Source organism: Suncus etruscus, chromosome X, assembly GCF_024139225.1.
Source record: "Suncus etruscus isolate mSunEtr1 chromosome X, mSunEtr1.pri.cur, whole genome shotgun sequence".
In the NCBI taxonomy this organism is placed as follows: domain Eukaryota; kingdom Metazoa; phylum Chordata; class Mammalia; order Eulipotyphla; family Soricidae; genus Suncus; species Suncus etruscus.
Window position 1 is genome coordinate 15,292,530 of NC_064868.1, and position 72,089 is coordinate 15,364,618.

The 72,089-nt window shown below is 42.7% G+C and overlaps 1 protein-coding gene across 2 annotated transcripts; it reads right to left on the reverse strand.

Moving 5' to 3' along the window:
* Positions 1 to 32,057: 32,057 nt before the first annotated feature.
* Positions 32,058 to 48,230, reverse strand: MSL3 (MSL complex subunit 3). 2 transcript variants are annotated; one of them, XM_049767092.1, is made up of 14 exons: positions 48,089 to 48,230; positions 46,836 to 46,918; positions 46,342 to 46,437; positions 45,916 to 46,016; positions 43,970 to 44,055; positions 42,807 to 42,929; positions 42,116 to 42,276; positions 41,627 to 41,689; positions 41,107 to 41,265; positions 38,573 to 38,835; positions 37,154 to 37,263; positions 34,651 to 34,750; positions 34,127 to 34,211; positions 32,058 to 32,911 (listed from the first exon to the last, which is right to left on the reverse strand). In XM_049767092.1, the coding sequence occupies exons 1-14, from the start codon at positions 48,188 to 48,190 to the stop codon at positions 32,812 to 32,814; spliced, it is 1,632 nt and encodes a 543-aa protein (XP_049623049.1). In that variant the 5' UTR covers positions 48,191 to 48,230; the 3' UTR covers positions 32,058 to 32,811. The 2 variants fall into 2 exon arrangements, with proteins under 2 accessions (XP_049623049.1, XP_049623050.1); XM_049767093.1 differs by lacking the exon at positions 41,627 to 41,689.
* Between the last annotated feature and the right edge of the window lie 23,859 nt (positions 48,231 to 72,089).

Here is a 72,089-nt window from a genome sequence, read left to right on the forward strand (position 1 = left end):
AAATTACTCCTGGCAAGGTGGGGGACCTATGGGATACCAGGTATTGAACCTGGGTTGGCCACATGCAAGGGTGCTATTGCTCTGGCCCCCATTAATGAAACTTTTATGTATACATTATCCCAGAACTACCTGCCACCTTCCTTCCACCAATATCCCAATAACCTGTAACTCCCTCCTCACCCCAGGTGAGTCCAACTCTATGAACTGACTCGTCATTTCTATTGCCCTTTGTCCATTTATTGCCCACTTACTCTGTTTCTCTTTTTATGGATATACCATAATAGACTTTTTAATGATATCTTTATTTAAACACTATGATTACAACCATGTTTGTAGTTGGGTTTCAGTCATAAAAAAGAATACTCCCCTTCACCAGTGCAACATTTCCACCACTAATGCCCTCCATCTCATCTCCCTCCTCTTCCACCTTCTGCCTGTATTTTAGACAGGCATTCTATTTCTCTCACTTATTAATATTGTCATGATAGCTGTTAGCATAGCTATTTCTCTAATGGCACTCACCACTTTTTGTGATGAGTTTCATAACATGAGCTGGTTCTTCCAGCCCTCATCAATCCCATGTTTCTGGGCATTATTACAATAATGTCTTTTATTTTTCTTAAAATCCATTGATGAGTGAAACTATTCTGTGTCTAGCTCTCTCCTTCTGACTTATTTCACTTGGCATAATAGTTTCCATGTCCAACCAAATATAGGAAAATTTCATGACGTCATCCCTGGCAGCTGCATAATATTCCATTTTGTATATGTACCACAGTTTCTTTAGACACTCATCTGTTTTGGGTACCTGGGTTATTTCCAGATTCTGGCTATTGTAAATAGTGCTGCAAAGAATATAAGTGTACAGAAGTTATTTTTATAATAGACTTTTTTTTTTTGGTTTTTGGGCCACACCCGTTTGACACTCAGGGGTTACTCCTGGCTATGCGCTCAGAAATCGCCCCTGGCTTGGGGAGATCATATGGGACGCCGGGGGATAGAACCGCGGTCCGTCCTACCTCTAGCGCCACCTTCCCAGCCCCTATAATAGACCTTTTAACTCACAAAATGATTCATGTTTGTTTAATTTCCTAGTGCCGGAGTTAGGCCCTATTTCTGTTTGTAATTAATTTTCATTTTTAAAGCCTCATAGCCTGAGAGGATAGTTGACATCACTTCTATCTTTTCCATTTTGTGGAGATACATTTTGTGACACACACACTCCATGTGGTCTGTCTTGGAGAATGTTCCAGGTGCGTGCACTGGAGAAGAATATGTACTCAACTTCTGGGGTATGGAGGCCTTATTGATGTCTGTTAGGAGCACCTATTCCACGGCTTCTTCCAAGGCCATTATTACCTTGTTGAGATTGTTGAGTGGTGAGTTGATGGTTCATTGGTGAATTATCCGGCAGTGACAGAGTGTCTGACTACTATTGTCTTGCTGTCAAAATCTTTCTTCCAATGTCTCATCAGTTTAAGCATGTTTGTGGTCCATCATTAGGTATGTATTTGATTACGAGTCTTAACTTTTTTATGTATTGATCCCTTAATTATTAAGAAATGCTCATCCCTGTCCCTCATAAACAGTTAAAATGTCTGATACAAGTAAAAACACATGGGCCTTTTAAAGGGAGGTTTTGCCTATAAGATTTGTTTTGCAGTCTTTGACTTTGAGACTTTGACTTTGAACCTTGACAGTTCAGATGTTCTCTTGTAAGCTATGGGGCCACCAGGATTGAAAGTCAGACAGGGTGGCAGCCTAGACCCTAGCAGAAGGGGAAAAATTCTTCTCTGTCTCCAAAAATGTCCTGGGGGTTCAGACAGTAGTTCAGCAGTAGATCAGTAGGTCAGCCAGGAGAAGAGACTCATGGAGGCTGCTAGACCCCAGGCATGTAAATGATTTTTGGATCCCTGTAAATTACCAGCATCTCATATTGCATCCTTGTTACATAAGTGCTTTCTGAGGTCAGAGTAGCTTCACACACTCACACAAACACACACACACACACACACACACACACTGCATCTGCACATGGCAATATGTGGATGAAAACTGTGGCAAGCTTTTTAAAATATCTTTTAAAAATAAAAATAGGGGCTGGAATGATAGCACAGTGACAGGTTGTTTGCCTCGAAAGTGGTTGCCTAGGGAGGGATCCGGATTCAGTCCCTGTGTTCAGTTTCTGGCATCCCATATGGCATCCCCCAAGCATGCCAGGAGCAATTTCTGTGTGCAGAGCCAGGAGTAACTCCTGAGTGTCATTGGATATGACCCAATAAAAAATAAATTAATAAATAATAAATAAAATGTAAAAAATAAAAACAATCAAGAGATGAGCCAGGAGCAATAGTACAATGGTTAGGAAGGCACTTGCCTTGCACTCAGCTGACCCCCGTTAGATCCCTGACAAACTATATCTCTTTCCTTACACCATCAGGAGTAATTCCCGAGTGTAGAGCTTGGAGTAAACACTGAGAACCACCCAAAGAAAATAAATAAAAAACAATTCCAGGGAAAATAGTTTCCATCCTCAGCATCAAACATACTTCTTGTCATTTATGGTTATCTGTGTAATTTAAATATTGCATTCTTTTTACTACTTCCATATGGCTTACTACATTAATTCAAAAAAAGAAGTCTTTGTGAAATTAAAATAAGGAAGTTAAAAATATGCACTTTATTAAAAAGAAAAGATTGCCCATGATTTTTGGAATGATGGTCATTATTGTCCCTTACAAATAGCAGATATTCCCCTGAAATTTGGTGCTTAGTTAAACGGTGTTTCTTTTCCACCTGCAAGTGAGACTGCCAGAATCCTAAACTCTTGCTGTTTACTGAGTTGTGTTTTCTTAAGTATTAACTGACAGGCATGAAGAACTAATGTGAGGGGCCGGTGAGGTGGCGCTAGAGGTAAGGTGTCTGCCTTGCAAGCGCTAGCCAAGGAAGGACTGCGGTTCGATCCCCCGGCATCCCATATGGTCCCTCCAAGCCAGGGGCAATTTCTGAGCGCTTAGCCATGAGTAACCCCTGAGCATCTAACGGGTGTGGCCCGAAAAACAAAACAAAACAAAAAAAAGAACTAATGTGAAAATGCCGCTTTTGTCAATGTGTTTATTTTCTAGCTCATCCTCTAGAGTCTAGTCTATACCATGCTATCACCACACCCTGATCCTCGCCACCCCAGGCAGAGCTATGGGGCCTCTCTAATTCCTGAGAAGTGTGTAGCCCAAAGTATTGCAAAAGGGATCATTTTGCTAATTGCCTGTTTTGTACATGTAAAGGGATTCGTGTAGCTTCTCTTGTTTCTTGTTTCATTTTCTTGATGAAAATGGCATTGGTTCTTCTGGAGTCTCAGGCAGTGGAAGAGCTTTAGATGGCACATTTTAGCTCCTGAATTCTAGTGCTTGTCCAATCTCCTCCTGCCACAGAAAGTTCTTCCTCACAACAATTTTGCCTGCTATGAGTCTCCAAGAACTGTCACAAAGTGAAATAGAAAAAATGAAAACTGGGGGCCCAAGTGAGAGTATAGTAGTTTAGGGTGTTTTCCTGGCATGCACCTAACCTAGATTTGATTCCCAGCATCATATAGGGTCCCCCCAAGAACAAATAGGAGTTAACTTCTGAGCATTTCTGGGTGTATCCCCCCAAAAAAAAAGGAAAAGAAGAAATAGACTCTATTCCTAACACCTTTGTTTGCAAATAGATATCCATTGCCTCTGGACCATTTCAATCCATGCTCCTCTTGGCTTTTTTCATTTCATGTTTTGTTTTGTTTTGTTTTGTTTTGCCTTTAAACCCTGAGCACTGCATGTGTGGGATAGTTCCTCCACTCCAATATGGCAGGACCAGGCTTTTAGAAACCAGAACAGAGCTTGGGTTGGAGAAGTCATTTCACTTGTTATGCTTCTCTGAGAAAAATCAACACACAGAAATGCACAGACATTATTCTACTTCATCTACCAGCGAGATGAATGTCACCTTTTTTATATACAGATAAAATTCCCAAGCATTGGTTTTGTTTCTTTAAGCTTTCTCAAGGAAACTTCTCCTTTAATTCTTGTCCTAATTTCTTTCCACCATCTGTTGAAATTACTTCAGATACATCAAAATTGAGACATTAAATATGCTTGTGAGGTTGCTGGTGAATGTTGGTGATTCAAAGCTCGGGAGGACAGCCAGAGACCAGCTATGAAATAGGATATTCCCTCCCCTAATTCTCGACAAGAGGAAATTGTTGGAAAGTGTCAGTAAGACACTTTTTTCAAAACTTAGAAATGACAGTTATTTCATTTCAATTTCCTAGATTACTGTGTAAATTGTCATCTCCTAAGGATCCTGGTCTTAGCAGGTGGAAAATGAGTGCTTTGCTATATGATGTTCACGTTTCAACCTTAATTGCCTTCATAGAAACATTGACATGCTTGCCATGGACAACTTTACTGGATATATTTTTTGAAAATGATTCTCCCAGTGGACTGTTCAATGCTTCTAAATTGATTATTTTATCTTAGCATATCTCATTGCAAGCAACCACCTTAGAAGGAGTAATTCTCTCAAAGAGAATTTTTTATGATTCTCCAATTTTCTATATCCAAATGAACCAAATCTAAATTTTTTTTTCCTGTGATAAACTGCAAAATTAGCTTTCTAACAGGATGTGCAAAGGAAGGGAGAGGATGCAAAAACTATGCTTCCAGTGTTAGTGAATGAATTTGATATTTCCATAAAATTAACCAAAGAGCATAGACTGTATTTTAGTCACCTTAAAATATGAAAGTATGGGGCCGGCAAGGTGGTGCTAGAGGTAAGGTGTCTGCCTTGCAAGCGCTAGCCAAGGAAGGACCATGGTTCGATCCTCCAGCGTCCCATATGGTCCCCCCAAGCCAAGGGCAATTTCTGAGTGCTTAGCCAGGAGTAACCCCTGAGCAACAAATGGGTGTGGCCCGAAAAATCTAAAAAAATGAAATTATTCCCAAGAAATATACTGTGTCCCTAATGAATCCCAGAACTGCTGGTTCCAAGCAAAACCCCATCCTGACCAAAATTGAAAGCATCTGGCTTGCATAACCAAACAAGGCATCTCCATAAGTGACCTTTGACCTCCTATGCTTATGAGCCCTTAAAATATGAACTGTGTTAAATGACATTACAGAAATGATACCATACCTAGTAATTAGTAATCTTTCTGGGGAACTTGCTGTGGAACTGGCATGATGTTGACCAGGCTGACAGATGATCCATGCTTAGCACTTCTGCCTGCAGCACTGTCCCTCAGAGATACTTGTCACCTGTCATATGGAGTCTGCTTGAAAATGTATGATATTAAGTCGTGTTTATAACTTGGGTATTTCTCTTTCTGTAATGATCTTTTTGCTTGGGTATAATAAGGATAGCCTTCCACCTGGGCTTTTGAAATAAAATGTGAAAAAAAACAGTATACACAGATATATGTACTGTTATATATTCATGCTTTTCATGGTAACTGTTTTGTTTTCAAAACACTGTATCTTAAAATTGCATATGTTATTCTCATTTAGGTAACATGGATCCAATAGTTCTATCACTGATGGTAATGACAAAGTTGGTGTACATATACCAATGTCCTCATGCTACTTTTATTCTATTTTAAGTTAGTCTTATAATTTATATACAATAAATACATACAGTGCCCATTACGTGGCCAATTCTTTTTTTTCAAAGACATTTTTAAATTACTTTAAACACTGTGGTTACAAAATTGTTCATAATACAATAAATCTCCTCAAATAGCTAAAGCAATCCTTGGGAAAAGGAATATGGGAAGCATTACTTTCCCCAACTTTAAACTGTATTGCAAAGCAATAGTTATCAAAACAGCATGGTATTGGAATAAAGACAGAACCTCAGATCAGTGGAATAGGCTTGTGTACTCAGAGAATGTTCCCTGGACATAGAATCACCTAATTTTTGATAAAGGAACAAGAAATCCTAAATGGAGCAGGGAAAGCCTCTTCAACGAGTGGTGTTGGCACAACTGGCTAGCCACTTGCAAAAAAGCGAACTCATACTGCCAGCTAACATCATGTACAAAGGTAGAATCCAAATGGATTAAAGCTCTTGATATCAGACCTGAAACCATAAGGTATATAGAACAACATGTAGGTAAAACACTCCACAACATTGAAGCTAAAGGCATCTTCAAGGAAGAAACTGCACTCTCCAAACAAGTGGAAGCAGAAATAAACAGATGGGACTATGTTAAGCTGAGAAGCTTCTGCAACTCAAAGGAAATAGTGCCTAGGATAAAATAGCCACCCACTGAGTGGGAGAAACTATTCACCTAATACCCATTAGATAAGGGGTTAATATTCAAAATATACAAGGCACTGGCTGAACTTTACAAGAAAAAACATCTAATCCCCTCAAAAATGGGGAGAAGAACTGGACAGACACTTTGACAAAAAAGAAATACAAATGGCCAAAAGGTACATGAAAAAATACTCCACATCACTGATCATCAGGGAGACGAAAATCAAAACAACTATGTGGTACCATCTCACACCACAGACAAAGAATGAGAATAAGCAGTGCTGGAGGGGATATGGAGAGAAAGTAACTATTATTGTGCTGGTGGGAATGCCATTTAGTCAAACCTTTATGGAAAGCGATATGTAGATTCCTCCAAAAACTGGAAATTGAGCTCCCATACGATCCAGCTGTACCACTCCTAGGAATATACCCAGGAACACAAAAATACAATACAAAAATCCCTTCCTCACACCTTTATTCATTGCAGGACTACTCACAATAGCCAGACTCTGGAAACAACCAAGATGTCCTTGAACAGATGAATGGCTAAAGAAACTGTGGTACATATACACAATGGAATATTATGCAGCAGTCAGGAGAGATGAAATCATAAAATTTTCCTATACATGGATGTACATGGTATCTATTATGCTGAATGAAATCTGTCAGATGATGAGAGATAGACACAGAATAGTCTCACTCATCCATGGGTTTTAAGAAAAATAAAAGATATTCTTGCAATAATTCTCAAAGACAAAAAAGAGGAGGGCTGGAAGTTCCAACTCACTACATGAAGCTCACCACAAAGAGTGATGTTAGAGAAATAACTACATTGAGAACTATCATAACAATGTGAATGAATGAGGGAAGTAGAAAGCTTGTCTAGAGTACAGGTGAGGGTGGGGTAGGGAGAAGGGAGATTTGGGACATTGGTGATGGGAATGTAACACTGGTAAAGGGGGGTATTCATTACATAACTGAACTCCAACTACAATCATGTTTTAATCAATTTAATTTTTAATTTTAATTTAATTTTAATCAATTTAATGTTTTAATAAAGATATTAAATAAACAAAATTGTTCATAATACACTTGGTTTTTTTCACAGTTCCAAAGTTATTCATGATTGAGTTTTATGTTACTTTTTATTTCAGCTCTTCCTCTCCCCTTTTTTTTCTTCTCCACCTGCTTGATAATCTCAGTTTCAAGGCCAAAGGTTTATAATTGTTTATGGAGCATGGCAGGTAGGGAGTTTGACTTACATGCAGCCAACCCAGACCAACCTAGGTAGGATCAATCTCCAGCATCCCGTATGGTCCCACAAGCCTGCAAGGAGTGATTCCTGAGTGCAGAGCCAGGAGTAACCCTGAGTGCCCCCAGGTGGGGCCCAACCCCCCCTAAAAAGGGGTTGTGATTGTTTGATATTATTTCATGGTTATATTTGAACTAAGAATTGTGTAGTTCATTTTTTAGTAAAAATGAATTTTTATTAAATTTTTATTTAAATTTTTTTTTTTTTTGGTATTTGGGCCACACCCTGTGAGGCTCAGGGGTTACTCCTGGCTATGCACTCAGAAGTCGCTCCTGGCTTGGGGGACCATATGGGACGCCGGGGGATCGAACCGCGGTCCGTCCTAGGCTAGCGCAGGCAAGGCAGGCACCTTACCTCTAGCGCCACCGCCCGGCCCTTAAATTTTTATTAAATATGAGGGAGGGACTTCAGAGCATAAAAACCGGCTAACCTTTGCAAAAGCTGGCTCCCTGTGTGTGACACCAGGCGGGGAAAATCCGCGAAAGTACACCGGCCCAGTGGGGCTCAGCTGTGAAAGACTGTGAGTGTGACCTGTCTATGTCTGTCTACTGTCCTCTTGCGTGAAACTCTTGCGAGTGGGGCAAAAAGAGGCTCAGAGGAGCACGGCCACTCCGCTTCGCTACGCGGCCGTGCACTCTTTCTAAGGAAAGAACTCCATTGCAACAAGAAGGAAAAATCACACTAAGAACGGCGCTATATCACAGAAGCAAACATTTCTCTCTGGACTGTCTTCTCTGTTGCATGCTCGGGCCTAAGATTTGACCCAGTGTGAGGCTTCATCCACGGAGGACTCCCCTCCCTTAGAGGCAAGTCAGCCCATCCAGAAAGGGAGGAGCCAGAGGAGTGTGCTGCCTACATCATATAGACAATGAATACCACTACAACACGTAGAAAAACCCACAATACAAGTGTGACAATGGGGAAACAACGCAGGCCAGCATCAGACATAGAGAATGAAGATGACAATTCTGAGGACCAGATAATGACTGAACAACTAATCAATCTCTCAGATAAGGACTTTAGACTAGCAATATGGAAGGTGCTCAAGAGACTCCAAGAAACCATGGATCGAGTTGAACAGAACACTAATAAGAACCAAGAAAATATGAAGGCAGAAATGACAAAACTCCAAACTGAAATAACATGTCAACTAACAGGACTGAAAAAGTCAGTAAACGAAGTGAATGACAAAATGGATAAGCTCTGGGACAGGGTATCAGAAGCTGAGAATAGACTTGGTGCTGTGGAAGATGAGATACATAACAATTCCATACAGCAGGAGAGATTGGACAAAAAACTTAAAGCAAATGAGCAGACAATGGAAAAATTAGTCAAAGAATGGGAACAGACGAAAATAGAAGTCTATGATAAGATCAACAGAAACAACTTAAGAATCATTGGAGTCCCAGAGACCCAGGAAGAAAATTTCCAGGAAGAATCAATGGTCAAGAACATCATTAAAGAGAAACTTCCAGAGCTAAAGAATATATGTGATCAAATCCTGCATGCCCGAAGAGTACCAACCAAAAGAGACCCCAGAAAAACCACCCCAAGACACATCCTAGTCACAATGACAAATCCCACAGATAGAGACAGAATTCTGAAAACAGCAAGATCAAAAGGGGAAATCATGTTCAAGCAAGCTTCCCTGAGATTTACAGCAGACCTGTCACCAGAAACGCTCAATGCCAGAAAGCAGTGGTGGGATATTGTGAAAAGACTGAATGAAATGAATGCTTCACCCAGAATACTATACCCAGCAAAACTCACTTTCCGGTTTGATGGAAGAATACATGGTTTCACAGACAAAAAACAGCTCAGAAACTTCACAGACACAAAACCAGTCTTAAGAGAAAAACTGAAAGACCTAATCTAAGACAAGACTACCCAAAAGACACACCAAATTTTGAAATAAAGATGGCGTTAAATCCCAGGACAATTCTTTCTCTCAACGTCAATGGACTAAATGCACCAGTTAAGAGACACAGAGTGGCTAAATGGATCAAAAAACTCAATCCAACCTTCTGCTGCCTACAAGAAACGCACCTGAATAGTCAGAACAAACATAGACTCAAAATAAAAGGCTGGAGAAAAGTCATCCAAGCAAACAACACCCATAAAAAAGCTGGAGTGGCCATACTAATATCAGATAATGCAAACTTTATACTCAGGAAGGTTGTAAGGGACAAAGACGGACATTTTATATTAATCAAGGGGTACGTAGAGCAGGAAGAATTCACTCTCCTAAACATATATGCACCGAATGAGGGGCCAGCAAAATATTTAATACAACTGTTGACAAATCTGAAAAATAATATCAACAACAACACAATAATTGTGGGGGACCTAAACACGGCTTTGTCAACACTGGACAGGTCAACCAGACTGAAACCCAACAAGAATATACTAGACCTGAGGAGAGAAATGGAAGAAAGAGGCCTAGTGGATATATATAGGACACTCCATCCCCAGAAACCTGGATACACATTCTTCTCCAATGTACATGGGACATTCTCCAGGATAGACTACATGCTGGCACATAAAACATACCTCCATAAGATCAAGAGGATAGAAATTTTGCAGACTACCTTCGCTGACCACAAGGCTCTGAAATTATTTGTGAACTCCAAAGGGACTCAGAAGAAACACTTTAACACCTGGAAGTTAAACAGCCTCATGCTCAATAACCAGTGGGTCCGAGATGAAATCAAGGAGGAAATAAAAAGGTTCCTGGAAACAAATGACAATAAAGACACAAACTCTCAGAACTTATGGGACACAGCAAAAGCAGTACTGAGAGGAAAATTTATAGCTTTGCAAGCACACATCAGGAAGGAAGAAGGAGCTTACCTGAGTAGCTTAATGACACAGCTAATAGAACTAGAAAATGCGGGGCCGGGTAGGTGGCGCTGGAGGTAAGGTGTCTGCCTTGCAAGCGCTAGCCAAGGAAGGACCTCGGTTCGATCCCCCGGCGTCCCATATGGTCCACCCAAGCCAGGGGCGATTTCTGAGCACATAGCCAGGAGTAACCCCTGAGCGTCAAACAGGTGTGGCCCAAAAACCAAAAAAAAAAAAAAAAAAAAAAAAGAAGAACTAGAAAATGCTCAACAAAAGGACCCAAGAATAGGAAGACAGAAGGAAATAACAAAGCTGAGAGCAGAAATCAACGAAGTGGAAACTCAAAAAACAATCCGAAAGATCAACGAAAACAGAAGTTGGTTCTTTGAAAAAATAAACAAGATTGATAGACCACTGGCAAACCTAACAAAGAAAGAGAGAGAGAGAAACTTGATAACTCGTATCAGGAATGAAAAAGGAGAGATCACTACTGATATGACAGAGATTCAAAGGGTAATCAGAAACTACTTTGAAAAACTCTACGCCACTAAAAATGAGAACCTGGAAGAAATGGATAAATTCTTGGACTCTTATAATCTTCCACGGTTGAAGGAAGAGGATGTAGCATATCTAAACACCCCCATCACCATTGATGAAATTAAAACAGTAATCAAATGTCTGCCGAAAAACAAAAGCCCAGGTCCAGATGGATTCACTAATGAATTCTATCAAACTTTCCAAGAGGAACTACTGCCAATCTTGGCAAGACTCTTTCATGAAATTGAACAAACAGAAACACTTCCAAATAGCTTTTATGAAGCCAACATCACCTTGATACCTAAACCAGACAGAGACGCTACCAAAAAAGAAAATTACAGACCAATATCACTGATGAATGCAGATGCAAAGATCCTCAACAAAATCCTGGCAAATAGGATTCAATGCCTCGTTAAGAAGATCATCCACTACGATCAAGTAGGTTTCATCCCAGGAATGCAAGGCTGGTTTAACATCCGTAAATCTATCAACATAATACACAACATCAATAACAAGAAAAATAAAAACCACATGATCATATCAATAGATGCAGAGAAAGCATTTGATAAGGTCCAACACCCATTCTTGATCAAAACTCTCAGCAAGATGGGAATGGAGGGAACCTTTCTCAATATAGTGAAGGCCATCTACCACAAGCCAGTGGCAAATATTATCCTCAATGGAGAAAAACTGAAAGCCTTCCCTCTAAATTCTGGCACAAGACAAGGCTGTCCTCTCTCACCACTCCTATTCAACATAGCACTGGAAGTACTTGCTATAGCGATTAGGCAAGAAAAGGATATCAAGGGAATCCAGATAGGAAAGGAAGAAGTCAAGCTCTCACTGTTTGCAGATGACATGATACTCTACTTAGAAAACCCTAAAGACTCTATCAAAAAGCTTCTAGAAACAATAGACTCATATAGGCAAGGTGGCAGGCTACAAAATTAACACACAAAAATCAATGGCCTTTCTATACACCAATAGTAATAAGGATGAAATGGACATTAAGAAAACAACCCCATTCACAATAGTACCACACAAACTCAAATATCTTGGAATCAACTTGACTAAATATGTGAAGGACCTATACAAAGAAAACTATAAAACTCTGCTCCAAGAAATAAGAGAGGACACACGGAAATGGAAACACATACCCTGCTCATGGATTGGCAGGATTAACATCATCAAAATGTCAATACTCCCCAAGGCATTATACAGATTTAATGCCATCCCTCTAAAGATACCCATGACATTCTTCAAAGAAGTGGATCAGACACTTTTGAAATTCATTTGGAACAATAAACACCCTCGAATAGCTAAAGCAATCATTGGGAAAAAGAATATGGGAGGAATTACTTTTCCCAACTTTAAACTGTACTACAAAGCAACAGTTATCAAAACAGCATGGTATTGGAATAAGGATAGGTCCTCAGATCAGTGGAATAGGCTTGAATACTCAGAAAATGTTCCCCAGAGATACAACCATCTAATTTTTGATAAAGGAGCAGGAAATCCTAAATGGAGCAGGGAAAGCCTCTTCAACAAGTGGTGTTGGCACAATTGGATAGCCACTTGCAAAAAATTAAACTTAGACCCCCAGCTAACATCATGTACAAAGGTAAAATCCAAATGGATTAAAGACCTCGATATCAGCCCCAAAACCATAAGATATATAGAACAGCACATAGGCAAAACACTCCAGGACATTACAGGCATCTTCAAGGAGGAAACTGCACTCTCCAAGCAAGTGAAAGCAGAGATTAACAGATGGGAATATATTAAGCTGAGACGCTTCTGCACCTCAAAGAAAATAGTGCCCAGGATACAAGAGCCACCCACTGAGTGGGAGAAACTATTCACCCAATACCCATCAGATAAGGGGCTAATCTCCAAAATATACAAGGCACTGACAGAACTTTACAAGAAAAAAACATCTAACCCCATCAAAAAATGGGGAGAAGAAATGAACAGACACTTTGACAAAGAAGAAATACAAATGGCCAAAAGACACATGAAAAAATGTTCCACATCACTAATCATCAGGGAGATGCAAATCAAAACAACGATGAGATACCACCTCACACCCCAGAGAATGGCACACATCACAAAGAATGAGAATAAACAGTGTTGGCGGGGATGTGGAGAGAAAGGAACTCTTATCCACTGCTGGTGGGAATGCTGTCTAGTTCAACCTTTATGGAAAGCGATATGGAGATTCCTCCAAAAACTGGAAATCGAGCTCCCATACGATCCAGCTATACCACTCCTAGGAATATACCCTAGGAACACAAAAATACAATACAAAAACCCCTTCCTTACACCTATATTCATTGCAGCTCTATTTACCATAGCAAGACTCTGGAAACAACCAAGATGCCCTTCAACAGACGAATGGCTAAAGAAACTGTGGTACATATACACAATGGAATATTATGCAGCTGTCAGGAGAGATGAAGTCATGAAATTTTCCTATACATGGATGTACATGGAATCTATTATGCTGAGTGAAATAAGTCAGAGAGAGAGAGAAAAACGCAGAATGGTCTCACTCATCTATGGGTTTTAAGAAAAATGAAAGACACCCTTGTAATAATAATTTTCAGACACAAAAGAGAAAAGAGCTGGAAGTTCCAGCTCACCTCAGGAAGCTCACCACAAAGAGTGATGAGTTTAGTTAGAGAAATAACTACATTTTGAACTGTCCTAATATTGAGAATGTATGAGGGAAATGTAGAGCCTGTTTAGGGTACAGGCGGGGGTTGGGTGGGGAGGAGGGAGATTTGGGACTTGGGTGATGGGAATGTTGCACTGGTGATGGGTGGTGTTCCTTTTATGACTGAAACCCAAACACAATCATGTATGTAATCAAGGTGTTTAAATAAAAAAAAATTTAAAAAAAAATAAATTAAAAAAAATTTTTATTAAATATATAAAATACTTAAATTTTTTATTATGGGGAATGTTTAATTTGCACAAAAGTTGACTCAGTATAATACTGAATCTTAGGTATGATATCAACTTCAACAACTGTTGATTCACAGCACATTTTGTAACCCAGAAATTGACCCCTTTTTGTTGTTGTTGTTTTTCAGGCACACCCAGCATCACTCAGATATTACTCCTGGTTTTGTACTCAGAAATTACTCCTGGCAGGCTAGGGAGACCATATGGGATGCTGGGGATCAAACCCAGGCCATCAGCATGCAAGCAAAAACCTTACCCACTGTACTATTGCTCCAGCCCTTGACCCAGTTTTTATACTGCTGTCATCATATTTTGAAGTAAATGGCAGATATCATGACGAAGTACTTTTACAAATAAAATCATTTAATTTTTTTCAACACAATCAAGTGTGCACAGGTAATAAATAGGAGGAAGCTGCCATTTCACAAATATAACTCATGAAATGGAGTGAAATCTGATATATGTTCATTTTTTCATTTCTGGGAGCTATCCAGAGAGGCTCCAGGGCTAGTCCCAGCATGATACGCATTGTTCAAGGGTTGCTACCAAAAGTGCTGTGTAGGGATGAGAAACCAAGTGGTGACAGGGACAAACCTGGAGCTTCTCAACACATGCATGTGCACTAGTCCTTATTTGCCAATAAATAAAATAAAATAAAACTAGACTTTTATGAAATACCGAGTAGCTTCTGAATAATCATTTGAGAACCAGGGAAAAATCATTGAAATTTAAATCATGAGGGCTGTACATAGTTAGACTTTTGATTCTTTGCCATTTCTGTTTTACAAATGTCCTGCAATAAGATATATTGCTCTGAAATCATTTTCAAAGTATTAAAAATGATTTGACCACATGCATGCTGTAGTCCAAAATGGCAGATGGAGCTAGAAAGATATCTGAGTATTGTTTGTTCTCAGGGCAAAGCCTGTGTGGTGGGCATTTTTGCTCTTTCTCTCTTCCTCTTATTTCCTGTGACTCTTCTGTGAGTTGGGCAACTTCCTCTCCAGCTCTCAAGGTCTTAAGGATTTCAAGGTTCCTAAGAATGTTCAGCCATGGACTTTGCCATAAAGAACAGAGAGTGCAGTTAGAACAGAGAAGGGTCTACGATGAAAGTGATAGTTGGAAATGATCATTCTGGATAAGAATGAAGTGCTGAAAGCAGTTCAAGTCACATGCATGGCACCCCTTCATTAACAGAAGTTCAAATCACAGTAGAAGAGAGTAAAAAGAGCGAATTAAAATGCCTTCCCCAGAAGCAGGTGGGGAAGTTGGGGAGAAGAGGGCATTAGGAAGGGTGAGAGGGAAACTGGGGACATTGGTGGCAGGAACTGCGCACTGGCTAAGGTTGTTGTACATTGTATGACTGCAACTCCATCATGAACAACTTTATCTGTGGAAAAAGGCATATTATGAACTAACTTGTAACTACGGTGTTTAAATAAACTATGGTGTTTAAATAAAAACTATGCACACTGTGTGGTAGTAGACAGTATGAGGGTAGTCTACTGAGTGATACATAGCTCTGGAATCTTATAATAAAGTGGTCAGTTCCAAGGCAAAATCCTGTGACAGGAATTTAAAACCAAGAGACTCTCTTGGTTTTAAGAAGGATGAACTTAAATTTGAAAAATAGTAAAATCTTCATTTATTGCATATTTGTATCAAATAAAATAAGGAAAAATTAAATCCTCACACACTCTGGTGATTGATTCAGCAAGGATGCATCATCAAGGCAAGCCAGTTCAATAGGAGCTTGAGGGCATTGGACACCAGGAAGATAGCAGGGGTCCTCAAACTTTTTAAACAGGGGGCCAGTTCACTGTCCCTCAGACCATTGGAGGGTCTGACTATAGTAAAAACAAAACTTATGAATGAATTCTTATGCACACTGCATATATTTTATTTTGCAATGAAGAAACAAAACAGATACAAATACAATATGTGGCCCGCGGGCCATAGTTTGAAGACCACTGAAGATTCTAGAATGTCCAAATGAGCCAACATTTCCATTCTAGGCATATACCTAAAAAACTGCAAACAGAAATGTTCTCAGAAAAATTTGCAAATAGATATTCTGACCAACCAAAAAAAAAAAAAAAACCCAACAACAACACAAATGTTCACTAGCCAAAAAATGAATGAACCAATGAAATTCATATATATATATATATATATATATAAAATGGAATATTATTTGGCACAAGTAGTGAGGAACTGATGGAGAATACAATATAGAGTGCCTTGAAAGGATTATACTATGGGAGAGAAGTTAGACACAAAATATAGATTCTATATCATCTGGATATCATATAGATCCTATGATGCCTTTATATGAATTTTCCAGAAAAGGTCAATGCATAGAGGCAGAAAATTGATTATTGGTTACTTACAGTGAAGAGGAGCCACAGAATTGGGAGAGCAGTAAGTACTTTGCAGGTGATTTTCTGAGGTGTAATTAAATTGTTCTAGAATTGGATAGGGTGATAGTTACACATTTTTGTTACTATATTGAAAGCTGCTGATAAGTACTTTAAAGGGGGAAATTTTATGTATATGATTAACATTAATGTAAAATAAAGTATGATAATACACTGGGAATTGGCTCAGCAGCAAAGCATAATTTTGCATGCATGTGCCCTGAATTAAATTCCTGGTTCTGCAAAGATCATAAAAATATGCCATCATACCAAAAGAAGGTAGATAGAGCTATTTTGTTACTAAAAGCTTGAAAACATAGGACAAGCATTTTACTCACTAATGTAAGGTGAAGTGTTTAAAAAAGACAGTGGGGAGGGTACTTGCCTTGCAGGCAGGCAATCCATGTTCAAACCCCACCTCCCCATATGGTCCCCAAAATAGCTAGGAGAAATTTCTGAGTACAGAGTATAGCCCTGAGCACTGCTGAGTGTGACCTAAAATGGGTTAGAGAGAAAGCTCAAAGGGCTATCGTACATGCCTTGCATACAGGCACCCCATGTTTGATCCATGGCACCACGTGACCTCCCTCATACATCACTGTGGTCCCCAGAGCAGCTTGTGTAGCAAAAACTACCTGTTATAAATTTTAATGAAGTAAAGAGGATATGAAAATGTCTTTGTCTTGTCCACCCAAGTTGAATTTCAGATTATTAGACTCAGTCATTTTTATACCAATTTTTAAAAATGTAACTTGTACTTTTCTGTCTTCTTTAACAGTGAGTATCTGGCATAAAAGAACCTGCTTGGTTTTGTCCAGAATAATCCCTTCATGCCTTAGTTATATTATGTTAGCTACACAAACAGAATTTCTTAACTAAATGGATAAAGGAGTGTTGTTATTACTAGAATGCCTTACTATATTAGGGTCATAAGCTTATTTTGCTTCTGAAAATTATTTCAAAGCTTATATTTTGCATTTGTCTACTCTAAATTCTCCCTTTTTATACATACACTTCTATTCCATATTTTTTTTAGACCAAGATTATCTAGAAATAATATTCAAACACTGTTGTGTCCTTTACTGTCTTTTGATTTGTAGGCTGACCCTCCCTCCTTTTTTTCAAAATCCTCTTGTAGTTTATTTTTGAAGAAATGCATTTTTTGTCCTATGAATCTGCTCAAGGTCTGGAATGGTTATTGCATTTTCACAGGGTTATTCAACATGTTGTTTTTCTCCTCTAGCTCCTGAAAAGTTCATATTTTAGAGACAGAAGGCTTTTGAACTGCTGTTGTTCCAACTTCATGTATGGTTGTTTCTTCTTGCAATGGCAGCAGCCTTTCATAGTTATAATGTGTAGTCATTCATTGGAGATTGAAAACTAGGCTTACTGGTAGCCAACCTTTAAGATGCCCCCCCTTGCCTCCTGGGACCTCTGTTCTTGTTTAATGGCTTCCGCATGAGTCAGGATTGTCTTGTCTTAGAAAGTCATGCGAAGAGAACCTGAGGCCTTTAATCAATAGCCACATGAACCAGCCTGAAGCCAAGACACCCCACTGGTACCTTGACCCCAGCCCAGCTCCTGGAAGATCCCAGGCCAGACACACTTCGTGGTTTGGACTCACAGATGCTATATTGGTTTAAGTTCAACTCTTCTGTGGAAATTTGCCATAAAAAACAATAACAAACTTATTCTGATTCTTAGAGCTGATCTTCAATCATTAGCTCAAATACTCATATAAAGAAAACCCAGCTGATTACCTGTTAATTAGTGCTTTTCTGCGTACAACTTCTTGTGGTTTTACTACGAATATTTCCTTATATCAGATTCCTGAAATTATTGTCAAGGAACCCAAATTTATGGAAATTTTAGAGGCTGGAAAGATAGTACAGCAGGTAGGAAATTTGCTTTGTATGGGGCTGATCTGGGTTTGATCTCCAGCATCCCAGATTACCCTGAGTACCGCCAGGAGTGATTCCTGAGATCAGAGCCAGAAAGAGACTCTGTGTCACCAAGTAGAAACCCCAAACCAAACAAAATAGATCCAAATCACTGAGCTATTTGTAATCAAGAGTACACAAAGGCTGCAACTGTGTTTTGGAAACAATTACCCAAGCATGTGGCAAGCTGTTGACTTACCAGACCACGTTTCCTGTGATCCACTGGGTTTTCTCTGAGGACATTAAATGATTCTGTCGGCTCGAAATAGCGATGATAATCAAGTAAGGAAAAAGGATGTGCCGCCGTGCGTTACTCTCAAGTAATAAACAGATCCACAGAGTGTTTAATGCTATTAGCAGGGCACAATGTTAATGATGCAAAAATAAGCAGCACGGGTTCACAACATGCTCGTCACTATATTAACTTCCATTTCAGATGGTCTGTGGCCATTAGTGGAGTCTAGCATCTCCTTCCTACATCATTTCTTGAAATTCTTAGGAGAATGCAAGCAAAAAGAAATAAAACAATTTCTTTAAGCCAGAGGTCATCTAATTACAGCCCACAGGACAAATTCAGCCCACCACCTGTTCCTTTGGTATAGAAAGTTCTTTGGGGAATCCAGCATTGTTTATTCACTTTAAACATGTCTAAAGCAGCTTCATGCTATAAAGGCAGAGATTGAGCAGTTGCAGTCAGTCCTGGATGACCCACAAGGCCTAAATTTCTTTTTTACCAGTCCCCTGCAGTTATCCTCACTGTCCCAATGGCGCCATAAATAACAGAAGCATAAAATATCAATATCTCATGCATTCTTTTCCTGAATGAAATCAATCAATTATGTAATTGTAGGAGATTGTCTGCAAATGCAGCTGCTACAGAGTCCTCTCCATCCTCTGCTCTGCTCTACTCTCTCCAGAAAGAGTTGGAGTTTCCTTTCTCTTCCATGGAATCAAGGTGGCCTTGGAACTTTCTTTGATAGCAGATGTCAGGAGATACCTGGTCACTTCTGCTTTGCTATTGGCACACTCCAATCAACACATGGAGGGTCTGTCTCCTCTGCTGGAAGATAAGCTCCACTTTTTAGACAGAACAGAAATCCCAGATCTGGTATCAGCCTTAAGTGATGCTTAAGTAAATGCCTAAAGCCCAGGTGAACTCCTAGCAGAATGCAAAACAGGCTGTGAACAGCATGAGGGGAAGGAATCTCTGTTTGACACCCCCAGGCTTTGTCCCTACACAGTAATTTATGAATTCAACTAAAGGGTTTGATGGATTCAGATTTCAACATTTTTTTTAAATATACCCAAAAAGCATTTTTCCAAGAAGCCAACTCCGTCATCTTTTGTATCTTCAAAGCAAGCAACATCAGTGTGTTCAGGTACAAGCAGAATGTTTTAAAATGTTAGTTCTGTCTTGCAAGTAAGTCTGCTCTGGGGAACAACTCTGAAAGTACAAGACCAGCTAGCAACAGTAATGAGACATCAAATATAAACATCCTCGAAACTCCACAAAGTGGTTTTAACTCACCTCACAATATGAGTGACTTCGTAATTTTGTATCTGATCTTGTATCTGAAGAAAGCATTTGTCTCGTTATGTGTGCCTTATTAAACAGATAACAGATCAAGAAAAGAAAGACTTCATGGAAACAAACTATAAAAAATACCCAAACCTGGAGTTGTTGAATTTAAGTTCACTGATGAGAAAAAGGAATCCTACAAATGACTGGTGCTAGAAAGGATTAATGTTAAAAGGGGAAAAAGATAAGGTGGGGGAAGAAATTGGTGTGAGACTGGAGAACTGATACCCCTCCTGAAGTCACAGAAGCCTGGAGCAGGGGATTAAATTTCCTATGGACTGTGGAACAACGGTGTATCAGGAAAATTTAAATCAAATTTAAATCAAATCCCATAGAAAAACGTCACTTCAACCAACCATCAAAACACAGGGACCAAGAGTAGATGAAAGAAAAAGCTCCAATGATGTTGATTTACTCTTTTCTCGAATATTTTTATTTATGCTTTGCTGCCTCCAGGCCTTTTAATTTTTAATTCACTTTTACCTTTGATCTGAAAATGCTAGTACCCTATGATATTTTTAATTAAAACTAGTTGAGGGTCAGAGCAATAGTACAACAGGTGGGTTTTTGCCTTACATATGGCTGACCCAGGTTTGATCTCCATAATCCCATATGGTCCCTCAGGCACCAACAGGAGTGAACCCTGAGCATAGAGCCAAGAGTAAGCCTTAAATACCATCAGGTGTGTCCCCAAACCAAAAAAAATAAAATAAAATAAAAATTAGAGCTAGTTGATTCCATAATAACAATGAACTAAAAAGCATTTTTAAATTTTAAACATTTCAACCACTTTCTGTCATTATATTGTGAATGTAGCCATAGTTCCTTATAAGAGAATGTGTTCAATAAAACTTCATTTACCAGACAAAGAACATTCGGAGTGACATTATAGGGAGTAAATTGTATGCTCTCCACACAGTCAATCCCATTTCAATCGCTGGTACTGCATTTGATCCTCAAACATCACCTAAATACCCCTGAGCACAGATCCTGGAGGAATCCTTGAGCACAGCTGGTCTGATTCACCACACACACACACACACACACACACACAAAGAAAATAGTGGGTCACTGTTTGTAGTCCCCGAACTTAGATAAAGACGCTTAGCAAAGTCTCTGATGCTAGTTCCAGAAGCAATTTGGAAAAATCTAGCAAGAATTTACTCTCTGTGGACACCAATGCAAGGAGGTCACCATGCTGCACTGGCCCAGGGACTCAGAGAAGGTGCACTAAGAACCCACTACTACAATTCTGGAAGAGGTATAAGCTGCAACCAGTTGCTTCCACCACGTGAGGATGACAAAACCACCATCACGTACCCCCAAGCAAGGAAAAGACGCCAGTAGCGAAGGAGGCCCTTCTACCTTCTTCTGAATTCTAGCCAAAGCGCCATCTACTGGAAGAAACAGAAAACAAGCCAGCATAAGCTAACATGTCTACAGAGTTGTCTTTTGAACAGAGCTATGCGGAGAACAGAGGGCTTGCAGCTGCTAGATAATCAACGAAAAGCTGGCAATTAGAAAATGTCCTTAGAAAACTCCTCTCAAGAATCCAAAATATGCAAAATAAAATATAAAACCACAGCCTTCATTCCAAACATCCTCATCCCATGGTATACCTCATCCCTGGGAGCAAGGAAGGTTTCGCCTCATTCCTAATCTCCTCTGATCACTGATTTTAATTACGATCTTGTAATCAATCTGATGTGAAAGTTTCGAGGAAAAGAATGCAGTTTTACACGTTTTCATCCTCCTCACTTTTCTAGAAAACACGAAATAGAGTATTTTTCTTTTTACAAACCAGCAATTCTTAACATCTCCAGTTTGAAGATCTCTAAACAAGCAGAAACTACATTCTAGCTCATCTATAATTTATCCTGACATAAATCGAAACCACCTCAGGCAGAGCTTAGATGTGGTTCCACATTAAAAGCAATGGGGAGACGTTGACATCATCCAATGATGACCCTCTGGTCACGACTGAATTCAAAGAACAGAGGGCACAACACAATTTGTTGAGCAGAACATTTATTGTTCGAATGGGCTTTAGGTTTCTGTTGTACTAATTCAGGTTTGACAGGTAACTTGTAAACTCTAAGAGCATTTAGCGGCTTACTACTTAAGCAACAACGGTGATTTTTCTCCTATTTACAGAAAAAAATTAACTTGCTCTACGCATAGTCATTCCATACAACATTTACCATACCGTGCCCTGGCTCGAGAAAGAACAGATTTTGAAAGTAAACCCCTCCACTGAGACAACTAAAACCAAAGAACTTCATGGTCTTATTGAACTATGAGTCTGAAAATCTTTCAGAAATTATCTAATCTGAAGGGCCAGAGAGATAGTACAGTGGGTAAAGAGCTTACCATATTCCTAGCTAACCCGGATTCAATCCCCAGCATTCCGTATGGTTCCCCAAGCATGGTCCGAGTAATTCCTGAGTGCAAATCTAGGAGTAATCCCTGAGCACTGCAGGGTGTGGCTCAAAATTCCAAATAAAAATAAGTTTTTTAATGTGACATTTGGTTCCCAACATCCCAAATGACCCTCCCCAGACCATCAGGAGTGGTCCCTGAGCTTAGAGCCAACAGTAACACCTGATTATCTACAGGAATGGCTCCAAAACAAACAAACAAACAAAAAGAAATAATCCTAATATAATCTTTAGTGATTTCTGGTAGAAAACTCTTATAGGATAAGAAAAAATCTATGGCAATATATGTATAGTCCATAAACACAGGAACTATTTGTTTTTGAGTAAATGGAGATCTCTTAATAAAATCATTCCTTTTCTTTTGAAATAAAAAGAAATAATCTAATGTGACATGTTTGTCTTATGTAACACAATATTTAAACCATTCCTTGGATATTTATGCACATCCTTCCTATACGGTCATTGAAATTTGCTTAGAAAACCAATTAATGAAAAAAGGAGCCTCCAAACCTGCATTATACCACTGTAGACTTCTTAATTTTCAAAGCTTTCAAAACTGCTCTGAGGGTTTTAAATAATACTTTTCACCATCACATAAAAACATGGGCAGGTGGGTGTAAGATGAAATAATGAGGAGCACTTTTGCTTCCTAAGTTGGAAATCTGTCAAAATTACTTACCTGAAACCTGGAGACTCTTATAAAGCAATCCTCCCCTTGGGAGTTGGAGCAATAGAACAGCAGGGAGGGCCTTTGCCTTGCATACAGCCATCCAGGTTCGATTCCCTGCATTCCATGCCCTGCCAGGAGTGATTCCTGGGCTCAGAGCCAGAAGTATGCCCTGAGCACCACCAGCTACAGTCTCCAAAAACAAACAAACAAATGTAAAGCAAGGCCCATGACTACTAAGGGTGCTTTTAAACTCTAGAAAATGTGAAAAAAAAAGTCTTGTGTCTAGGAATGCTGTGGATGACCTAAAGAAAGAACTGGCATTTGAAAACAAGAACTATGAAAAGTGCTATGCATTGCAGTATTATGATTAAGTCCACTAATTTGATTAAAAGGTTATTAGAAATTGCAACACAGGGGCCAGAGAGATAGCACAGCGGTAAGGCATTTGCCATGCATGCGGCCAAACCCATTAATTAATAAATGAATAAATAACTGCTTTAAAAAAAAGAAAAGAAATTGTGGGGCCAGAGAGGTGGCGCTAGAAGTAAGGTGTCTGCCTTGTAAGCGCTAGCCAAGGAAGGACCGCGGTTTGATCCCCCGGTGTCCCATATGCCCCCCCCATGCCAGGGGCAATTTCTGAGCACTTATCCAGGAGTAACCCCTGAGCATCAAATGGGTGCCCCCCCAAAAAATGAAATTGCAACTCAAATGAAATGACATCTAATGCAACCAGGCTGTCAAATAAGACTTTATTCAAAGTTAATCAGGAATTTTTGTCATTAAGATTAAAGTGTAGTAGAGGGGCCAGAGCAAGAGCATAGCAGGTAGAGTGTTTGCCTTGTATGCAGCTGAGCCAGGTTTGACTCCCAGCATCCCATGTGGTCCCTGGAGTTTGCCAGGAGTAGTTTTTAGAGCACAGAGCCAAGATAGTAACCCCTGAGCACTGCTGGATGTGACCTCAAAACCCCACAATAAAAGGTTTTTTTTTTTTTTTTGGTTTTTGGGCCACACCCAGCAGTGCTCAGGGGTTACTCCTGGCTGTCTGCTCAGAAATAGCTCCTGGCAGGCACAGGGGACCATTTGGGACACCAGGATTCGAACCAACCACCTTTGGTCCTGGATCGGCTGCTTGCAAGGCAAACACTGCTGTGCTATCTCTCCGGGCCCACAATAAAAGGTTTTAGTAGAGAACCAGCAAAAGACAAACAGATTCGATCTCAAAGTCCACTACTGGTAAAGGGAACAATATAGGGGATTAAGAGGCAATTAAAATGTGTAAGAACATAAATTGGTATATTCAGGTACATGTAAAATATGGGCATAAGCATAAATGCATGTATGTTTACATGTATGTGACATGGATATGTACATATATGTAAAATATAACGAAAATTACAAGAGCAAGAAGTTTCATTAACTCACATTACATATTAGAGAGTATTAGTGCCTCTAGATACCAGCAGGGTACTGATAGCCTGAGAATGGTGAATGGAGTTTTAGTTATTTCAAAATGTATTTTTTTTTTACTTTTTTTTTTTATTTTTGGGTCACACCCGGCGGTGCTCAGGGGTTACTCCTGGCTCTATGCTCAGAAATCGCTCCTGGAAGGCACAGGGGACACTATGGGATGCCAGGATTCGAACCACCGTCCTTCTGCATGCAAGGCAAATGCCTTACCTCCGTGCTATCTTCCCTACCTCCTTCAAAATGTATTTCTTTTAAAAACAGCTGCTTAAAACAAATATTATAAATCTCTAATGGTGGTTTTATGGTGAAAGCATTTTTTTCTTTGTCCTTTTTTGTTTAAATATCTTTTTGTTGTTGTTGTTGTTGTTGTTGTTTAAATATCTTTAAGAAAAAAAACTCATTGCACTAGGTACCAGATGACAAATGGGTGTTCTTCTCTGTTCATTTTCTTCTTTGATATCTGAGCATCAGGAGACAGATATATGGTCCCTGGAGTAGCTAATGACTTCTAAACATATCAGAAACATGTCAACATTTTCCCACCAAGTTTGCGTTTTTGCATAGACAGGTTTCAAAATATAGACACCACAAAGGTACATTGCCATGTAATGGGACAGTTGACATGCAACTGAGTGGTGAAAATAACTAGGCAATATGTCTTTGATCATCAACAAATTAAGTGAGACTCATTCACATCTTAGCTAAGTTCCAAGAGAAAGAGATACAAATTACATCGGCCATATAGTCTTGGTCAAAGCGTGTCTCAAAGCTAAATGGAAAACAGGGGGAAGAAAAACAGATATCTCTTGACAAGAGAAATTTCAAACTTAATTGTATGGTATAAATAGTGTGTGTGTGTTTGTGTATGTGTCTATAAATATATTGTAATCCTACTATCACACCAGAACTTTCTATGGCTTTCCAAATTAGAGCTATGTTTGGCTAAATTTGATGTGTTGCAAAACATTAAAGATCACATATCAAAAGAAAGCTTATCTAGGTTTTTCCCTCCTTTTTAGGTTTTCAAACTTTATTTGTCATACTTCCCCAACACATTTAATATCCTACATTTCAGGCTCTAATAGTTCTAGTTGTATATAGCACAAAAATCACCTCGCCCAAAATGATTGTCTGGATAATAATGAATCAGTAGTAAATGCTGACCACCTGTGATTGTCTCCAAAGTCACCTTTACAATAACGAAGAACTGAAGGCCTGGGCAATTGACCTCGTGCCAGAGCAGATCTGCAAAATAACACAGCCAATCATCCCACTGTGAGTTGTAAATCTCAGTGAGAAGAGTACAAATCAATAGAAAAACACAGTTGAGCACTTTACTACCTCTGATATTCACAGTCTTTTAGATAGACGAAGATGGATGTTGCAGGCGAATTCTTGAACATGAAGATGCGTTTCAGAGAGGAAAATTGGTTATGGCTTGCATTATCCTTAATTTGCATTCTTTTTGCCCTGTTCATTAACTTTCTGCTTATAGGCTAAAACTATAAATTCAAGCAGATAAAACTAAAATGATATTATAGTGCTTCCTTATGTTCTACCATGTATCAGAAGTCAAAAGTCAAAGATGTTGGAAGAGCTATGAATTCCAAATTTGCCTGTAAATAGAAATGGTCTGAAGGTACAGCGTGAATTTTCCTGGATGGGTATGAACTCAAAAGTTTGAAAAGAGACCTTAGACTGCCTTGGCAATGATGCATGAAAGATACCATGCAGGAAAATTAGTTTGATAGGTTTTTTAGGGGCCAAAGTGATAGTACAGTGGGTAGAGCATTTGCCTTGCATGTGGTCAACCCAGATTCTACCCCCAGCAGATGTTATGGTCCTCTGTGCCCACTAGGAGTGATTCCTTATTTCAGGGTCTGAAGTAAGCTCTGACCAATTCCAGGTGTGAGCCCCCCAAATAAATAAACAAACAAATAAATGGTGTTTAAGCTACCAACAATGGGTTTCATGCTCTATTTTCTTGAGTTCTAGGTATGTCAATTCTTAGATCTATTTTATTGAGCTATAATTTAGATATCAAAACAAGCACCCTTTAAAGTATGTAATTCAGGGCCGGAGAGATAGCACAGAGGTGGGACGTTTGCCTTGCATATGGCTGACCCAGGAAGGACCTGGTTAAATTCCCGGCATCCCATATGGTCCCTAGCCTGCCAGGGATGATTTCTGAGTGCAGAGCCAGGAGTGGTCCTTGAACGCTGCTGAGTGATCAATAAAGGTTTAAAAAATAATGTATGTAATTCAGAGTTCTGTATCAAATTCTCCAATTGGCACAATAGTCACCATCTAATTCCAGAAATTTCTATCATCTTAAACCAAAACCTAAGACTTATTAGTAATAAATTTTGATTTTCTCTTCTCTCCCTCTTCTAGTAGTGTCTTTTCTTCTATATCTATGATCCGGCCTGTCCTGGTATTTCCTGTTAACAGAATTGTACAAGATGGGGCCTTCTGTGCTAGGCTGCTCCTAGATCTCATCTCTTGAGTAGAAAAATAAAATGTGGGGATGGAGAGTTAGTACAGCAGTTAAGTCACCTTGCCTTGTATACAGACAATTCAGGTTTGAGGAAGCATGATGCCCCTGTGTGCCTCCCCCCAAAAATAGACAAGGTAATGAACCTGGTATTGCCAACCTTTGGGGTGCCTTTGCTCTTTCCCCATCTACCTTGTGTTTCATCCTGGCTATTCACCTTCACAAAAGCACAAATATATCTCCTACAACATTAAGTGGTGACATTTGGTGCTGGAAAGACAGTAGAGGATAAGGTGCTTGCCACCCAGGCAGCCAACTTGGTTCAATTCCCAGCATTGCATATGGTCCCCTAAATGGCAAAATGGTACCCCAATCTGTTCAAATCTGTTTTTTTCTAAAGCAGATCCTTTACTGCTCTTCTTTCCTTCTGTCCTCGGGAATTTCTATAACCTCCTTGAATGACAGGAAGTACAGAACCCCTGGGGGTCAAACCATGCCTCCACTCTGCTTTTCCAAGCTATCCTGGGAACTTCCTGCTCACCTCCCACACATTTGGAGAGAAGTCCACTCGGATTTTGCAGAAACTGAAGTTCCTATAGTCAGAAATCCATCATCTAAGGAAATGGATTACAAATCTTAATGCTGTGGTAGCTATGTGACCACAAATATTGGGTTGTTGGGGTTTTTTTTTTCCAAATATTTTTCTTAAGAAATGCAATTCGGAATCCAGGATCTTGAAAAGGAGCCCAGTTTAATGACTCTGGTGTTTATAGCTAAAGAAGCCCCCTGGAAATTCTGCTCCTATGGAGTAATACAGTGTGTTTCTGCCTCCCCAAATGAGAACTCTGGTCACCAGAATAACAGTTCCCCAAGGAGCTCCTTATCCTTATCTCCAGAACCCTTCAATATATCACCTTGAGGAGCAAAAATGACTAGCTCGTTTGATGAAAATTAAAAACCTCATATCTATTCCAAGAGCACACCTGTGTGTACTGAGGCACTGTTTAAAATAACCAGGATCTGGGAACAGCAAACAGATATTCTGTGAATAAAAGTTCGTCTATTTAGAAAATGGAATACTATTCAGCTCTAAGAAAAGATGGGTTCTTATAATTTCCTCCCACGTGGAACGGAGTAGTTTATAATACACAGTGAAGTAAGTCAGTAAGGAAAAGACAAATACTGTATGTTCTTGCTTATATATGGAGTAAAAACAAAAGCAAAGAAATCAACAGTGGCCAACTGAAAAAAAATCTCTGAGCCCACAGAAATGAGGCTGTCGAACTGGGGGGTATGGGATGACAAAAGCATTAACGTTATTAGTGAAAATCATGACACCTCAATTTTCTATTTAAAAAGTCACAAAGCTAATAAAAGGTGTATATGTAAAATATTAAAGACCGACCTAGAAGCAGAGAGAATAGCCTGGATTTTTTGGGGGGAAGGCAGCACATCTGGTGGCACTCAGGGTTTACTCCTTGCTTTGCTCAGAAATAGCACCTGGCAGGCTCGAGATGACAGGAATCGAATCTGGGTCTGTCCCGGGCCATCTGTGTGCAAGGCAAATGTCCTACCACTCTGTTATCACTCCGGCCCCTAGTCTGGATTATTGAGGTAAACTCAATATAATTATTTTTGAATAAGCAAGATCTCTTCTTGGTTGTTGTCCAAGGAACAGAGAAATAGCAGCATGATAATGCTCAGATACACTGGCTTGGAATATAGCAAGAGGCAGCATTAAATAATGAAGAATTTAGTAACTATGAGCACAGATACATTTTGGAGTTTGTTCAGGTTAATGGTTTGAGTTACTTCAATTGGGATAATGATAGATTCCCAGTATCCTTTTAAGTGGAGTAATGAGTTAAGTGATGATTTTATTTTATTTTATTTTGGTTTTTGGGTCACGCCTGGCAGTGCTCAGGGGTTACTCCTGGCTCTATGCTCAAAAATCGCTCCTGGCAGGTTCAGGGGACCATATGGGATGCCAGGATTCGAACCACTGTCCTTCTGCATGCGAGGCAAATGCCTTACCTCCATGCTATCTCTCTAGCCCCCAAGTGATGATTTTAAGTAATCATTTAAGAAATGATTCAAGTGGCATAATGCCCTTTCCACATTGATTCTATTATTAGTCATGCAACAAATAACTTGCAAGCCCAAACCAAGACAGTGTTAAAATTCCTAGGAAGCTGACCATTTACCTTTCATTCCTTTTTTTGTTGTTTGCTTTGTTTGGGGGCCAAACTCAGAGACCTTCAGGGATTATACTTTGCTGGGTACTGAGGAATCACTCCTGGTGGGCTCAGGGAACAACACAGGCTGCTGAGAATTGAACCTGAGTGAGTCACAAGTGGGGCAATCATCTTACTCACTGAACTATCGCTCTGGCCCCTATAACTAAATCTTTTTTTTATTAAGTTAAAGAAATGTAATTTACAAAGTTATTGACAGTTGAGTTTTAGGCCCAAAAGATTTCAACACCAATCCCACTCCCCATGTCAACTACCATCACCAGTGATCCCATAGTCCATCATCCCCCTTGCACCCTGCCAACCACCTCCACAGGCACATGACACAGTTTAGGGGTTACAGCTTGGATCTTGTGTTTTTCCATACTGTTGAGTTTTCTGTGCTTTGGAAGGTTGTGTGGTTTAAACCCTGTGAGAAACAGGAGGGAGAGTCCTCAGTAAACTTAGACAGGACAAGAGAGATTTGACTTTGTCAAAAACAAACAGACAAACAAAACAGGCAACCTCTTGACTTTTGGATATTTTTTTTCTTTTTTTGTGTGGGGGACACACCCAGCAGCTCTCAGGAGTTACTCCTGGCTCGGTGCTAGAAGCCGCTCCTAGCAGGCTCGGGGGACCATATGGGATGCCGGGATTTGAACCAAGGTCTTTCATGTGTTGGCCACTTGCAAGGCAAACGCATTACTGCTGTGCTATCACTCTGGCCCCAATTTTTTTTGGCCACACCTGGTGGCACTGAGGGGTTACTCCTGGCTCTTCACTCAGAAATAATTTTTGGAAGACTCAGGGGGCCATATAGGATGCTGGAGATCAAATCCCGGTCGTCTGTGTGCAAAGGCAAAGGCCCTCCCCGCTGTGCTGCCCTTGCAGCAGCCTAATTAATCTGTTCAGGGCTCTTCCCGACCTGCAGAGTGCTCTGACCCCTATGGTCATCACTTCTAAGAAGCACTATGTGGTGTCTGTGCCCCCCTCAACCCAGGGACTCCACTCACTTTTCTGAGGGACAAGGATGATGGGGTAAGCACTTTGCCTCGCTTCCATATCTGGGGCCCAACAGATGGTGACTTCAAGTAGCCTGTTTTTTTGGTTTTTGGGACACACCTGGCTCTGCACTGAGAATCAATCCAGGAAGTGCTCAGGGGATCATTTGGGATGCCTGGGATCAAACCCAGGTCAGCTGCTTGCAAGGCAAGCACTCCTGCTGTCCTATCACTGTCCCTTCATATGGTTCTTTTGAAGTGGTACAAACTCCCCACAAAAAGAGAAAATTAGAAATCCATGAGATATCCTGAAGGTACTTAAATTCTAAACTGTAGAGACTGAAGAGATAGTACAATTAGGTAAGGCACTTACTTTGCACACAGCCGACCTGCGTTGGATGCCCAACAACCCATATGGTCCCCAGAGCTCTATGGGGAGTGATTCCTGAGCTCAAAGTCAAGACTAACCTTGGAACTTTGCCAGATGCAGCCCCCAAAACAAAATAAATTCTAAACTGTAAATGATGAAACTTAAAGGAAGGTTGATTCAGAAAATAAACTTGGAGGGAATGAAATAATTTTGGATTATTGCAAATTAGTAAGTAAATAAATAAACCCCAGGTTCCAAGGGAGATTAATGTTGATTGCCCTAAGGTCATTATTTGTTTGTGAATGCAAGGAATCTCCCTCAGGCTTAAGGAATCATGTGCATACCTTAAAAGATTGAACCCAGGGGTCAGAGAGATAGCGAAGTGGAGAGTGTTTGCCTTGCCTGCAGGCGAGCCAGGTTTGATCCCACACAGTTACCCCAGCCTGCCAGGAAGGATTTCTGAGCACCACAGGTGTATGGCAAAGATAAATAAGAAAGCAACTATCAGAACTGGGAACTGAGGAGGTGAGGAAGGACAGGTAACAAGGGGACATCCTGGAAGGGCTGGTATATGTTCTGCAACTATAACGACAAATGAATTTATTTCTACTGATTAGCAGTTTGGACTTCAACAATTCAGAGCACACTGAAGGGGAACCCGGATGAAAAAGGGAAATGAAGCTTAGCACGAAGCCAAGGATGCTTCTGGATTTGACACCAGAACTCTGAAACTTTGGGAATTAGCCACAAGCGCCAAGATGAGCTCTGCTCTGGTTTGGATGCTCAAAATCTCGCTGCTCAGTGCTCAACACACTTCCAGCAAATCATTTGTAGAGATCAAACTCCCTCTGGCCCTCTGGGTTCCAGAGCACTGCTCTTGGGACTTAATAAGGTCAATAGAACAGAGCCCAAAGAATAGGCAGGTGCTATACTCAAGGTTGGTATGACATCGGTCATTCTTCTTCATTGAACCTTCTAGAAACTCGGAGAGGGTCCAATGACACTCAGATAAGGACAGGAAGTGCACAGACTGCAAAGAGCTGATTGCAGTGATGAGCTGACTTGCTTCCAGCCACCAAATTCAGGTAGAGATGCCAGGGGAGGCAAAATCAAAGCAAGCAGCACATGAAAACAAGAAAATTTACCCAGGGGCCGAAGCAACACGATAGAGGGTAGCCCCTTTCATGCAGCTTACCTGGGTTCAACCCTGGCATTCCCATATAATACCCCAAGCTTGTCAGGAATGATTTCTGAACACAGAGCCAGGAACAACCCCAGTGCTGCCAGGTGTGACGCAAAAAGTAAATAAAACTAAAAAAAGAAATTTATCCAAAATGTAAGTCAAGAGGTTGCCTGACTGTTCCTCTTGGACAAAGAGGATAGGACTAGAGTCCAACCTTGTCTTGGTTTTTGTCAAGAAAAACTGGTCATGCTTTATTTAAATCCCCTCAAATAATAAATTTTCAAGAACAAGGACCCATAACATTTACACAATAAAGTGCAGCTTTAAATCTCTTTATTGCAATAAGGAAAAATAAAGTTTTACAAATAAATGAACTGCACCAAGCAAATAAATGGATAACTGTTTTTTTAATTTATTTTTGCTATCAATATCGCCTCCCTTGAAGATATTTCAGAACTACTCTGCAATTTCTAAGCAAAATAAAAAAAAACGTGCTAGACTGTTACACAGCCAGCGAGTTTGCAAAATCAGTCTGGTGGATATAACAAATAACTATCAAATGTGGTTATTGCATCCAAATAATTCTAACAGCAACTGAAATAATCTATCATATGCACAGTTTCATTCTTTACAAGGTTTTGCAATGAGGATAGCTATTTTCCTGCCTCAGTGGACAAGTCCAGTGGCAAAAGATCACATAATTGGGCCCTAGGAGGCACCTTTAACAGAAACACCTTCAGTCAGGGAGATAGATCAAAGAGCTGGGGCGCATGCTCTACATGTGGGAGGCGTGAGGGTTCTATCCCCAGCACCATGATTCCCTAAGTACTGTCAGGAGAGGTTCTGAGCACCTACTGGGTGTATCGCCCACCCCACCCCCAAGTAAAGACATTTCAGGATAAAAGCAACTCAAAAGAAATTGGTCTGTCCCTACTGGAAGATAACCCCCACTGACTTCAGGGTGGGTGACCCCAATACTCTCTAAGGATGGTCCCCCATCTCCTATTCTGCACGAGGAGCCTCCCACACAAGCTTCAAATCTTGGAGAGAAGCTATTGTTTCCAAACTCCAAGACTTCAGTAGATGGCCCTGGGGTTTTTGGTGCTATAGTTTGCCTCGCAGGCAGCCACATACGCAGACTCCGGAAAGAAATCATCGTGGTACTCGGCTAAGAACCTGTGAGAAGGAACAAGCAAAGGCCCTGCTCATTATGCCCAGAAACAAAAGCTTCATTCATTTCCAACCACACCGCCATTTATATTCGTGACAGAACTAATATGTCTGTGATTTCTCTAAAGAGATCACATCCATGGTAGTGAGATGGATTTTTTGCTTTTAGATAATGTGGGTTTTCTTTTTATTCTAAATTTATTTTGATGTGTATTTCTTTTTTTTTTTTAGATACAGAGTTGTTCATGATTGAGTATCAAGCAAGGGGAAGCCAAAATAAACAAATGGGACTACATTAAACTATGAAGCTACTGCATTTCAAAGGAAATTGTGAGCAGAATACAATGACTGCCTATATAATGAAAGAAAGCTTATTCACCCAATACCCATCTAGTAAGGGGTGACTATCTAAGATATCTTAAAGGCACTCTTAGAATGTAGCGAGAAAAAAACATCTAATGCCACCAAAATAATGGGGAAAGGTGAACACAAACTTGCTCTATGAAGAAATACAGATGGCCAAAAGGCACATAAAAAATACAACCCTCGGCAGTAAAAACAAAGAAAAAAAGGCAACCATCCAGTTATTACATGAAGCCTTGCATAATTGTAAAAATAGCAATAGAATCAAAACACCACTAGGTGGCAGTCTTTTTATATAAACACATTAAAAAAAGGTCTCTTAACTATTTCTACACCATCCTAGACATTATTTGTTTAACATAAACTCAAGGCCAGAGTGAGAGTACAGTGTGGCTGGCTCAGGTTGGATCAGTATTATTTCATATGGTCCCCCAAGCCCACCAGAAGCCATCTGCTTGGCCCTAAAACAAAAAACCCTGAAAGTCGAATTCTGTTCAAAGAAAAGTCTAATCGTATGATACTCCTGAACAAGATTTAAAATTAAATTATTATCCATCTTAATCATGTCTATGATGGGAAACAACTGTTTTCTATGTATGTGGTTAATGGCTAATAACCATTTGCCGTTATTAATAGTTAATTACCAGGTAATTAAAGGTAGTTAATGGATTCTCCTCAAGACAAATGAAAAGCCTCGACTCAGCCTGGAGAAATTATGGGGGGAAAGAAAATGCCAGAGACAGCCCCCCGATCACAATTTTAGTTAGCAGTGGCCATGTTAAGTAATGTTGCAACTCCAAGACCAGGGAACCAGGAAAGGCATAAAGGCCAAAGGTTGTCCCAAATAAGCAAAAATACCTCAGAAAGAGATCAAAGTGCTTTAGTAGAGCCTTCAGATTCTTCTCTGCAAAGGACATCTTCCCAAGAATTTCTGGAAGTTTCACTGCATTACAGACAAAGAAAACCATTTCCGATTGGTAGAATATGAAAATGTGTCCAGTGATCATCCAAACCCATTTCTCTTTATTCAAATGCCCCTCTCCATTATCATGCCAAACCAAAATTTCTTCCTACTGAACAGAGTAGCTGTCCAAATATTACCAATAGTTTCTCCAAAAGTGAAAATTCAGGGGTCTGAGCATTAGCACAGCCAGGAAGACGTCTGCCTTGCATGCAGCTAACCCTGGTTCAATCACCAGCATCCCATATGGTCCCCTGAGCCTGCCTGGAGTGATTTCTGAGCACAGGGCTAGGAGTAACCTCTGATGGCTGCTGGGAGTAACCACCACCCCCCAAAAGAAGAGGAAGGAAAAAAATGCATTCAGTGTATGGTGAAATCATAATGAACAAAAGAGGGAAGGGAGAGAAGCAGGAGTTGTTACCAAATAAGCGCAGCAAGTGTTGTGCCCCATAAATATAAGACGCTGGTGGTGGCTGGTCACTCGGGGGATAACTTTCAGGCACAAGTTTCCAGGAAAGAACCTGAAGAAAGAGTAAATAAACCGCTGAATTATTGCTTCTGAACACTCAGTCCCCTGCAGAGCCGAGTATCTGAAATCCTGGTGGAGACCCACAGGCCTGAGTCCTGGGCAGCAGAAATCACAGAGCAAATAGCCCATCTAATCCCTGGCATCTCAGGAACTGCTACAAGAGAAAATATGGGCAGCAAAAAGAAAGTTGGCACAGGCGATTATGACTCTTCCCAGCAAAGTTGTTTGTGCCCATGAGTCAGGGAGCTGGGATGCCATGATCCATTATGAAGTGGAGAAGATCAAGCCCACAAAATAAGAGTTGATTTGATGTGTACAGGAAAGACAAGAGACTCTATGACCATGTCTAAATTGATGAAAATAACTCCATCCAAAATGAGCAAAAATGGGGGCCAGAGTGATAGCACAGTAGGTTGAGCATTTGCCTTGCATGCAACGAACCCGGGACTGACCTGGCTTCGATCCCAGGCATCCCATAGGATCCCCTGAGCCTGCCAGGAGTGATTCCTGAGTGGAGAGCCAGGAGTAACCCCTGAACACCACTGGGTATGGCCCCCAAAAATAAATAAACTGAGCAAGAAGGATAGATCAAATTTAGTGGGCTTTCCAGGAAGTAAGATATAGGTGCTTTCTATAGACTGCTCATTAGTATGTATGTTTAAAATTTCCCAAACAGCTCTGCTTTTTCAATTAATCATAGAACAGTTTACCTTCTTCACAAGGAAATGAGAGTTTTGTGTAGAGGAAAAGATGCCACTATTTAAAAATAAACACAAGGGGGCCGGAGTGATAGCACAGTGGATATGGTGCTTCTTTTGCATGCGGCCAACCAGAATTCGATCCTTGGCATCCCATATGATCCCTCAAGCCTGCCAGGAGTCATTTCTGAATTTCTGAACACTGAGCCAGGAGTAAGCCAAGCACCACTGGGTGGCCCAAAAACTAATAAATAGCAATAATAATAATAAAATTAATAACAATAATAATAAATACAAGGCTAGAGAGATAGCACAATGGTAGGATGCTTGCCTTGCATGTGGCTGACCTGGAATAAACCTAGATTCAATCCCTGGCATCCCTTATGGTCTCCCGAGCCTGCCAGAAACAATTTCTGAGCACAGAGCCCGGAGTATCCCCTGAGCCGCCAGATATGGTCCAAAAACAAACAAATAAAAATAATAACAAATAAGATAAATATAAAGGTTATATCCCCAGCACCCCATATGGTCTCCTGTGCCTGCCAGGAATGATTCCTGAGAGAGAGCCAGGAGTAACGCCTGAGCATCGGGCAGGCATGGTCCAAAACAGCAAAAATTAATAAAATAAATAAAATGGAACCATCAAACACCTAAAACCAAGTGAGTGAGGTGCCTGGAGCCTGCTGCTCCCCTCAAAATGAATGGATTTGGGGAGACCCAGCAGTACACTCTGGCTCTTTGGTCACTCTGGACACGCCCCCTAGTGGGCATTGCTGGCATTTGCAACAACTTGATGCCTGCTCCAGGCTTCTTGGCACACCAGGGGAGCAGCTCCCGTGGTAGTGGGATGGTGGCTGCGTTTTCTGCCCCCTAGAGATCTAAAATCAAAGAAATTGGGACTGGGTGGGGTGGGGAGAAGGGAGATTTGGGACACTGGTGGTGGGAATGTTGCACTGGTGAAGAGGGGTGTTCTTTACATGACTGAAATCATACAACTACAATGATATTTGTAATCACGGTGTTTAAATAAAGATAATTTAAAAAAAAACTGGAAAAAAAAGAAAGTGGGGCTGATTTCACTCTGCAAGACTCCACTCCGAGGAGAGCCATCGAGGAATTGCTAGCAGGGTCAGAGAGGCAGGGCAGCCAGGAGGGCATTTGCCTTGCCCATGATTGACTCAGGTTCAATCCCTGGCACCGCATATGGTCCCCTGAGCACTAACAGTCTGAGTCGTAGGCAGGACACAGAGCCAGGAATAAGCCCTGAGCAGCTCCAGGTATGACCCAATAATAAAAAACAAAGTCTCGTATTTCAATAATTGCATTCATTTAATATTTTTAAATGACTGCAAGTCAAGGCAGGTAGAGCACTTGCCTTGCAAATGGCTGACTTGAATTCCTAGCACCCAAATCCCACCAGGAGTGACAACTGAGCACAGAGTCATGAGTAAGCCATGAGTACCGCTGATGTGGTTCAAAAATTTCCAAAGCAAAAAGCGTGAGATTAGACAACAACTAATAATTTTCTCCTTTTAGGACCCCAAAGCACCAAACTGTATCTGGTCATATGAACTAATTTATTTCTTTGCAAGTCACCTGACACTTTAGAGGAAGCAGGAAGTCCCCAATTTGCCCTGGCACCTCAGGATTAAGTATCGATGGACTCAGTGGCTCGAGAGAGGAAGCCGAACTTTTACCTCATTTATTTCATTTGTCCTTCTACCCTCGAAGCCGGCAAACACAGTGCTCGCTTCTTTGCTCGGGGTGAGAGGAACCGGGGAGGAAGAGCGGCTGTGCACAGGTGTCTCTGCAGAAGGGAGAGACATGGATTATTGGCCTATAGTTCCCTTCCCTTTAGGATCAAAGACGCCAGAGCAGTCATCAGGCAGAGAAACACTCTTTCCTGACTAATTAAGTCTCCCCTATTAGATAGGCAGTACCTGGAAGATCATGTTAGCCAAAAAAAAAATCAAGTGCTGGGGTTGGAGCCAAAGTAAACCCTGCTTTGCAATGCAGCTGACCAGGGTTTGATCTTGGGCAACCCATTGGGAGACCTGAGCACTGCCAGGAGTGATTCCTGAATGCAGAGCCAGGAGAAAGCCCTGAGCATTACCAGGTGTGGCCCAAACACCAATGATAGTAATAAATAAATCAAGTACTGAAGGCTTCAATGCTAGTATAATTGAAAAGTGCAGGACTGGCATTCAGCTGACCCTGGCTTAATCTCCAGCATTACATGGTCTTCCAGCATCAGCAGGAAGGATCCTTGAGCACGGATCTAGGAGGATGGCCCAAGCACTGCCAAATGTGGCCCAAACCTCCCTCCATGCCAAAAAAAAAGGAGTCAAGTACTGAGAAGCAGATCAAACATAATGACTCTTGAAAATGCTATGTGCACTGGCTGGAGCGACAGAACAATGGATAATGCGCTTGTCTGACCCAGGTTGGATCCCCGGCATCCCACAGGGTCCTCTGAGCACCACTAGGAGTGGTTCCTGAGTGCAGTCAGAGAAACCCCTGAGCATTGCTCGGTGTGACCCCAAAATCCAAAAAAAAAAAAAAGTTCCAACAACTACCCTTTTTTTTTTTTTTTTGATTTTTGGGCCACACCCAGTAATGCTCAGGGGTTACTCCTGGCTATGTGCTCAGAAGTTGCTCCTGGCTTGGGGGACCATATGGGACACCGGGGGATCGAACCGCGGTACGTCCAAGGCTAGCGCAGGCAAGGCAGGCACCTTACCTTTAGCGCCACCACCCGGCCCCCCAACAACTACCCTTGCATCATTTTGTGGCCATGAACTTTATGCCCAGAGAGGCCAATCTATTGGGACAGGAAGGAAGCTTTTAGTGGCTGCCTAGTTGAAAAGACTGGGGCTGCAGGGGGGGCAGGAAATTTGGGGTACCTGATTCAGAAGGTCACCCAGCACCATATGATGAGCACCACATAAGAGCCTGGCCCACAAGTTCTACAAGCCTAGCTGCAGAGCTGAGGGAGTGACTCTGGGTGGGGGGGTTTGGACAGACGGGGTGGGAGGGGGGGCAGATGGCCTGTGTGTTTGCTTCATTCTTCCTTTAGCCCTCTTCTTCCTGCCAGGGGTGCACAGCAGCGAACCTACTCTTTTCCAAGTGCAAGAAGAGCTTGGGCATGTTGGCCGATGTGTCCTGCTGCCGACGCTTGGGCTGTGGTGATGCGCTGCTTTCAGACAGTCGGTCACAGCTGGCCGAGTGGCGGGTGGAGCGCCTCAGGGACTGCAGAGCCTCGGGCTCTCCTTTGCGCCGTTTTGGGGTGGCTGGCTCCCCAGAGGTGGGCTGACTCTCCGTGGACTGTGGTGTGGATGGATTTAGCAAAGGGGGGCTCGGAGAGAGCTCTTCTTGGTTCCTGCAAGAGACAAAGCACCCAGGGCTATATATCCAGTCTGTATAATCTCTGCCGGCCACCCCCTGCAGCCCCACCTTGACACCAGGGTTTTCTAAACCGCAAATCGTCCTGGTCATCCTCAGGAGCCGTAGGAGGCTTCTAGAAATACTTCATATTTAAGAGGGGACCCCGGCATTGGCTGGAGATGGTCTGGGCAGCACAAGAGGAAAGCGCTACCACCATCTAGTGGGCAGAAGCCAGCACTGCCAGAGGCACAAATCCGCCAAGCTGTGGGCAGAGCAAAGGTCCCCTGGAGCTGTGGCAAGTCCAGGCAGGACAGAGACCCAGGACTAACAGCCCAGCTTGGTGTCAACAGCCCAACACAGACAGGAGGAACCTCCGGGTTTGGACTGGGGCAGAAGAACTTGGAAACTGGCCCTCAGTCACACGTGGGGCAACTATAAGAAAGGAAGTGTTGAGAAGGAATAAGGATGTCCGCCGAGCAGACAGAGGGCAGTGGAGAAAGGAAGAGGGGCCCTGGAAAACTGAGCGAACCCAAGAGCAGAGGAAAAAATGGCAAGAGGAGATGGTGAAGCAGAAATATTGAGGTCAAACCCACTCAGGAAAAGACATGGGGGACACCAGGATGGAGCTTTGAAAGAGGTCAATAGTAGCCTGGGGGTCTCCCCTGCTCCCCATGATTTAATATATGTGTACTTAAGAAGTGGGGCGTTCCTGCCAGCGCATCGGGGAGGGGTGCTCCTGAAGGCCAGGCATGGCCACACATGACGCTGTTCTTAGTTCACTAATGTTAGCCTTATTTAGGACAAAGTCAGCCAGACACCTTGTACTGGGCACGCGTCAGACTACAGCCAGTCCGTTTCCTTTCTTTAGCCAGCCATCCTGGTACTGTAGTTTAGGGGTTGATGGTGGTTGAAATTGATTTCTGGCTGGTTACTAAGGTGCCTGCTAGCCATTGTATAAAATTAAAACATGAAGAATATTTCTTTTGAGAAAAAAAAAAAAAGAAGGGTGGAGGCAGCAGATGTAGACAGGCTGGCCTCACACTCAGGATGAAAGGGTTTTCCATGGAGCAAAAAGAGGCTCAAAGAAATACAAATGGCCAAAAGGCAAATGAAAAAGTGCTCCACATCACTAATCATCAGGGAGATGCAAATCAAAACAACAATGAGGTACTATCTCACGCTACAGATCGCAAAGAACAAGAAAAATCAGTGCTGGCAAGGTTGTGGGGGAGAAAGGAACTCTTATTTACTGCTGGTGGGAATGCTGTCTAGTATAGCCTTTATGGAAAGCAATATGGAGATTACTCAAAAAACTGGACATTGAGCTTCCATATGATCTAACTATACCACTCCTAGGGCTTTTTACCTAGGAACACAAAAATACAATTCAAAAACGCCTTTCTTACACCTATATTCATTACACCGCAATTTACAATAGGCAGAATCTGGAAACAACCAAGATGCCCTTCAACAAATGAATGTCTAAAGAAACTGTGGTACATACACGATGGAATATTATGCAGCCCTCAGAAGAGATGAAGTCATGAAGTTTTCCTTTACATGAATGGAAGTGAAAATCATTATGCTGAGTGAGATAAATCAGAGAGAGACATACAAAGATAGTCTCCCTCATCTATGGGTTTTAAGAAAAATAAAAGATATTATTGTAATAATGCCCAGAAACATGAGATTGATGAGGGCTGGAAGGACCAGCTCATGATATGAAGCTCACCATAATGAGTGGTGAGTGCAGTTAGAGAAATAACTACACAAACAACTACCATGACAATGTTAGTGAAAGAAGTAGAATGCCTATCTGGAATACAGGAAGGGGGCGAGAGAGGAGGGAGATGGGGTTCATTGGTGATGGGAATGTTGAACTAGTGAAGGGGGTGTTCTTTTTATGACTGAAACCCAACTACAACATGTTTGTGATCATGGTGCTTAAATAAAGATATTATTTCAAGAAAATAAAATACATAAAATAGCTGCTAAAAAAAGAACAAAGAAGAAAGTACCTCTGCATGTCCCAGAAGTGGGAAGCGAGGAATTTATTAACAGCAACTGCCTCCCATCATGTCCCCCTCTGGGGCTGAGCTCCCCTCACCACCCCCTTGCAGACACAGCCAGGCCTGCCCCAAACCCAGCCTCGTTCTGCACGCTACAACCCCTATGCAGATAAATTGCTTCGGAGCAATTGGAAACGGGGTGGTCCCACTCACAATACACACCCACAAACTCACATCCCCGCTACCCGATGGCTTACCTATTCGAGTTTGCGGAACTTTCCTTAATTGGCAGGAAAAATTTGGATGAAGTCACCTTTTTATATTGAACTTGCTCGTAAGGGTAGAGCAAAACCAACGGAAGCGTATAATCGAAGGTGATTCTTAACCCATCCACCATCTCCTTGCACAGGTCAACACTGAGAGGAAGAGAAAGCAGCAGTCAGAGCTGCGATGCGAAGGGCTCCAGAACTTTCCAAAAAGTGCAAGGATGGCGCGTTTCCTTTCGCTAGGGCGTGAGAACTCCTTTGGATCTTAACACCTACGCAGCTCAGGAATGCCATGAACGGAGAGGCGCCAACAGGAAGGGGCGCTCTTGTGGGGTTCTATCTTACCACACTGAACACCCAAGATGCGGTTCAGTGCCCATGGGCAGCCCAGAAAGCTGGTGCTGCGGAAGGTGGACAGACCCCCAAAACACTGAGGGCGGGGGTGGGGGGAGCAACAAGGGACCGCCCCCCCTGAACTCCTCCTAACCCTTGCTTCAACTTCAACATCTACCTGTCTGACTCGCCTCCAGCTGGGTCACGTGTGCAAAGCAGATTACGAGGACGATTACCCTGACTGGAATAAAAGACCTGATTGTAAAGAAGCTTTGATAGAAAATTTTTAAAAAAGTCCTTCTCTTTCATACTGGGGCTTTTCTGGGCTTTGCAAGGCATTACTCACTCCTTGGTCATATAAGCAAAACAAAAACCAAACCAAACCAAAAAGAAAAAGCAAATAAAAACATATTGGTCTTGAGGCTGAGGCAGTTGCAAACTCCAAGCACCCAGACCACAACCACAGACCGTTCCAGAAAAGGGGTCGATACTTGGGGTAGTCGTGTCTTGACTTGAATTGTTCATGGGTTCAATTAGCAAGGACAGTTAAGTTTAATGTTAAGCATGTGGCAGAACACTAGATGGGGCACAGGGTTACCATTATCGGGGACTTCCCCACTGAGCAGAGAGAGACCCACGAGTCAGCCATGCCCGCCGCCCGACTCACTTCTTTTCTGCAGGGACATAATGCACATTCATGTTGGAGTGTGGCATAACATGGTGGTGACGAGGCCTCTCACTGGCTGAAAAGGCTGCATTTATAGCAAAATGCTTCACATACGATTCCAAAATAGTTATGATGTTGGTCTGGCATGGAAGTTTCACTAACTGTTAACAATAATATAGACATTCGATTTATGCATCCCATTGGCGATCCCACATATTCCAAGAAACACTGCACTAGTCTTGGGCACTGGGGGAGTTCAAAGGGAAAGGCAATTCGGTTTGATGGAGAATCCCTGTGATTTGGATTGGTGGAGGGGGGCAGCTACATGTCACATATTCCCAGGCTCCTTCACAGGGGAGGGACCGATTACTCAACTTGGCACTCCATCAGAACACCACCCATGGACCCTCTAAGACTATCTCCATGGCCAACCCACCCACCATAGATCATTTGGGGGAAACCTTTTGTTTGAAGCCCAGGTCAATTGGAGCTTGCAGAGCTCCCTAGAAGACACACAGGGCTTTGAGGGCTTCCACGGCCTGGCCCTCTTCTCAGTGGGTTTGAGAGCCAACTCAGGACAAAGCTTCGAATTGCCATTTCTTTCTGCCAAGAATTGTTCTGAGTCTGTGGTTGCCAAAGAGGCCTCCAGCATAGCTCGACTAGGCATCTGTCTCATGTTCACCCTGTGTACCCGTTTCCTCCTGTTGATATAGTAACAATCGTCTTCAAGTTTCTTCTTTAACACCTCCGGGATATCTATATTAATTGTTCGTTCTTCCATTTCCCTTTTTGTGGGTGCCTCTGGGTCTTCCTTCTGTAAGGGTACATACAATTTGAGTTTGAACTCCTTCAAACAGTGGGTAGACAGGAAGAGCTACACAGGAAAGCTGGCTAGGAAACCAGCCGAGTTTCTACTCAACACTTATGCCCAGGATGCAAAGAGTGACCTGGGAAAGGCCCAGAACACAACCTATTTTCGTACTCAGAGGCCACTGTTGACTCACTCATTTTGGGTAAGCCCCACTTTAACGTGTCAGGAGGTTAACTTTTTTTTTTCATATTACATTTTTATTCTTCTTCCTCCCAAATATTATTGAGACACCATGCTTTACAATACTTTCAATGATAAAATTTTATGCATATGATATTCTGACACCATATCCATCTCCAAAGTGTCAACATTTCTTCATTCAGCTTGTTCTATGGGTCCCCACTCAGTAAGCTCAGGTTTGGAGATCGATGCTTTGAGGGAGAACAAAGGACTCCAAACGCTACTAATTGACGGTTAAAATGGAAGCCCCCTTGGAAAGTCAAACATAAAGGCCAAGTTCCAATTTCATTAAAGAGAACAAGGCAACTAGGATTTGTGAGCCCACCAACATCTGTGTCTACTGTGAGTGGTTCTATAGTAAGTAGGGTTCATTTTCCACGATATCAAGCACCACTTTGGAACCTATGGCTTGGCAAACAAATTAAACTAGTTAAAATGAATTCTGGGGGCTGGAAAGATAGCATGTAGGTAGGGTGTTTGCCTTTCATGTACAAGGTCATTGGTTCGAATCCTGGCATCCCATATGGTCTCCCAAACCTGCCAGGAGCGATTTCTGAGAGTGGAGGCAGGAGTGACCTCTGAGCACTGCTGAATGTGACCCAAAAACCAAAAATAAATAAATAAATAAATAAATAAATAAATAAATAAATAAGTAAGTAAGTAAATAAATAAGTAAATAAAAGAAAAAAGAAATAAATGAAATGAATTCTCTCAAAATGATTCCTAGCCAGAAAATTGGCCCCTGAAAATCAGCACCATTAAAGTATAGACCAAAGACAATTGTTAAAGTGAAAACTGTATACCACTTCTCTCTTTCCTTCAATATCACTTTCTTCACTTATTTCTTCATCCTTTTCTTCACTACTGTCCTCGGAGGAACTGCTTATTGCTGGGTGAAACAAAAGATATTAGGCAAAATTAATTATTGGGGATAAGGACAGGGCTCGAAAGGGCCAGAGTACAGGTGTCACATGCCTTGAATGCCATTTCTCAGCATCACATAGTCCAGGGGTCTCAAACTCAATTTGCCTGCAAGCCCCAGGAGGCAAAGTCGGGGTGATCCTTGAGTGCAAAGTCAATAGTGAGCCTTGAACATTGGGGGGTGTGACCCAAACAACTAAAGCAAAACAAAACAAAAAAAGATTCCTCTAGGGCAGGGCCACAAAATGTTGGAAGCTGGGCCATTTGCGGCCCGCGGGGCCACGAGTTTGAGAGCCCTGACATAGTCCATTGTGGGGGGATGTCGAACCCCTTGCTGGTGGTGTTAAATTCCTCTGTCCTCCTCTTAGAAGAGACCCCAGCAACAAATCCCCCCCAAATAAACCACTCCAGTCAGAGAATTTAAGGAACCAAAGGTTCGGCAACAAAAGCTTTTTTCAGTCTCCGGACCATTCAATCCGTCTCCTACTCCAGCCGAGAGTTCTCAAAAAAAGCCCTTCTAGTCTCCCCCTCAAGCTTTTTATTCTTTCTTAATCGCCCCCACCTGGAAGACCCAGGTGGGGCGACAGGCAAATATTATACAACAGTCCATCCATCAGCTCCAGGAGCACCATCTGAGCACCAAGCCAGGAGCAGCCCCCAGTACCACCAGGTGTGGGCCACATACCACAGAACAAAGCAAACTACAGGTTACAATGTCACCTCCCCAACCCTCTCACACTTGGCAATTCTTTCAGGGAAGATTGTGTTTTAGTGCCCAGAGTGAGAAAGAGCAGGCATGCCTCTGTTTTACATGCTGCACACGAAAGTGGCTTGCAGTATGGAAATAGGGCTTATCAAATGGATATATGACTTTTGGGGCCAGAGCGACAGCACAGCAGTAGAGCATTTGCCTTGCACATGGCCGACCTAGGACGGACCTGGGTTCGATCCCTGGCATCCTATATGGTCCCTCAAGCCTGCCAGGAGCAATTTCTGAGCGCAGTGCCAGGAGTAACCCCTGAGCACCACTGGGTGTGGCCCCAAAATAAAAGCAAACGCACAAAGGAAATAAGGCTTTTCGATTGGAAATGCACTTACAGAAACCAAACATCCATATCCATGGCTGTCCAAATAACATCCGTGATTTTTAAGTGTTTAATAACCTCACATCATGTGGTTTTCTGGGACATAATGGGGATCCCTGGACCTTTGGACCCCTGAGGGGTGAGTGTAAGGAGAACACCCCCCCTCCCATAGAGCCTGCCTGATGAGATATAATTATAGACTTCACTTTGTCATGAACAAAAAGAGAAGATGGCAGGGCTGGAGCAACAGCACACAGAACAGATGGCATTTGCCTTGCATGGGGCCAGCCTGAGTTCAATCCCCAGCATCCCATAAGGTTCTGAGCAGTCAGGAGTAATTCCTGAATACAGAGCCAGGAGTAAGCCTTGAGCACCACCCGTTGTAACCCAATAACCTATAAAATAAGAGATGAAGGCCATTTGCTGAAAATGTGTCCCTGGCTGCAGGAGTGATAGTACAGTGGGGGAGGGCACTGGCCTTACATGTGACCGACCTGGGCTGACCCGGGTTCGATCCCCAGCATCCCATACAGTCCCCTGAATCCTGCCAGGAATGAATCCTGAGTAGAGCCAAGAGTCAGCCCTGAATGAGCGCTGCTGGGTATGGCCCACCAACCTAAAACAAAATAAAAAGGTTTGCCTTTCTATAACGAACAAAATCTGACCTTGATCCCCCTTTCAGTGTAACAAGGAGGAGGAGAAAGGCTTTTCGAGCTGAGCAAACCAAGTTTTCAGCCACTCACAGTTTTCATCGTTTTCATCTTTGTCTTCAACGGGGAGGCTTTTTAAAACGGAATCCACACCAGGTAACCTGCAGCGCTTCTTCTTTCGGCCTGTGCTTCGCCTGAAAGAGAGAAGACGCTGACTGCCACGAGTCCTGAAGCAAAGAGCAGATCTAATAAAGATTCTTTAAGTACCCCCAATTCTTCAACTTTAGCCCAGAAAACTCCGCTTCAGTACCATAACTTCCCTGAACTAGAAAAAAGATCACAGCTAATGGCTTTGTAAACTTTGTATCCAGGGGATGGTTTCTGCAAACAATGCCCCCATTTGGCCACACTTTGATACACAAAGTTATTATGTAACAGCCTACTTGGATACAGTGTAGGATGTATTCAATGACACAAAGAGAGAACACCTGGCTTAACATTGATTTTTTGTATTCTTACAAGCGAGCTACGGCTTTTCTTGCCAATTTACGCTGTAATCTCCGATTTTCGTCCGTGTCACGAAGGACATGGTCTTCAGCCGCCCATCGGTCCCAACTAAGCATAGAAAAACAGGACAAAAGCAAAAGTCAGCATTCCTGTTAGAGGCCCCCCCAAAAATGTTGAAAGCACCCCAAAGAAACAGTCAGGCTCCCAGCCCTAGTCACTTTAGAAAATGTAGAAATGACTTAAGTATGTTGAAATCACACACACACACACACACACACACACACACACACAAAGAAACTTTTGCAAACATTGGTTCCAAGAAACAACCGGAGCTTGGAGAATTCCAGAGAATACTTTCAAATAAAAAAGAAAAGAAAAATTCTGGCAACAGGCAAAGAAGGTTTCCAGACAAAGCCCCCAAACAGGAAACAAAACTCTGCTATAAAGTTCACAAAAAGAAGTTCTCGCAACTCCCGGCCCGCGGCGGGTTCTCCAAGTTCACTCACCTTCGGTTCCAACCATTAAAATGGATTAGATATTCAGGAATCTTTCTGCCTTTCTCGTCTTTCCCAATAATAACATCGACGATCTGAAAGCAGGAAATGGGCAGCCACAAAGGGATAGAAGGTAGATCACAATTAGACCCCAGAGCAGCCACAACTAAGTCATTGACCTTTCTTTTTCCTTATTCCAAAGACAACAAAGCCTTCAGTTGCTTGGCAGCCCCAGAGCGGAGCAGCAACATTTTTTTCCTTTCAATTGCCTTTTGGGGCCCTGAGTGGCCGTCTCAAACTCGGAAACATCCCTCCAAGCAGCCCGGGATTGGTCTCGCACGCTGACTCGAGCCGCTGCTTCTGAAGCCATTGGCCGGCTCGTTTGTCCTTAGACGGCGACCAGGCCCCGGAGCAGCAGCCCCGAGACGCATGGGACATGTAGTTCCCTGGCCCACGGGGTTCCTCCTCCCCTGCTGGGGGACCCTTGCAGAACAACTGGGGTGCTGATGCACAGAGGGACACATTGCAGGCGGCGTGTCTGGGGGAGGTAAATTAGCACTCCGGGTTTGTTTGTATTTTTTTTTCTGGGGGGGAAGGATCCAGAATGCAGAAGGCCCAAGTCTGGGATCGTACTTCATCCGCCCCCCCCCTCCAGCAAAACAGCCGACAGGGCACTGTCATGCCCAGCCACTCCTCCCAACCCAAGGCAGCTTCAAGGTGTGGCTCGGTGCACCCCACCCCTGCAGCAGGGGTTGAGGGGGAGGGCTCGGTTGCAAGTCCCTAAAGGGCTCCAGCCCCCCCCCCTAGTTCCCGAGGGGAGTGCAGCTGGGGCCTACTAAAAGAACTGGGGGAGTCACTGGCGCCCAGCTCGAGTGCTACGCTTGGGAGCTGCTGGAGAGGTTTTGCACCGTGGCTTCATCCGGTGGCCGGACGCACGGTCCTAGCTGGAGCCCGGGCAGGGGGGTAGACGGGGGGTGGGGGGCAGGACCCAGAGGGAGTCCCAACACCCCGCCACCACGTGCGCCAGGAGCGCATGCTCAACCTCCGCCTCCCCTTCCTCCTCCTCCTCCTCTTCCTCCGGAGTCGGGGCGGAAGAGGAAGCGCCGCGCCCCGCTTTGCCCCCCGCGCGCGCCCCCTGCCAGCCGAGCGGCGCAGCGCAGGCCTTGGAGCTCCCCGGCCCCCCCGCGCAGCTAGCTGCCAACGCCACCCGGGCTCCCCGGATTCCCCCGGGCCCGCGCGTCCTCCCCAGCCCTCCGCGGCAGCACCTTGGCATCGTACAGCACTCGCGCCTTGGTGGGGTCGGGCTCGAAGCACAGCACTTTCTCGCCAGAGTGGAATTGAAATTTCATGCCCTCGCTCGCGCTCATTTGCTCATCGTGGCGGAGGGCGAGGCTCCGCGGAGCGCGCGCGGGGCCGCGGGGGGGGAGGCGGGCGGGGAGGCGCGTCGGCCACGGGGGGGCCGGGGGCAGCGGCGGCCCGGAGCCGGGACTGGCGGAGGCTGCGGCGAGCCCGCCCCGAACCCGCCCTCCACCGCTGCGGCACCTGCGCGCGCCCCCAGCCTGCGCGCGGCCCCGGGACTGGGTGCCGGCCGGGCGGCGGGGGGCCTAGCTAGGAAAGCGGGGGCGCGCGCCCGAAGGGGCCGGCGCCAGGTGGGCTGCGGAGCACCGACCCCGGAAGCGGCGGGGGGGTACACTACCCTTGGAGGCCCCCAACTGCGGCGCCTGGGCCACCTGGCCCCTGCGTGGGTCTGCCACCGGGCCGTGCCCAGCGCGCGCTGCAGGGGTCAGCCCCAGGTGGGCTGCGGAGCCCGGAATCTGGCTCCCCGGGAGCGGTGGGACTGTTAAGGGGACTCGACCCCCTGATCCCCTGAATTCCCCAGCTGCAGCACCTTTGGCCACCTTGCTCGGGCGTGTCTATGCCTCCTGGACTGTGCCCAGCGCTGCGGACCAGCCGGGGTCTGGCGCGGTGGGTGAAGCGCTGAGGCCTAAAGGGTGACTACGCCGGTGGCAGATCCGCAGTGGGCGGCGGGCCCCTGGGTGCTGCGCCTGGTTTTTCGTCTCAGCTCCCCAGGCCCCCGCGCGGACGCTCAAGCAAGGTCCGGGTTCTGCAGAGACCGGGGAGTGGGAAGCTCGGGGTGCCCCCCTACTCAGCACCCGCGGGTAGAAGCGGTAGGCGCTCAGGCTGTTTGCAGTGACATGCCCGAAGGGCCAGTCCTGCTAGGAGAGTCGCGAGACTGGGCGGTGACAGGCCAGGTAGGAGGGGGTGCACGTTCAGTTCCCCTCGCTTTACATTCTCCTCTGGTCCCTAGACAGCCCCCCTTGATTAGGATCCCGGTAAATAGTTGCTGCACTTTAATTTTGGGGGGGGGGGTCGTTGCGCCACGCTCCGGGTTCATGGCGTTACTCCTGGCACATAGCTCAGAAATCACTTCTGACGGGATCGGGGGACCTTCGGGGATGACAAGGATCGAACCCAGGTCTGCTGCTGCCTGAAAGGCAAACACCCTCCAGCTGTGCCTTCGCTCTGCCCCTCCCGCCCCCCTCCCCCCGTAAACAATTATGCTTGGAAATTACCAGAGGATAATCCTGAGGCTTCTCACCGCTCTTCGTAGACCCCCCCCCTCTGGTCCTTCCCAGCCCTGGAAGGACCCTTCCCGCAGTTCCTACCGTGTCCCCCAATGGGCTTTTTCGGTAGGTAGCGAAATGCCCACTTTAAGAGTTTATGGCAAGGGTTGGAAATAAGGTGACGATCTCACCCAGCTGATCATTGAATGCTTCTGGTACCATTTCATCAGATGGGAAACAGATCCCAGATTAATGAAATTGACGCCCCCAAATTCTGTGACCAATTGGATGTCAAAGAGAGAGGAAGAGTCAGTCTAGGACACTGTTATGCTTTCTGGCTTGAAATCAAAGGGTCAAAACCAGAGCACACTGCCCCAGGTTGGGGGGATGTGGAGAAGCCAGACCAGGCCAAAGTTTCTGTGGGTGAGTGTTTCAGTACAGTGGGTAGGTGTTGGCTTTGCACACAGCCAACCTGGCTTCCTTCCTGGGAACGTTGAAGTACCTACAGAAATTTCTAGAGATTTTCTTTCCAGTAAATTAAATGTTCTTCTTGTCTCACCTCAGATGCTTGTGGATATGTTTCCATTGTCATTCCCAACTCTTATGTCCTTTTCTACAAGGTCTTTCTCCTTGTCACATACCCCCCCATATTAAAAAAAAAAGTCCAGAAATACAAAAGATCTTTCAGGATTCTGCAAACTGGAAATAGTACTGATGGCCAGGACCCTCCTCTGGATGAGGGCCCCCAGATGTTCCATTGTAGAAATAAAGGGGGGTTCTACTAACTAGGGGGGATGGGAAGGTACACAAGAGCCCTGGAAGGAATCCAGCCCCATGTTGCACAATGTCATAGAATATTAGTTAGTTTTGTGCAGCTGGTTGCTTCCTTTGCACAGACAGGTAATAATGGCTCCAACCCCCAGGGTAGACTGAGGAATGAGCCTGCCTAGTTGGTATTTTAGGTACTTCTCTGTGGGTGGGGCCTGGGTGACAGAAAACTCTGGGCTGGGACTTACCAGGAATAAGAACCATTGCACAGCATGAACTGTGAAGAATTCAGCTCCTACATGTTGCTGGCAGGAACAACTATGGTCAGACGGGACTTTTTCTCAAAACTTATTTTATTGGGGCCGGAGTGGTGGTGCTAGAGCTAAGGTGTTTGCCTTGCAAGCGCTAGCCTAAGATGGACTTCGGTTCGGTACCCCTGAGTCCCATATGGTCCCCCCAAGCCAGGAGCAATTTCTGAGCACATAGTCAGGAGTAACCCCTGAGCGTCAATGGGTGTGGCCCCCCACAAAAACAAAACCAAAATAAACTTATTTTTATTAAAAAGGGAGGCCAGAGTCCTTATAGCAAAGCCATTTGGAAAACACCTTCCAACCAACCACCAGCACAACCACCAATATCAACAGCAACAACGCCAACAACCCCCAAACCTCACCATCCTCCAGCTTGGGTTCTTATTCTCCTCTCAATATTGCTTCTCTATTAATACTGGAGTCTCTAATTAAAAGGTTTCTTTGCTCTTAAAGGAACAACCTTTTGGGGAGCGACTTCAATGAGTGAAGGTGTTTGCCCTACAAGCAGCTGACCCAGATCCCATTTTGTCTTCAAACCTGCCAGGAGTAATGTCTTAGGGCAGAACTAGGAGTAACCCCTGAGTGCTGCTGGGTGTGGCCCAAAAAGCTGGGGGGGAAAGGCATTGCAGCCATTTTTTTTGCAGCCTCAGTAAGAGCGGGTAAGGTGCTTGCCTTGTATGTGGCCAATCTGGCTTCAGCATCCCATAGGGTCTTCCAATGTCCCAAAATGAAGCCTCCAAATGGAAATAACTAATATGATGGTGATGACATCAATAGACTTATTGAGCCACTCTGAAGTGAGACTTAGCATAAGTTCCTCCATTTTAGCATAAGAGCCTCCAGCTTTAACCTCTCAGTCACCCCATAACCCTTTATCTCTGGAATGGGGCTTTATGTAAGCAGACAGGGTAAACTGACCTAGCAGTTACCTACAGTTACTCCCAAACATGCTCTGTAACTTCCCAAGCATGTCTCAAACAAATTTTCAATCTGTCAAATAAGCAGAGGGAAAATTGGTGGTTTGACAGTTCCCAGGGAACAACGTATTTAACCAATCATTGTAAAGGGCATAAGGAAATTGTTAGTTGCTATTTTAGAGTATAAAAGGAAGCCCATACCCAAGATCAGGATCACTCTCCTAAAGGGGAGGAATAGACCTGGCCCAGTCACCTTCAGCCTCAATGCTTGTTAGACTTGTGATTTAGACATTTAGACATAATAAAATCTTTTAAGATAAAGCTCATTCATTGCGGTCTATGATCTTTTAGATACCGGACTCTAACAACAACTATCTCTCCTTGATCTTTATTCATTGAACATATTTCTTGATGATAAATATAGATAAAACACAGATATTAGCCCTGGCTTCAAGGAAGAGAGGGAGCACTAACCCAAGTGCTTTAATTCCTCCAGGAGGAGAGAATGTCAGCTAGACCTCCATCCTAGAAGTCACTCTTGCTAAGTGGCCAACTGAGGCATATTTAAAAGATTGTGTTGAAAAACTGAAAATTGAGCTTCTATATGATCCAGCAATACCACTCCTGGTAATATACCTTAGGAACACAAAAACAATACAAAAATTCCCTCTGTACTCCCATGTTCATTACAGCACTATTTACAATAGCCAGAACCTGGAAACAACCCAGGTGTCCGACAAGAGATGAGTGGCTAAAGAAACTGTGGTACATCTACACAATGGAATACTATGCAGCTATTTGGAAAAATGAAGTCATGAAATTTGCCTATACATGAATGGACATGGAGACTATCTGTGGGTTTTAAGAAAAATGACAGCTATATATCAACCCAAAACAAAGGTGTACTCCAACTTCTTCCTTAAACCTCTTCCTTTAATATGTAAAAGTCCACTGAATAGGTACTTTTCACTCTCTTCTCTCTCACTCAACCTTCCCACTGCCGGTATTGGGAATTGGTTTTAATAAAGAAGTTCTAGCTTTTGGATGAGGCAGAAAACACAACACAAAAAGACTATGGACAGCATAGCCATCCTTTCCTCATTGCTTGGTGTATTATTTCTTTGCCACTACACTGCTTCTCCAAATCCAGCTACATGGGATTTAGAATTTCAGTGCCTGGAGTGATCTCACAACTGTGGACTTCTACTTTACAAATATTAATATCTAGCGACAGCAGAGATGTTTCCCAGAAGGAACAACCCATGATCTGAAGTTTACCACAAAAATGGTGGGCGCAGTGAGAGAAATAACTCTACTAACAACTACCATAACAATGTTAGTGAGAGTGAAATAGAATGCCTGTCCCGAAGACAGGCAGGGGATGTGGGAGTAGGAAGATGGAGATGGAGGATATTGGTGATGGGACAGTTGCACTGGTGAAGAGGGGTATACTTTTAAGACTGAAACCCAACTAAATTTTCTAACCATGGTGCTTAAAGAAATTATTATTTAAAAAAAGAATAAAGGACAAAATGTTCAACCTAAAAAAAATAAAAGGTTCAGTTGAGTGGGTTAGAGCAATAGCACCGCTGGTAGGGCATCTGCCTTGCATGCAGATGACCCGGGTTCAATCCTCCAGCATCACATAGAGTCCCCGGAGCCTACCAGGAGTAATTACTGAACGCAGAGCCAGGATTAACCTGGTGTAGCCCGAAAATAAACCAAAAAGCTTGGGTTTACAACATGACAAACATTAACTTTAAGCCGAAGCCACCGAACTGTGTAATGTGCCTGTCTAAGTGGCTGGCGGAAGGGGGGGGGGGGTGACAGGATAAGGAAGCACTGGTGGGGCCAGGAAGGGGCACTAGAGGTAAGGTGTTGGTTGGCCTTGCAAGCGCTAGCGTAGGACGAACCGCGGTTCCATCCCCCGTTGTCCCATATGGTCCCCCCAAGCCAGGGACGATTTCTGAGCGCATAGTCAGAAGTAACTCCTGAGTGTCAAACGGATGTGGCCCAAAAACCAAAAAAAAAAAAAGGAAGCACTGGTAATGGGAGTTGATACTGATGATGGGATTGGAGTTGAACTATTTGTCTAAAACTCAACTATCACTTACTTTGTAAGTCAAAGTTCTTTCATTAAATACAAAGGATTTTTAAAAAGAAATAGAAATAGAAATGTTGAATTTATTGGTACAAAAATCACTTTGGAGGCATAGAAACCTTGCAGCTTGGTGTTTGCAAAGAAGTTAATCAAACCTAAACTCTAGGGCCCGGAGAGATAGCACAGCAGCTGATCCAGGACCAAAAGTGGTTGGTTCGAATGGTGACCCATATGGTCCCCCGTGCCTGCCAGGAGCTATTTCTGAGCAGACAGCCAGGAGTAATCCCTGAGCACCACCGGGTGTGGCCCAAACCCCCCCCCCCAAAAAACAAAACCTAAACTCTAGTTTAGAACAAGGAAAATTTGGGGGAATGCTCAATAGTTTCAGAACTGAAGGCTGGAGGTGGGGGTTTTTTGGTCCCCTCTTCTAGCAAGCATTATTCTAACAGGGGTCCTCAAACTTTTTAAACAGGGGGCCAGTTCACTGTCCCTCAGACCATTGGAGGGTCTGACTATAGTAAAAACAAAACTTATGAACGAATTCTTATACACACTGCATATATCTTATTTTGCAATGAAGAAACAAAACAGATACAAATACAATATGTGGCCCGCGGGCCATAGTTTGAGGGCCACTGTAAGGAAGTCAACAAATCCAGTGCATAAGGCGCTTGTCTTGCGCACAGCCAACCAGGGTTCAATTTCCCACACATACCCTGGGCTCGCCTGGAGCAATACATAAGGGCTGAGCCAGAAGTCAGCCCTAGGTCACCATCAGTTGTGCCTTCCCTCCCCAACCCCCCAAACAAAGATTTTTATAAAGCTGAGGTTTATAAATCTTCCCAAGCTGGGGACAAAATGACAGTACAGTGGCTAAGGAGCTTGTCTTGCACGCAGTCCATGCAGGCTCGATTCCCAGAATCCCACGTGGTCTCTGGAGCCCACCAGGTGTGATCCCTGAGTGCAGAACCAGGAGTAACCCTTGAGCACCGCCGGGTGTGACCGCAAAACAAAACAACAAAACAAAAACTTTCCAAGGTGTTTTAAGCAAAATCTCATGTCAATGGAGAAAACCTTGTGAGTTGGGAAGGGGTGTTGCTGCCACTCCCACAAGTGCTCAGGAGCTACTCCTAGTTTGGTGTTTGGGGAGCTGCAACTTCCTTCCGGGGGTGTTGGAAGGACGCTGTGGTGTGGGTATGGAACAGGGACTGCCTTATGCAAACATGCCCTCCAAACCTCAACACTGAAGGCCAGGTTTTACAGAGAAAAAGCAGAAACTTGGGGCCAGAATGATAGCACAGCAAGTAGGCCATTTGCCTTGCATATGGTCAACCCGGGTTCAATTCCCAGCATTCCATATGGTCCCCTAAGTCTTCCAGGAGTAATCACTGAGCAGAGTCAGGAGTAATCCCTGAGCACCGCCTGGTGTGGCCCAAAATAAAACAAAGCAAAACACAAACAACTGAGTGCAGAGAAATGGCAGAAACGGGGTGCAGAGACATAGTACAGAGGGGCAGGCACTTGCCTTGCATGTAGCCAACCCAGGCTCAATCTTCAGCATACCATATTATCCCCTAAACCCACTAGGAATAATTTCTAACTACAGAGCCAGGACCGCCGCCAAATGTGCCCCCCAAAAAGGCAAAACAAAAAAATAAGGTATAAACAAAATAGAGTATGATTGGCTCCCTGTGATTAGTTGTTCCTTAATGCCTTGACTTCCTGAGGTCCAGCCCTTTCTAGGCCAGTATTTGGGGTTCGCTTGTGCAGAGGACCCTGTGTTGAAGGCCACCCCCATTGGACGAAGTTGTTGGATGAGCACTTCCCAAGCTGAAATCCACGGGGCAGTTCCCAGTTTTGGCGGGATTAAACATCCTCCCTCTTGCCCTGCAATCTGTTTCTCATTTTAGGGACCCCCTCCGTTTCTTCCTCCCTTCTTTAAGCTAATAATGAGGTGTGGGCACGTGGCACATCCAGGTAGCTGCTCCTTGGGACCTCGTGATGGTTCAGACTTGAGACTGCTTGGCAGAGCCCTTGTTTTGTCTACTTATTCGCCTCCCAAATCGTCAGTGAGGACGTGAGACCCGAGTTCAAGAGGGGTGGGGAGTGGGTGAGGTTAATGCAGTGGAACTGGCGTCAGAGTAGACAGCGGAACTTCCAGACACCAACTTTTGCCAAACTTGGGGACATGTTTCTCTTGGTGGCCTCTCACCAAGTCCTTTGTGCACCATGGTGCGAGGGGCTGAGAAACAGGTTCTTTTGCAGTGATTGGATATTAACCTAATCCTTTATGCTGGTGAGTGGAGCTAAGAACAAGTTCTCTTGCAGTGATTGGACATTAACCTGGGCTCTTATGCTGGTGGGTGGAGCTGAGAACAGGTTCTCTTGCAGTGATTGGACGTTACCTGGTCCCTTGTGCTGTGGGTGGGGCTGAGAACAGGTTCTCTTGCTGTGATTGGACGTTAACATGGGTCCTTAAACTAATGGGTAGTGCCGAGAACAGATTCTCTTGCAGTGATTGGGCGCAGCCTGGTATGTGATAGATTCCTGGCCAATGAGAGCCATTCTCAGAGTGTGGGAATGTGGAGCTGGAAGAGCAAGCGCTTCTAGACGGTACCCCATCTCCCTCTCTGCTAAAGCTCTTTGTGCATATACTCCTCTTCCTCAGTAGACGTTACTGTGGGCCAAGGGCACGTGTTGTAACAATCTTAACCCTGAATGAACCCCACCTGCTGCTTAACCAACTGAAGCTTCTTGGAATACACCAAGTTTCAGTACTGCCCAGACTAGCCCTTGACCATGGCCAAGAGCTAAGTTGGGGAGTGAGTGTGATCTCTCTAAATTGCAAATTGCGAGCAAGATCTTGATGCCTTTTGACCTGGACTTAAAGACCAAGGTATGGTACACCTGGCAATGCTCAGGGATTACTCCTGAGGGTGCTCAGAAAGACTGTCTGGGATGCCAGGAATATTCCATCAAACCCATGTCAGCCACTTGCAAGGCAAACATCTCCATTGTCCTATCACTGCAACCCCTTGAAATAACTCTTCATGCCACCCAAGTGGTGAAAGCGTTAGAACTTTGCATAGCAAAACCAGAAATGTCACCTAAATGACAATTTCAAGGGAGAAAAAGCTCAGTAGACTGACCACACCTCTTGGTCTCTGGAGCAGAGCACCCCTTCCCCCATCCTTAGGTCACAAAACCAAACCAAAGCAATAAGATAACCGTGAAACAGCATTTCTATGTCTCAAATTTGGGAGGAATTATTTAACACAGCTTCAGTTGTAATCTCTTAGAAACAAGCTTTGAATTAATTTCTTGGACACCCATGAATTTTCTTTTTTTAACCAAAAAATTGGGGTTTTCTTTGACAAGTCTTAATTATGCTCAGGGCTTATTTTCTCTTAGCTTTGAGCTCAGGGCCTTATGTTGTGCTGGGTTTGGAACCTGGCCTGGCCATATGCAAGGCAAGTGTCTTACCCTCTATACCCTCTCAGGTCCCTAGAAAAAATGGTTGATAACCCCTATCCCATAATTTTTTCTTAAATAATAATGCTGACCTAAACTCTAAAATGCATTTTGTGGCCAGAAAATATTCCAATAAACACATATGACTGTCTTTTCACCAAAGTTGCAGTGCTTGTGAATCTTTACTTTGTGCCAGTGTCTCTCAGAGCAAATGGGATGACTTTTGCTTTTTGCCTCGTACCCCTAAACTTCAAATGCTGTGGCAGTGTTGGGCCCCCGTGAAACCATATTTTTTCCCGGATGGTTCTGACAAGGCCTGAAACACCATCTGGAACCCACTTGTACAGGTTGAGTGGAACCATCTGGATTGAGTCCTCACCATTATTGGTGAGCAAACACTTGCCTGGGAGCACTGTGGAGGAAATAAGGAAGCAGCATACTGGTCTACATAAAAACTTGGATGTGTAGGGTGATGGGGAAAAGGGTTGATGGGAATTTTCTTATCCGGCATTAGTTTAGCTCACCTGAAAGGAAAATGAGGTTGAGGCTAGAGTTGGACTTGGCAAAGGGAGGTGAAGCTTGGAGTGGCTGGCAGAGACCACAAGACGTCTTTGGGGTTTATTTGGACAGTTCGGGCTTGGTTCAAGCATGGTTCAGAGTGGCTCCTTAGTGGCCATGGTCTTGTCTGAGACTCTTTGTCATTGTTTAATGGCCACTGTGCACCTGGCAGGATCAGCTTGAAGGGCTCCTCATTTCCCCCCATGCTTATGCGTCTAGTTTATTGAGTGTTTACATCATGATGTGCTTTGTGTGGAGCACTTGGATTTGTCAAGTCATTTCCACAATCTATCAAGATACTAATAGGTTCATCTTCTTTTTATTTTATTGAAACCATTGTGATCTACAGAGTCCTTCATAGCTGAAATTCAATTATACAATGAGTCAGAGCCCTTTCCACCACCAGTGTTGACCTCCCTATAACACCACCTTTTGCCCTCTGGTGTGCCAGTATAACAGGCCCGTTTAAATTTAGATTGTTAACGTTTAAGTCTCTTGATTCTATTGTTGTTGACTTTGACTTGAACATTCTGTCCTTATTTTTCTTCAGCATTGCATCTGAGACCATTTGGCTCCTGGTCCCCAGAATTTCTTTATTCCTTCTTTCTTAGTTTTATAGAAAAATGCAGAAATATTTGGTAAAACAAAGTAATCTGTGTCCCATGGTTTTATGAAAAAGGTAGAAGCTCCAATTTAAAAAATAATAGAGGCCAGAGAGATAGCACAGTGGTGTATGTTTGCCTTATATGCAGCCGACCTGGGATGGACCCAGGTTTGATTCCCAGAATCGCATATGGTCCCCTGAGCCCAAGCAGGAGTAGTATCTGAGGGCAGAGCCAGGAATAAACCTAAACATCACCAGATGTGACCCCCCCTATAAAAGAAACTCAAAAAATTTCTAAATAAGGAAGATTAGAAATGAGATCTAATTTAGACTAAAGCCAACTGCATGCCAGGAAAAAATTATAGTAGCACACATATATTATGATGCCTCTTAAAATAGTGTTATCTAGTTGGCAAATTACATAGCACACAGGGGCTAGAACATGCCTCGAACCAGGGTCTGTCCCGTGTTGGTCGCGTGCAAGGTGAAGGGATACAGGGAGGTTCTAGCTTTCTGGTGATCTTTAAATTATTGTGCTGTCTAGGGGTACCTTCCTACTGCTTTCTTGTATCCTTCCTTCATAGGCTACCTGGTATGGTCAGGTAGCTTGGGGCAGTGTTAAGGGAAATAGGCATGTGGAAATCTAGAATATGGCTTATACAACGTGTTTTTTTCCAAAATGGCATCCCTCCCTGCTCAGAATCTGAAAAGAAACCTGCCATGTGGCCTTTACAAAATAGTGTCCCTCCTTGTTCAGAACCCAGGTCCCAAACAGAGTTGTGATCTCTAGGCTACCTTAGAAACAAGCTTTAAATTAATTTCTTGGACACCCATGAATTTTCTTATGTTTGCAGAAGTATTTTGCCAATGCAAAACCTACAACAAATTATAGTGTTTTCAATGTCAAAAAGCGCCCTTAGAAACAGACTGGCAGGAGTGGGGAGGAGGGAGGCAACGGTTCTTGGTGAAAGGAATTGGACACGGGGCAGGGCTCATGCTGAAACATTGTATGCCTGAAACCCAGACAAAAATAACTAATTTTGCAGACTAAACTTAAGAAAATGAAACAGAGACAAGCAACAAGTGAGATACATAGTGAAGTCAGGACACAAGGCTTGAACTTTATTTGAAGTTTTTGAAGGACTAGTAAAGAGAATGAATGGAGTTAACTGAATGTTTTTATTTATTAGTTTTCTTTTCTACTAGACTCTACCAGTCTGTGTAAATACTTCCCCTTTATCAAGTTCTAGAAATAACGCTGATATTTTTCGAACAGAATCTCATGAAGAAGATCCCATATGAGTTTGTTATTAATAGATTATTAAAAAATAAGGCTCAATCGCCAAATTAAAAATGATCAGGCTGGAGATATGATACTAAAAGAGGGTGTTTTCCTTGCACAGGACAAAATAGGTTTGGTTCCCAACACCATATATGTTCCCTGAGCAGCTCCAGGAGTAATTCTTGAGTGTAGAGTCAAGAGTAACACTGAGCAGTTTGGGGTGGGTGACCTAAAAACAACAAAAGCAACAAATTTAAAAAATGAATGTCTACGACTATCTTCTGAGACAGTGAGCTAATCAGCAATTAAAGGCTATGCCAGGGAATGTGTCTAGGTTGGCCTTGTGCAATGCAAATGCCTTCCCCAGTGTCTTCTGAACTCAATACATCATTTTTTTTGTCTTTAAGTCATTTAAGATAGGTTTCTGTCATTTGTTAACAATACTTCAAATAAGGGTCAAGAGCAATAGTATAGCTACAGTATAGTATAGGTATAGGTATAGGTATAGTATAGTATAGTATAGTATAGTATAGTATAGTATAGTATAGTATAGTATAGTATAGTATAGTATAGTATAGTATACCATTTGCCTTGCACACATCCAACCTGTGTTCAATTCCTGGAATCCCATATGGTGCTCTGAGCCCCACCAGGAATGATTGCTGAGCACAGAGCTAGGAATAACCCTAACTAGGTGTGGCCCCAAACAAACAAATCCAAATGAATATAACATTTAATATTCTTAGTACCTGTGATATGGTCAGTATTTTGTACATGGTGAAAGTAATAAAGTATGACTAGTTAGATTAGACATATTTAAACAAGTTTTGAAATATACAGTCCTCCAAGCTTTGGACCAAATATATATTTTTCTTGCCATGCAATTCAATTCAAGTTAAATAATAAAGAAATATTAGCTGTAAGTTATATTCTGATTTAACTTTGGGCTTGCAAATAGGTTTTGTGAGGTGGTGGACACAAGCATGCACTGTGTGTATTGTTACATAAATATAGGTATATTGTGGTAGGCAATGGGGGAGGATTGTGAAAGACCAGTTCTCACACAGGAAGAGAAGGATTGCAAAAGAGGTAAAAATGTACAAATGTGTCTCTTCCTTTCCTTCACTCAGTGCTTGGTCCCCATTGTAAGAAAATAGTGATAAGTGAACCTGGTTTCAATAATTGCAAGTAATCAAATTCATTTCATGTTCTCAGATTGCCAGAGAGTAGATGATAGAAAGTTCTGGTAAAAAATACCAAGTGGAACATCCCCATATGTTGCTTATGGGAGCACAAACAGTACAAAGGGGCATGCTGGACTTCAGGAAATAAGAGACCAATTGGGAAAGACCTATTCAACTTATAAATACAATGAGGGGAAATATTTTAACATAGTACATGGTTCTAAAAAAGCACATAGTGGGTCTGCAGTTTCATGTGCTGAAAAGATCAAACAGAACGAGAGAGGAAGGGTGGGTTGTAAACCTAAACAGAAGGAGCAGATGCAAAGATGGAAGACATGGCAACAATGCTGACTTTGGTTCAAGTCTAGAAATCAGAAAGTAGTTCATAGGGTGTTCCGTATCCAGTAAGCGCATCAGACAGCATATCTGAGCAGTTGACAATGGGAAAATGTGGTCCACAGTGTCACATCAGGACCCCATGTTTGCCAAGCCCTTCTATTGGGTGGTGACTAATGTAAATCACTTAGACATTTATCTTCAAGTCTTCTCCCTGAGATCAATAGATAAAACATGGTACATTTTTTGTTTACTGTATTAAATCTTTCCTGTCTTTTCCCCAATGTTTATATTCAAAGGAAAAAAAGCAAATAATACTGGACGCATTTTATAAACAGAAAGCTCCTAGATTTCCTGTAAAAACATGTTCTCTGAACAAAATAAGCTGGTGATGTTTGTTAGATGGAGGTCCGAGTTCACTCTTGGCTGACCAGTTGTCACAACACCATTTGTTCAAGAGGCCTTTGTTGCTTTATTTTGCATTTCTTGCCCCTTTATCAAAGATTAATTGATAGTATGTCTGGGGAACATTTTCTAAATACTCAAGTCTATTCTACTGATCTGAGGGTCTGTCTTTATTCCAGTACCATACTGTTTTTTCAACTATTGCCTTGTAATACCATTTAAAATTGGGTAAAGTGGTGCTTCCCATCGTCTTCTTCCTAAAGGATGTTATAGATATCTGTGCGTATTTATTGTTCCAAATGATTTTCATGATGTTTGATCCACTTCTTGGAAAAATGTCATGGGTATACTTAGAGGGATTGCATTAAATCTGTACAATTCTTTGGGGGAGTATTGTCATTTTAATGATGTTAAACCTTTCAATCCATGAACAAGGTATGTGCCTTCATTTCCTTGTGTCCTTTTATAATTCTTTGTTTTCTTCTTCTTCTTCTTCTTCTTCTTCTTCTTCTTCTTCTTCTTCTTCTTCTTCTTCTTCTTCTTCTTCTTCTCCTTCTTCGTCTCCTTCTTCTTCTTCTCCTTTTCCTCCCCCTCCTGCTCCTCCTCCTCCGTCTTCTTCTTCTTCTTCTTCTTCTTCTTCTTCTTCTTCTTCTTCTTCTTCTTCTTCTTCTTCTTCTTCTTCTTCTTCTTCTTCTTCTTTTCTTCTCCTTCTTCTTCCTCCTCCTCCTCCTCCTTTGTTTTGGGGTCACACCCGGCAGTGCTCAGGGGTTCCTCCAGGCTCTATGCTCAGAAATCGCTCCTGGCAGGCTTAGGGGACCATATGGGATGCCGGGATTCGAACCGCCGTCCTTCTGCATGAAAAGCAAACGCCCTACCTTCATGCTATCTCTCCGGCCCCAATAGTCTTTATGATTTTATAGATAACACCATGCATAAAGATCAAATCAAAATGAATTGAAGACATTGATATCAGACCGAGAACCATAGGTATATAGAGGAACACGTAGGTAAAACACACCATGACATTGAGACTAAAAGCATATTCAGGGAGAAGTAACACTTTTCAAGGAAGTGGAAGCAGAGCTAAACAAATGGGACTATATTAAACTGAGAAGCTTCTGCACCTTGAAGGAAACAGTAACTGGGATACACAGGCCATCCACCGAATAGGAGAAACTATTCACCCAATACCCACCAGATAAGGATCTAACATCTAAGATATACAAGGTACTGACAGACCTTAACAAGAGAAAATATCTAACCTCATCAGAATATGGGGAGAATAACTTCCTCAAAGAAGAAATACAGAAGGCCAAAAGACACATAAAAAAATGCTCCATATCACTAATCATCAGGGATATGCAAATCAAAACAACAGTGAGATACCACCTCATGCCACAGAGACTGGCACACATCACAAAAAACAGCAAGAACAATCAGTGTTGGCCAGGATGTGGAGAGAAAGGAACTCTCATTCACTGCTGATAGTAATGCCATTTAGTCCAGCCTTTATGGAAATTAATATGGATACTCCTCAAAAAAACTGGAAATTGAGCTCCCATATGATCTAGCAGTACCACTCCTAGGGATATAACCTAAGACTACAAAAACACAATACAAAAAATGCCCTCTGCAAATCTATGTTCATTGCAGCACTATTTACAATAGCCAGAATCTGGAAACAACTCAGATGCCTGACAACAGATCAGTGGCTAAAGAAACTGTGGTACAGGGGCCGGGTAGGTGGCGCTGGAGGTAAGGTGTCTGCCTTGCAAGCGCTAGCCAAGGAAGGACCGCGGTTCGATCCCCCGGCGTCCCATATGGTCCCCCCAAGCCAGGGGCGATTTCTGAGCACATAGCCAGGAGTAACCCCTGAGCATCAAACGGGTGTGGCCCAAAAACCAAAAAAAAAAAAATAAAAAAAAAAATAAATAAAAAAAAAAGAAACTGTGGTACAAATACACAATGAAATACTATACTGTCAGGATAAATGAAATTATGATTTTTTCCTATACATGGATGAACATGGAAACAATAATGCTGAGTGAAATGAGTCAGAGTTATTGATACAGAATAGTTTCACTCATCTGTGGGATTTAAGAAAAATATAAGTATGGTAATAATACCCAGAGACAATTTATACCCTTACAAAGGTAAGGGCTGGAAGGACCAGCTCATGATATGAAAATGAAGCTTACAACAAAGAGTGGTGATTTTAGTTGGGGAAATAACTGCACCAACAACTACCATGACAATGGTAGTGGATGAGGGAAATAGAACACCTATCTAGAAGAGAAGCAGGGGATGAGGGAGGAAGGAGATGGGGGGCATTGGTGGCAAGAAGGTTGCACTGGTGAAGGGGGGTGTACTCTTTGTGACTGAAACCCAACTACAAACATGTATGTAATCATGGTGCTTAAATAAATACATCATATAAAAATAAGCTGTTGTTGGGTTTGGAGCAGTGACACAAGCAATAGGGCTTTGCCTTGAATGTGCTAACCTAGGATGGACTGTGGTTTGATCCCCCGGCATCCCATATGGTCCCCCAAGCCAGGAACAATTTCTGAGCGTGTAGCCAAGAGTAACCCCTGAGTGTCACTGAGTATGGCCCAAAAACCAAAAAAAAAAAAAAAAAAAAAAAAAAAAAAAAAAAAAAAGCCGTTGCTATCAAACTTCCCCTTTTTTGGAAATCTTGTTAAATTTTTATTCAGCAATGAGTAAAAAACTATTTTTAGGGTTGTAATAAACTGATGTTGTGAAATAGCATCTGAGACAAACCTTTACTTGTTTAAATAATCTTTTCCTCTAGACTTACACTTTAAAATCATTTTCTTTTTTCGGTTTTAGGGCCATATCCTACTGTGTTCAGGGATCCCTCCTGCCTCTGTGCTCAGTGATCACTTCTGGCAATGAGCCAGGGACTGTACGAAATGCTGAGGATCAAACTTGGCTCAGTAGCGTGCAAGGCAAATCCATTGTACACTCACTCAAGCCCCTCAACTAGATCTTTACTTGAAATTTTTCTCCTTAGTTTAAGAATATTTCTAGGAGATTTTCAAATATCAATCAGAGTCTTGGGGCTGGAGTGATAGCCTAGCAGGTAGGATGTTTGCCTTGCACGTGGCCAACCCGGGTCTGATCCCTGGCACCCCATGTGGTTTCCCATGCCTACCAGGAGTAAGCCCTGAGTGCTGCAAGGTGTGCCCCTTCCCCCCAAAAAAAATTGGGCCTGGAATAATAGTACAGTGAGTAGGATGCTTGCCTTGCACAGGGTCCCTGGGTTCAGTATACGGTCCCATATGAACCTGCCAGGGTGATTTCTAGGTGGAGAACCATGAGTCGCCCCCCTGAGTACTGCAAGGTGTGGACCAAAAATTAAACAAAAAGTGAGAACTGCTCATTTTACAGATCAGTCTGTAAAATGAAGTGCTCCAAAAGGACCAAAGAAAACAAAATGAAGAAAACAAAATGTTCTGATATCTAATTTTTTCCTAAATGAGGACGAGAAGCTTCTAGAATGGGATGCACACACACACACACACACACGAGAATCTATTCAACTTTCAGATACATTTTCAGACTAGGTGTTGCAAATAGAATAGGACATTTTGCAGAAAAGTGGCTTCTTAAAAATTCATTGGTAGCAATTTACCTACAGCAATTGTTTTCACAGTGGCCAAATGGGCTAAGATTCTATGCAAATGCTGAAATTGCGGACCTGAGTGTAGCTCAGCCTTTTGCTATGTGAATGGCTTCCTTTCCTTTCAGGGTCACACTAAACCACCATGGCTATTACCCTGTTGCTAGGCAGTCACACCCCAGCCAGGTCAGACTGTCCACTTAAGGTTAGTTTCTTACTCATGCCTATGGTTGCAGCAGAGATGAAAATGATGAAAGATGGACATGGGGGTGGCTCAGTGGCAGAACTGCCTCAAAATTGAGAGTCATTGCGTTGAATTCTGTTGTTAGCCATAACCAGAGGAGCCACATAACCAGAGGTAAGTAACTCAGTGAACAAATTGTCCTGTGGTTTTGTGCTGTTTGCCATCCTCAATACTATGGCACTGTTGAGGTCTCCAGAGCACCACAGCCAGGGGCAAGCCAGCACCCCCACTACAGAGGTGAGGATTTCATGTTCATGTGTGCAATCCCAGGTGAACATGAGTGTGAGCACCCTAACTTAAGTGTGTGACCCTTGCAAGTACTACCACAAAAGTGGACATGAGCACTACGACTAAAAGGTGCAAAGCCTGGAAAATGGGTGTATAAGCTACACAGCTACAGGAAAGCAACCCCGAGGGAGCCCTGAAACCAAAGGCAAGTTTTTCAGTGAGCACCAGACCAAGTGTTCAAGGATCAGGATCAGATTGATAGGACAGCAGGGAAGTCACTTATCTTGCACATAGACAAACTCAGGTATGATTTCCTGGCATCCCATCTTGTCCCCAGCATAGAGCCAGGAGTAGCCCTTGAACATCTCTGGGTGTGGCTCAAAGACAAAAAGAATCAGTTGGGACAAATCTCTGCATTGTATGTTTGTGTCCTAAATGAGGCTTTGGGGTTGTCATGAGGGTGGAACCCTCTTTAGGAGGATTTAGTAGTTTTTGTATGAAGGATACAAGAGAGACAAACAACTCATCTTTCTCTGCCATCTGGGACTCAGCAAGAGCATGTTTTGCTGCTAGCCAGGAAGTGACTCCTTATCAGGAGTGCGAGGGAAGGAATCACAGCTAACCAGGATGCTTGCACTGGGCAAAGGGATCCAAGAATAGGTAGTAAAAGAAGGTGGTAAAATTTCAGTCACAGCTCTAGAGAAACCAGGAAGGTAATTATCATGAGTGTTTACTCCATATTTTATTAAAAGCACATGTGTATTTTTCAATGGTGGAAAAACCCTGCATCTCTTAGGCCAAAGGAATTTCCTTTCTAATTTCCCTAATAATTATGTGCCTATGCAAAACAAAAACAAACAACAAACAAAATAACCTTGCCACACCAGGCCCCCTCCTCTTTTTAAAAAAATTGGTTCTGTTTTTTTTTTCTTTCTTCTTTTAAATTTTAATTCACAGCTTCTACACAGGGGCTCATTCCCGCTTTTTTCCTAACAGAACCAGGGAACAAGAATCAGCTGTTCTGCCTCATAAATTGAGAAAAAAAGTGGATGGTACCCGGGGCAAGCAGTCTCATGAAAATTGAGTGGAAATAAAAAAGATCAGCTCTAAACACCCAACCCAAAGTCAATAGAATCAAGAGACCCAAACTACAACAAGCTATACACCAAAGGGACCTGTTACACTGGAAGTCCAGAGGGCTAAGGGTGGAGACAGGGGAAGCATGCTGGGAACGGGCAGAGGGACATCAACACTAGTGGTGGGAATTGCCCTAATTCACTGTCACTGTGTACCTTAACTATAACTGAAATACTTGTAATTTAAAAAAATATGTAGTAATATCTTACAAAGTAAATTCTGTTTCTAGTGATTTCCTGTAACAAGACTCTTCCTACTGGAAAACACACACTCACATAGATTTGTTTCTCTGTAGAATTCAATACAGAAATTAGTATTGTAAAAACTAGATAACATCAAACAACTAAACAATAGAAAAAAAGCATATGTGTAAAAATGGACCTGTTACACTACTAGTCTAGAGAGCTAAAGGGTGAGGTATGGGATACATGCTGGGAACTACGGCGGACTGAGGTCAACACTGATGGTGGGAATGGCCCTAATTCACTGTCACTAAGCAACAGAAATATAACTGTAAAAGACTTGTAATTCACAATGGTCCTAAAATTTTTTTAAAAAGCATATGTGTATACTCATTAAGCAAATATCTGTTTACTTTTCTCTCATGCCACCAGTTAGCATGTTTTATTTTATTATATTATGATATCTGTGTTAGCCATTTTTATATCAAGAATTTAAATTATGAGAGATCAAGACAAGTGAAATTTTTATCCTGAAGGGTTAGAAATGTTATTGGCTGCACACAAGTTAGATTATATATCATTGTTGGGAAGTATGACTTCCATATTGATCTTTATTTTATTTGGGAGGGTCACACCTAGAGATATTCAGGGCTTATTCTTGATTCTGTGCTAAGATTCATTCCTGGTGGAGCATATATGAAGTTGGGGATTGAGCCTGAGTGAAACCAAATGCTAGGCAAGTGCCCTACCTGCTCTACTATATCTCAGGACCCTATTGTCTTTATTTTCCAATGAAGAACGATTTTATTTTGTTGTTGTTGTTGTTATTTGTTTATTTGTTTGTTTTGAGGCAGACTTTGAATCACAATTGGCAGTATTGGGTCCTATTCCTGGTTCTGTGTAGGATAAAATTAGGATCAGCTGCATACACAGCCAGTGCCTTAATCTCTCTCAGACTCCAAGATGAGGAGGAATGGTTTAAGGAGATTGATAATTGGAATTGATCATTTTTATTCCAACTTTAGTGAGACACAGGATGTCCAGGTCTGTTTAGATATTTCTAGGGATGGCTCTTGTGTGTTTCTAGAAGAATTGGTAGACTAAATAAAGCAAATTTACCAGCTCAATTTGTGTGGTCTCCAGTCAACTGAGGATCTGAAGAGAACTGCTGAGTCCTAATAAAACCTCCTTCCCTGAAACCAAGGTCTGATGCCATTGGCAATATCACCCTTCATGCCTTTGGATTTACACTGGAACTTACACACAAAGATTCTCGGGGACCCAGCTTGCAGATGGCAGATTATGGGGCTTAATGTCCATAATCATGGGAGCCTTATAATAAATGTATTAGATAAATAGCTATAGGCAAAATAAATAAATATGTCATGTTACAGAAATAGGGCCTATAATCCTTATGGGTATTTCTAACTTATTTTGATATATTTTTCTTTCTTTTTTTTTTTTGTGGTTTTTGGGTCACACCCGGCAGTGCTCAGGGGTTACTCCTGGGTCCATGCTCAGAAATTGCTCCTGGTAGGCACGGGGGACCATATGGGACGCTGGGATTCGAACCGATGACCTCCTGCATGAAAGGCAAACGCCTTACCTCCATGCTATCTCTCCAGCCCCTCTTTCTTTTTTTTGGAGGGGTCATACCTAGTGGTGTTTAGGGCTTACTCCTTCATCTGTGCTGATGGATCACTTCTGGTGGGCTTGGAGGATCATATGACACACCAGAGATTAAACTCAATTGGCCATATGCAAGAGAAGCACCCTACCTACTGTACTATCTCTCCATCACTAGACTTACAGTTTTGTCTATATCTCCTTATATATGTATACAAAATGACTTAGAGATAGATTTTGGGAGAACCCTTAGAGCAGGGACAGATGAACAGTTCTTGGCTTTTTATCATCATTTGAATTATATCCAGGGTTGAATCAGGAATCTCAAAGAATCCAGTCTTTTTTTTTCTTCTTCATAAAAATACACCTTAAAAGGGAAAGTTTTAGTTTCCCTGACCATGATCCTAGTGGAAACATCTGACAAGTAGATATTAGTAGATATTAGTAGGTCTGAAAAGTAGATATTAGTCGCAAAGTATAATCAAGTAAAGTCAGCTTTAACCAAAGAAATCAGCGAAATGGTTATCAATTAAGTGAGAAAATATTTTGTGCAAGGGAGCACTTTCTATAATTGTATCTTGGCATTCAGCCTCTTGACTTTGCATCTGGGCCCAAGCTTCTGACGGGCACCTGGTTGACCCTATCTCTACAGCTCCATCACTTGATCTGCACATGGGCCTTTCATGCTTTCCTCGTTAATCAGTTGCAGCTTCTTGACCATTCATTGGTGGTGCTGATGAACATGAACTAGTTTATTCTTTTTCCTCACAATGTGCCCTGGCACTCCAATGCTACCAACTTCTAAGATTTCTCTAAAATATGCTCAGACGATTGTTCCTCTTTTGCATAGGCGCATTATAATGGGAAAATATTACATATGCAAATAAATTCTTATATAATAGAGATAGGAACACAAATTTTGTAATGCAGTTAGGCCTTATACCTTGAACACTGGCATAATGACTTGGCTCAGGCCTCAGAAGAATGGACTTTTCCCATACACTCCTGAATCATTGACCATCTACAGAAACGACCACAATTGTCTACAACATCACCAGGAAGCAAACCTCTACCAGGGAAGACTCTACCGCTTACCTTGGCATTGACTTACTCCAAGGAGTGTTCCCTTAACAACCAAATGACTCAGCAACAGCAACAACCTGCTTGCATGGCAGGACACTCCACATCTAATGGTGAGGTGAAACTAGAGGGCGCTCCACATCATCCTGACTTTGATGAAGTAAATGCACAGAAACCAGAATCTTTAACTACAGAAACGTGACACCAACAACAGCTATTATGCGAAAACACTCAGGGGTTGGACAACCTAGTATGCCTGGAATCCAGAGTCAGTCTTATGCCCGAAAACTTCAGGGATAAGGTCTCCTTGTATTTAGGCCAAGGTTTTTTTTTTTCCCATTTTCCTCATATTTTGCTGGGCCTATGCAAACAACAATTGGAACTCACACCGTTATTACTGTATTTTTTAACTCTTATCCTTTCTTAAAAAAAAAAGAGCTTACGGGCCCGGAGAGATAGCACAGCGGCATTTGCCTTGCAATCAGCCGATCCAGGACCTAAGGTGGTTGGTTCGAATCCCCGTGTCCCACATGGTCCCCCGTGCCTGCCAGGAGCTATTTCTGAGCAGACAGCCAGGAGTAACCCCTGAGCAACGCCGGGTGTGGCCCAAAAACCAAAAAAAAAAAAAAAAAAAAGAGCTTACTAAACTTTGTGCTGGTGCTTTAATGAATTCATTGTGTTTCAATAATTTTCTAAAATATTCTTTTCTTTCTCTTCCATCTCTTTAGTTTTTCTTTCAATTTTATATTTTTAATCATGTTGCTTTTGGTCTTCTTAAAACAAATATATTATTATCAGTTATGTCAACTATGTAATGCATCTTCTTTAAATATATTTAAAAAATTAAAAAAAAATATATGCCCAGATGATCCTGATCAGCTTTGAGCTGGAATTAGCTCACAGAACTTTTAAAAAATATATTTATTAATATTTTATTGAAACCATTGTGACTTACAAAGTCTTTTATAGTTGGGTTTCAGGCATACAATATATCAGGGCTAATCTCACCACCAGTGTTGATCTCCCTCCACTAATGTTTCCAGTGTGCATCCCATAACCCCCTACTCCCAGCCTGCCAGCATAACAGGCCTATTTTAAGCTTTGATTCCTAAAATTTGGGTCCCATGATTTCAGTGATGCTGACTGTCTTGGATATTTAGTTCTGTCCTTTTTTAACACCACCAATGCACCTGAGACCACTTTGGCCCCTGGCCCCCACTGTTTGTTTCATATTTGTGTTTTTTCTCCACTCAATTTCTATCCTCCTTGCTATTCTCTAGGGCCTCGTCAGAAATTTTATGTGATTTCTTTGAATTATTTTGGGACAGTGCGGTAAAAAACAAATCTATGTGCCTTGATGGTAAGAAAAGGGTTGTCTAGAACCAGAATGACAAATCTTCTTCCACTTTCCTTATGCATTTGGTACTTTTTTTTGTGAAACAAAAACATATACCTTATAGGTTTCTCAGAAGAGTCAAGTAGATACTGTATGGCTCATCCTTGGCAAGAGCTCAAAAAATGCCAGTTCACTGTACCTGCACTGTCAAAGTGAGCCCAATGTTCATTAACCCTGAATGAAACATAGTTGCTAGTATTCCAAGAAGACAGAAGTTCTGGCTATGAACCTCCAAAATATCTAGAAGAAATTATTATCAGCCTTCCAGATGGCTGTCAACATGATGCCAAGCACCTAAATATTTGGACTGCATTCAAAACATATTTGACAAGCATCTTCCCCCCCTTTCCGATGGGTGTTTTGGCCTCAAGAAGACAGAGGAGGGGCTTTTCTGAGAAAGATGTTATCTATATCACTTCAACCACTCTTGTATACTTTGGAGCAGCTTCCAGAGGCACTGGAAGACGGTAATGCATGCAACATGGATAATCTCCATTTTCAGAAAGCCTTTGATTCCGTTTCATCTAATGGGCTGCTTAACCCCAAGACAGCAGGGACTCTTGATGGAACCCTGGGAAAAAATGAGAAACTGGCTAGAGAACAAAACAAAATGTTGAAAATGAAACAGAATGGAAAATAGATAGAAGGTAGGGTTTACTTTCAAAGAACACAGAGAATGTTGCCTTAGAGCAGGGGTCTCAAACTTAATTTACCTGGGGGCCGCAGGAGGCAAAGTCGGGGTGATTCTTGAGTGCAAAGTCAGTAGTAAGCCTTGAACATTGGGAGGGTGTGACCCAAACAACTAAAACAAAACAAAACAAAAAGATTCCTCTAGTGCACGGCCACAAAATGTTGTACGGAGGGCCGTTTGCGGCCCATGGGCCGCGAGTTTGAGACCCCTGCTTTAGAGGCTGTGATAAGGATGTGTGTGTGCAAGCATGTGGAAGAAACAAGGATGAGAGTCCTAATACCTCCATACTCCCCACATTGAGTCCCATGGTGATGGGAACATCAGTTGACAGTCTCTTAAAATGAAAATTTTATTTCATGTTAGACTAGCAAGATGGATAATACTTGAACTGATACTACATCAGCTTGGATCGAAGAATTAAAGTATGCAGTGACAACACTTGCCCTTTAGTAGCAGAAGTTTTAAATTTTCTATTTTTGTTCCTTTGGTTTTAGGGGGCCACATCCAGTGATAACAGGTGTTACTCTGATATGTAGGA

What these genes read in the sequence shown, in the direction of transcription:
- MSL3 (XM_049767092.1), bottom strand. Translation starts at nt 48,190, where the DNA reads ATGAGCGCGAGCGAGGGCATGAAATTTCAATTCCACTCTGGCGAGAAA. An exon ending in GAGTGCTGTACGATGCCAAG is followed by an intron (nt 46,919 to 48,088) that starts GTGCTGCCGCGG and finishes TCCTGCTTTCAG; the next exon opens with ATCGTCGATGTTATTATTGG. An exon ending in GGACAAATGAAATAAATGAG is followed by an intron (nt 34,751 to 37,153) that starts GTAAAAGTTCGG and finishes CTCTTTCTTCAG; the next exon opens with GTTCTTTCCTGGAAACTTGT.